Consider the following 62,993-nt stretch of genomic DNA (forward strand, 5'->3'; position numbering starts at 1 on the left):
CTGCGTGCGAGGAACCTGTGCGGAATGAAGCGGTAGTTTGGCAGAATATAACTAAAATAACTTGCTGGATATTAAGACCGTCACAGGGACAAACACTAATGGGTCGATAGACGGACAGACAGAGATAAAGATAGATAGGTTGGTAGGTACGTGGGTAGGCAGGTAGACATATAGGTAGGCAGGTAGGTAAGGCTAAAGATAAACATATAGGAGGCAGGATAATGAGGCAAGGGGAGAGACGTAAGGAAACAATAGAAAGCGATTAAGAAGTAAACGATATTAAGGTCAGATTCTCAGACCTTCCATCTCTCCACATCACCGACTTCAAAGGCAGAAGTGGAGATTGATCGCGTTCCCATGAGCCAGTTTCTTCATATTCACGGTACAGAAGCTTCGTCACACTGTCACCAGGGTCATGATACTACCCCCATGGAAGGCCCACACCTCCCATGAGCCAGTTTCTTCATATTCACGGTACAGAAGCTTCGTCACACTGTCACCAGAGTCATGATACTACCCCCATGGAAGGCCACACCTCCATGAGCCAGTTTCTTCATATTCACGGTACAGAGCTTCGTCACACTGTCACCAGGGGTCATGATACTACCCCATGGAAAGGCCCACACCTCCCATGAGCCAGTTTCTTCATATTCACGGTACAGAAGCTTCGTCACACTGTCACAAGGGTCATGATACTACCCCCATGGAAGGCTCACACACCTCCCATGAGCAGTTCTTCATATTCACGGTACAAAGCTTCGTCACTGTCACCAGGGGTCATGATACTACCCCATGGAAAGGGATCACACACCTCCATAAGAAAGCCTTGTGCTTGGGCGCCAAATGTTTAAGAGTATGACCATTTAAGTGTGGCGCAGAGTGTGGCTGTGTGATGTGCCTCTGTTAGGTCTTAGGTCTGGCGTCAGGTCTTAGCCGTTGTGGGTGTTGGTTAGTGTTCTTTGTGTCGTGTGTGTTGAGCCTTACTCTAGTGTTGCAAATATGGGTTTTAGTGGAAAGGAGTAAAGGGAGATGAGAAGAGCATGGGAAGAGAGAAGAGGAGAATGGGGAGAGGAGTAAGGGAAGAGAGGTGTGAGGGAGAGGAATAAGGGGAGATGAGGGAGGAAAAGGAGCAAGGGGAGAGGAGTGAGGGAAGGAGGAGGAGGAGAGGAATGAGGGAGGAGAGGAAAGGAGTGAGAGGAGATGAGTTAAGGAGAGAGGAATGAGGGAGAGGAATGAGGGTAGAGGATTAATAGGAGAGGGAGTAAGGAGTGGGGAAGGCATCTAAAGGGTAGGGTAAGAGTTTAGGGAGAGGGGGTCAGAGGTCGGCAGTAAGTGGATGACGGCGTCTCCAGCTGGCCTCAGGACACACTGAGTCATGAGTCAAGTCAAGGCAGCGCCACCAAATAAAGTCGCAGGAAAATATAAAAGTCAGAGAGTGAGTAAGAAAATAAAAATATAAATGAGAAAGAGCGAGAAAGAGGGTGAGAGTGTCAGTTTCGAAGGTAGTAAGTAAAACGAGGAGAGGAAGAAGGAAAGGCATAAAAATGTATATAAAAGATCAACAACTTAGATAGAAAAAATATATCGTCTGGCTGAGCATTATAATCACAAAGGAATAACGAAAGAGTTGTTAGTTTGTCAGACAAAAGGAAGAATATATGAAAGGTTGGTGTACTGAATGCTGCTGCTGCTGTTGTTGTTGTTGTTGTTGTTGTCGTCGTCGTTGTCGTCGTCGTCGTCGTCGTCGTCGTCGTTGTTGCTGTTGTTGTTGTTGTCGTCGTCGTCGTCGTCGTCGTCGTCGTCGTCGTCGTCGTCGTCGTCGTCGTCGTCGTTTTTGTTGTTGTTGTCGTCGTCGTCGTCGTCGTCGTTGTTTTTGTTGTTGTTGTCGTCGTCGTCGTCGTCGTCGTTGTTTTTGTTGTTGTTGTCGTCGTCGTCGTCGTAGTTGTGGTTGTGGTTGTTGTTGTTGTCGTCGTCGTCGTTGTTGCTGTTGTTGTTGTTGTTGTCGTCGTCGTCGTCGTTGTTGTCGTCGTTGTTGTTGTTGGTGTTGTTGTTGCTGTCGTCGTCGTCGTCGTCGTCGTTGTTGTCGTTGTTGTTGTTGTTGTTCTTGTTGTTGTCGTCGTCGTCGTCGTCGTCGTCGTTGTTGTTGTCGTTGTTGTTATTGTTGTTGTTGTTGATGTTGTTGTTGTTGTTGTTGTTGTTGTTGTTGTTGTTGTAAGGTCACTGGTGTTAATTATTCGGAGATAACAAAGTAATTATTGGAAGCAGAAAGGATTCAGACAAAATTTTATAAAAAGATTGAGTTACTTCTGTGCGGGCTTGCATTATTAAGAATACACGAGTTAACTTTTGTGATTGCTGTTGTGATTACCGTTTACCATTTACCGTTGATGAGGTTTCAGGCCCTGCTCCGCCGCTGATGCAGCGCTCTACGAGGGCCGACAGCAATTACAATGTTATCATCAATAATAGTCTTCCATGCACTTATTCTCAAACATCATAGTAAGTGAGTGGGTGTCTTAACTGCTTTCACAAATAGTATCATAAATATCCATTGGTTCAGTTTTCATGACTGATGTTTTCGTTATAGTGTTACGACCACATATCCAACGATTATTTCCAGCTCACTGAACATTTATCACACAATTCATCTTTGAGTATCACAAATATCCATTATTTAATTTTCCATTAATCAGATATTTTCATTATAGTATCACAATCTAACATCCAACTATTATTTCCAACTCACTGAACATCTAACACTAAATTCATCTTCGAGTCTCAAACACCAGTCAATAGCCATATTCGGTTATGTTACGAATTCTCTCAATATCAGTCTGAAGGACTACACAACACTGGTCATTCGCTTCTTGTACCTCACACAATTTATGCATTTCTTCTCAGCCATGGCGTACTGCCGTACTCCTTGGATTTATAATCCCCGGCACATTTGAAACAGTTTGGGGCTTCTCCATTGGTCTTCGCAGTACAGTTGGCCACAAGATGGCCGTATCTTAGACAATGATAACATAAGATTGTATGGAATCAATTTCTCACAGTATACACTCCCCATTCTAGTTTTATCTCGTCATGATGCTTGTGGATCAGCTCTAACAGTTGTGTCACATTTCAGTATATAGCGCATTGTGCCACCAGCAGCAGGCTTATTGAAAATCTCAATTTTCCCCTCAACTCCTAAAATCGAGTGTAGAAACTCATTCCTGTTTAACAATGTCTCAGTTATCTTATCCCAGGTTTTCTCCTTATACACATTGCAGATCATGATCTTTGGCCTTAGTTTTCCCACACTTTTTGTGCTAGCCTGCTCTACATTTTCTAATTTCTGAGCTGCTTCATTCCTTATATTCGCATCATCAAAGTTACCTCCATTCGTGAATCTTGAGTCAGTAATCTGAATGCCATGTAATGTCTGGGAAACATCATTTTTCATCTCAGTAGCCTTGTTATCTTGATCAGAGGCCTTCACGACAAGCAGATGCTTCTTCCTCCTCCGTTTTGCTACATCAGCCCAGCTGGCGCCAGCGTCTCTGTCTTGTCAGCACAAAGCTCCGCCACCTCACCCAGCTTCTCTTTCACACTGAGTGCCCGAGTTTCAACGTCATCTGTCACAACTAATATATCTTCAGATAATTCTTGCTTAAATTCATCCAATTTATCCACAATGTTGGTTGCTAAAGATGCCTTGTGTAAGCGTGGCAAACACATATTGTCAGATGAACACACTTCACATGACGCCACTTAGGGCACAAACAGAATGCAATCCACTTATCGCCTGAAAAGTCTTCACAGACGCAACACACGTCCCCCAGAGTCCTGCTCCTGCCGCTCGCCAGTGTCGAGTCAGCAGATCAGGAGCACACAACACGACACGTCCACTCTCTCCCACTGTCATTCACTCAGTCATTAATTACCGACGGTAATTAAAAAAAAAAAGGAAGAATTTAGGAAATAACGACTTGATATTAATATTTTCGAATCAGAACATCATTAATACGCATGAGGTAAAATCTAAAGCTCCGGTGATCCATGAAGTCTGTGAACAAAGAGACGACAAACAAAGGTTGTGCGAGTCATTAACAAAAGGTCTACCAAAAATATAACGCACGTGAACTGTCTTGTGGGCAGGTGTCATGAAAGGTCACACGAGAGTACATTTCAAGCCTCCGCCCGCCCGTGAAAGCTGGGAACAGAGTAAAAATATAAGCCTGCGATACTTATTACTGGTTATAAGAGAGAGCATATGAACTATTTTTAAAGGATTTGGAACATTATTACGACAAGGCAGGAGTAAATTCAAGCTCCAGCCGTCTGTAAAAAGCTGTAAATGTACTGCTACAGAATAGCAGGTAATGTGACACAACTGGGGACATAAAAGCAGCACATAAAGTATTTTCCTTAAGGATTCATAATATTATTACAAAGCAAACACGAGTAACTTTCAAGGTTCCGGCCGTCCGTAAAAGCTGTAAATAAACCAGGAAATAACAAACGGTTGTGGGAATTACTACTAACAAAACCAGCAACAAAATAAGCATCACACGTATTTTTTGCAAGTCTTTCCTTCCTCCTCTTCGCTTCGGTCTTCCCTCTCCCTTCCTTCCTTCTGTATCCTTGGAATGCATAGTTAAAAACATGTAGGAGGTCATTTTTAAGCTGAAGTCGTGTGTTAATAGTTTGAGAAGTCATGAAGCAGAAGAAAAAGCATACCTTATTTTCACGTTATGAACACGGAGGCACATGGTTCTTCAGGGAAATTAGAGCGATATTATGGTCACACTAGGTTAAAGCTTTGTCCTTTCGTTCAAGCTGTAAGTAACGTTATGTCAGAAATGCTAAAAATAGTATATTTGAGTAAATGGAGTATTATGAAAATCATTCGAGAGTGAATTTAAAATCCCTCCTTTCCTTAATTAAGAGATGGAAGTCAAATTAAAGTAAAAGGCAGAACTAAATAAAAAGTGTAAAATATTTAAGAACTTATTATATCATTAAACCCATTTCTTAACATTATCATCTTAAATTAACTGAGTCGCTATTATGTAAGAACCTCCAATAAATAATCCAGTTAGTGAGTATGAACCTCTTCCGCTGGAGCTATTTTTCTTTGTTAAGAACATAAGAACATAGGAGTCTGCAAGAGCCGGTAGGCCTGTGCGAGCAGCTCCACTGAACCTAAGCTCCGTGTATCCCTAACCTTACCGAATATCGCTGTCCATGAATTTATCTAATCTATTTTTGAATGTAACAATTGTATTGGCACTCACCACATGCCTGCTAAGCCTATTCACTCATCCACCACCCTGTTTGTAAACCAATTTTGCCTATGTCCTGTTGAATCTGAATTTATCCAGTTTAAATCCATTACTTCGTGTCCTACCCAGTTCTCTTACCAACAAAACCTTATGAATGTCTCCTTATTAAAGCCCTTCATCCATTTATAAACCTCGATCATGTCTCCACGCACCCTTCGCCTTTCTAGAGAATGCAAGTTTAACTGTTTGAGTCTTTCCTTGTATAGCAAGTTTCTCAACCCCTGAATCATCTTAGTCATCCTCCTCTGCACCGATTCTAACATTTGATATCCATTCTATAGTAGGGTGACCAGAACTGAGCCGCATAGTCAAGATGAGGTCTAACTAATACTAAAGTATAGTTTGAGGAAGACTTCGGCGCTTCTGTTGCCGCTCCTTGAAATAAATCCAGTACCCTATTTGCTCGATTTCTAGTTTTTTTATTTTTTTTTATTTTACATTGCCGCCTATTGCGCGGTAGGCTTCTTCCAGTGGATCCTGATGGTCGGTCCAAGGCTTCTTTTCCGGTGGGTCGTGATGGTCGGCCCAGCCCGTTCTGGCGCAGGCAGTGGTTTTTTATAGTGGTGCCATCTTGCACTGGCTCATGCTGCCCTCCCAGAGCTCATCTTGATCCTAGAATCTAGAGTCCGGGTTGATAAGTGGTCTTCTGGACAGCATGTGGGTATTTTTAAGCCACTCGGCGGCGGCTGAAAAATCAGCTTGGTGGCACCAGGCGAGAGATTGAACTCGCGTCCTCCTGAACACGGAGCCGTTACTCTGACGACTCAGGCCACATTTTTGGACGGCAATCTGTTCGTATCATCGAGCCGGTCCCGTTGATCTTGAACAAACTCATTCAGTGATTTGAGCAGATTTACTGCTGTGTTCTAATCAAGGCCTGGCTTCTGCAAATGCTGACTTGTTGCATTAAATCTCTTAAGGATGTTCTGCCATGTTACTAGGAGAATAACTGTCCCAAGTTTCTGCATTTCCTGCAAAAGACCAGATGCCTCACATCTACCATCTGCATTTAGATGTTCGTCCATTGCTAGATTTTCTAGTAGCACTATGTTATGCTCGTAGCCATTGGCTTCTACAACACCTGCACGGGCCGACCATCGTGTGTCTGGCAAGCACTTGATAACTGGTGAGCCTTGCAGCGCATCTCCGTGTTTGCGCCAACGATGTGTTGACTTGACCAGACAAACATGCAGACGTTGAATCCTAGCACCAAACATAGTCACTGCAACATTCAGCAGCACACATCGCAACAAGCTTCAGTGAATGAGCCAGCCAGGGAACAAACTCTGCAAACTCACAATGACGTTTTATGTGCGCCTGGGTGCCATTGTATTTTGCAGACATGTTACTCGCGTTATCATGCCGCGACACTCACAGATGGGAATATTGGGTTTATGCAAAAATTCACTACTACTTCTGCAGTTTCCTTTCTTGTATAATTCAGTAAGGGTACAAACGTCAAAAACGCTCTACTGGCCCCTCTGGCAACATGTACCGAATGGTTGGGCGTTGCTGGTCCATGTGAGACACGTCTGGAGGAAGCCGCAGATATGGAGCAATATTTGGCATTTTTAACTTTACTGCTATGGTAGACACAACATTTTCCCTCAACACATCGATCAGCTCGTTACATAGTGTTGAGGAGGTAGTTTATTACCACTTCCTGGTTGGCATGTTTCTGTAAATGTAAATGTGAGTCATACTTTAATAAGCTCAAATGTTTTACGTGACTCAAGTCAGGGATTATATTGATATGACACGAAAGGATGGCAGTGGTATCCTTGAATTAAACAGAAAAGTGCTTATATTAATGTGGTGGAGCTGGCGCAGGGCCCCTAAATGCGCGGGGCCCTGGGCCATGACCCTATAGGCCTGCCCTAAATCCGGCCCCTGCTTGTCAAGTGTGGGTGTAGGTGTGATGGAGTGTAATGCGCGTGTTCTTAGACGCTTTCGGCTCACAACAACTATTTCCGAAGGCCACGAGAGAGTCGTTTTTTCCTCTTCATCGTGCAATTAATCTTAGCCTAAACAAACTCCAAGACTGGGGAAACAAATGATGGGGGACACATGTCTCTCTTCCTTCCCTTCCCTTCCTTCCCTTCCACTTTCTTTCTCGTCCTTTCCCTTTCCCTTTCCTTTCCTTTCCACCCTTCCTTCCCTTCCGTTCCACTTTTTACAGTCCTTTCCCTTCTCTCTTCCTTCTCTTCCTTCCTTCCTTCCTGCTTACAAATTACTACATTTATTTCTCCTTATTATAAAACAATTTTTTGTAGCTTCAAGTGTTTCCACTTTTTTTCTCTTCCTTTCCTCTCTCTCTTTTCTTCCTTTCCTTCCCTTTCTCTTCCTCTTTTCCCGCCGTTTCCTTTTCTCTTCTCTTCAATTATCTTCCTTCCTTCCTTCCTTCCTTCAACCTTTCCTTTTCCTTCTTTTACTTATAATTTCTTTTCCTTTTCTTCCCTTCCTTCGTTCCTTCCTTTCCTTTCCTTTCTTTTTACTTATAATTTCTTTTCCTTTTCTTCCTTCCTTCCGTTCTTCAACCTTTCCTTTCCTTTCTTTACTTATAATTTCTTTTCCTTTTCTTCCTTCCTTCGTTCCTTCCCTTTCCTTTCCTTTCTTTTACTTATAATTTCTTTCCTTTTCTTCCCTTCCTTCCGTTCCTTCCAACCTTTCCTTTCCTTTCTTTTACTTATAATTTCTTTTCCTTTCTTCCCTTCCTTCGTTCCTTCAACCTTTCCTTTCCTTTCTTTTACTTATAATTTCTTTTCCTTTTCTTCCCTCCCCTTCCGTTCTTTTCCCTTTCACTTCTTCCTTCTTCCCTTCCTTCCTCTCTTTCCTTCTTCCTTCCTTCCCTTCCCTCGCCCCCACAGGCTCAAAACAACAACAAACAAACACACCACACACACACACACACACACACACACACAGCCGCTCCTCCTCCCTTACCTTCGCGATCTCTGGCTTCTGGGCGATGGGGTTGGCAGAAAGCCACCACTTCAGCTCAACCATCTCCTGTGGCCCCACTTTACGGAGGTCAACTTGGGGTTCTGTTGGGGAGGCGGAGAGGGAGGGTAGAGATGTAGCAGTGAGAGGAGGAAGGAGAGAGAAAGGAAGGAAAACGATGTGATGGAATGGGAGATGTGAAGAAAGGAAAAAAGAAAGGAAGGAATAATGAAACAAAGCAGTAATGTGAAATAGAGAGGGAGGAAAGAAAGGAGGAAGGAAAGGAAGGGAAAATAGAAAAGGAATAACAAAAGGGAAGAATGGATGGAGAGAGGAGGAAGGGAAGAAAAGAAAGAATGAAGGGAAGAAGGGAAAACGGAAGTAAAGGAAAGGAGAAGGAAGGAAGGAGGGAAGGAAGGAAGGAAGGAAGAGAAGGTGGATGGAAAGAAAAACCGAACGGGAGGAAAGAAAAGAAAATATATATATATGAAGGAATAATGGGAAAAAAAGAAGAGCGAGGATTAGAGAGGAAAAGGAGGAGAAAGGGAGGAAAGGAGGAAGGTAGAGAAAAATAAAAGGAACGTTGGGGGGCGAAAGGTTTTGTAGTTCATGTCACGTGATCATTTTTGTTTTTGTTTTTGATCATTCATTTTTTTTTTTTCATGATCATCTTTTACTTTTTCTTTCTTCTTCTTCATCTTTTCCTCCTCCTCCTCCTCCTCCTCCTTTTCCTTCTTCTTCTTCTCTTTCTTCTTGCTCTCTTTCATCAACGTTATCTTTTTCTTCTACTTATTCTCTCTTCTTCGTCGTTTCCTCCTCCTCCTCCATCTCTTTCTTCTCTTTCCTCCTGTTCTTCATCAACATCATCTTTTCTTTACATATTCCTCTTCTTCACAACACACTGAGATGACTCCCCCGCCAGTGCATCGGGTTTCGAACAAGCGGCCGCGCAGCCCCGGCAAGGGCGAGGCGGTGGGGCTGGTGCTGGAGCCGCCGTCGGTGCCCGCCAGGAAGAGGCGGCGGCTCGGCAGCCACCCGTGTCTTCACGTGGATGACCACAACCGTGTGCTAGGCTCGGTGAACGGCCACGCGTGCCTCGTCCAGCTGGACTCCGGGGCCCAGATCACCTTCCTCTTCCACACCATGGCCAAGAGGCTGGGGCTGATCACCGGCACGGAGCCCACCGCCAGGCAGGAGATCCTTCTGGATCGGCTCGCGGGTGCTGGACGTCATAGAGCTGAAGGCCGTCCCCATCAGTCTGGGGGCGGCGTGGAGATGGTCGTCCTGCCACTGTGTTCCCGGCGTGGCTGGAGGACATGTACGACGTAGACGAGGTCGTGCTGGACGCCCACCACCTGCAGCGCAGCCGCATGGTGCAGAGTGTTTCGGCCTGACGGCAGCGACCTCTTCGTCTGCCGCCCGCAGCAGCTGCAGCGGAGGCCGAGAAAACAGAGCGCTCCGTGGAACCTGACGTCCTCTGGGTGCGGCGGGAGGGCGGCGCGGCGTAGGCCAGGCCCGTGACGGTGCTGCTGGACACCGGCGCCCAAGGCTTCCACGTGTCAGAAAGGCGCCGCAAGCTGCTCCTCGCCAGCAGGAAGGCCGCAGGCTGCCCAAGCGCGTCGTGCTGGACTTGGGCGACGGCTGCCGCGTGAACGCCGCGCCGCTGGAGGAGGTGGCCTCCAACGACTATGACTTCGTCATGGGCGTCTCCCTCCTGTGCAAGTACAGCGCCGTGCTGGACCACGCCCGCCACACGCTCGCCTTCAAGACCGGCTCCCAGTGGCGGGAGGTCAGCGCAAGGCCCCAGCAGGCGGTGGTCAGCACAAAGGTTCCACTAAGCGGCTCGTCAGGAACACGGTGGTGGAGGCGAGAAAAGCGTGTGAGGATAACAGTTACACTGGCACTAAACAAGCCAGCACTGGGTTCACAGGAAGGGTGTGGGCAGCATACCTGCAAGCAAAGGCCAGATAATTATGTTCATGGATGGTGAGGTTGCGTGTGGTTGGGTTAACAGGAGCTGCTGAATAAGGCCATCGGCCTTACAGACTCCATATGTTCTTATGTTCTCATTTTCGCTATCTCTCTGTCTCTATCCATCTACCTCTAATACGTTTCAGGTGTACATTAGGAGAGTTTTCGGAGACTAGGAGGCTGTGAGGAAACACTAATGTCTTTGGGGTGGACGCAATAAGTCTATATTTCTTTGAACGTGTCGTCTGGCTATACTAAACGCACAGCGGACTAGACTCTCCTTAGCAGTCCTCTTGCTCTTTACCAACTCGGCGTGAATTAGCCACAAAACAGTTCCTCGTGCGTGAAGCCACGGCACCCAAGCTGTTTTGCAATGTTTTTCTCCTAATTTCCTAGATGATGCAACATTGCCGCGGAAGTTAAGAGGCAAAAGACTGCTCGCAAGAGGAATGGGATTTGATGAGATAAACAGCCTTAGACTTGACTCTGTCAAATAGAGATGTGTGTCAGGCCCCTAACATATGAAAGCATACTACATGCGAGGGCGGACAAGGCCCTGTATATTAACAACATTTGTGAGGGAAAAGAACTGGCGGAGACAGGTGCAGGGGCCTGACCTCGAGGAAGCTGATTCAGCAAGAGATGAGATAATATTATGAAGTTTCAATTAAGATTTTGAGTTAAGGACAGACCGAGGATGTTAAGTGTAGAAGTTTGTAGCGGCTGAGTGTTGTCAAAAATGGGGATAGGTGTTTGGAAGCTTGTATCGAGTTGATAGGTGAAGAAACTGAGTTTTGAGGCATTGAAGGACACAAGGTTCGTCCTTCCTTATTCAGAAAAGGATAGCAGGGTCTGAGATTAAACGTTCTGCAGCCTCCAGCCGAGACTCCGTACTTCCCGTTAGGAGGGTCTTTTGTCAAAAGGTGTTGAGTATGGTGCAGAGTGGGCTCATTGGCGTACGAATGAATAGGACAGTTTGTGTTGAAAAGAGGATCGTTAATGAACAACAGAAGAGGAGGGAGACAGGACAGAATCCTGCGGGACACAACTGTTGATAGGTTTACGGAAAGAACAGTGACCGTCCGCCACATCGGCGATAGATCAATGGAAAGGAATCGTAGGAGGGTAGTTTAGAAAACAAAAGATTTGTGCCATACTCTGTCAAAAACTTTCGAGGATGTCTAAGACAACAGCAAAAGTTTCACCGAAACGGCTTAGTGAGAATGACCAAGCGTCAGTCAGGAAAGGCCTTACGGAACCCATACTGGCGATCAGGGAGTAGGTCAAGGTGGATAGATATCTAAGAGATGTCTAAAGCAACAACAAAATTTCACCAGAAACAGCTTAGTGAGAATGACCAAGAGTCAGTCAGACAGCCCCTTGCGGAGCCCATACTGGCGATCAGGGGAGAAGGTCAGGGTGGATAGATACTGTGCTTCCGTGCTGACACCTGCCTGGTCAAACTCTTTCGCCTCTGCCTGCCAATATACCTTTCCTTCGTGCTGGGAGTATGCCTTGGTACAGCCTGTGCCTAAGGAGGTGACCGTTCAATCCCTCAAACTACAAGTCCTATAGCTTTACTTTCTTGTCTATCTAAAGCTTTTGAATCAATCCTTAACAGGAAGATTCAAAAGCACCTTTCAACTTCGACCTTCTAATCTGATCGCCAATCCTTAGTATGGGTTCCGCAAAAGGGGAGCGTTCTACTGGTGATCTCTGTATGTAACTGACTCTTGGTCATCCTCTCTTAAGCCGTTTCGGTGAAACCTTAGCATTGCATTGGACATATCAAAAGCTTTTGATAGGGTCTGGCACAAATCTTCTTTCAAACTACCCTCCTGCAGGTTTCTATCCTTCTCACTGTACCTTTATCTCCAGTTTCCTTTCTGACCGTTCTATTTCTGCTGTGGTGGACGGTCACTGTTCTTCCTAAAGCTAATACAGTGATGTCCCCAGAGCGTTCCTAATGTATTTGATGCCAGGCGGAATATAATTTTGAACCCCCTACCCAGGTATATATATATATATATATATATATATATATATATATATATATATACATATATACATATATATATATATATATATATATATATATATATATATATATATATATATATATATATATATATATATATATATATATATATATATATATATTTTTTTATTTAGAGCACACACAAAAAACAATAATAAAAAAGCCTGCTGCTCCTTGCTCCCAAAAAGAATTAAAAGAGGTGGCCGAAAGAAAGGTCAATTTCCGGGAGGAGAGGTGTCCTGATACCCTCCACTTGAAAGAGTACAAGTCGTAGGTAGGAGGAAATACGGATGAAGGAAGATTGTTTCCAGAGTTTACCAGCGTGAGGATGAAAGAGTGAAGATGCTGGTTAATTCTTGCATAAGGGTTTGGACAGTATAGGGATGAGCATGAGTAGAAAGTCGTGCAGCAGGGGCCGCGGGAGGAGGCATGCAGTTAGCAAGTTCAGAAGAGCAGTCAGCGTGAAAATATCGATAGAAGATAGAAAGAGAGACAATATCGCGGCGGATTTTAAGAGGTAGTCAGAAGACTATCAGTAAGAGGAGGAGAGCTGATGAGACGAAGAGCCTTAGACTTCACTCTGTTCAGAAGAGCTGTGTGAGTGGAGCCCCCCCACACGTGAGATCCATACTCCATACGAGGGCGGACAAGGCCCTGTATATGGATAGCAACTGTGCAGGGGAAACGAACTGGCGGAGTCTATACAGAACGCCCAACCTCGAGGAAGCTGATTTAGTGAGAGAGGAGATGTGAAGTTTCCAGTTGAGATTTTGAGTTAAGGATAGACCGAGGATGTTTAGTGTTGAAGAAGGTGACAGCTGAGTGTTGTCGAAGAATAGGGGATAGGTGTTTGGAAGATTGTGTCGAGTTGATAGGTGGAGAAATTGGGTTTTTGAGGCATTGAAGGACACAAGGTTCCTTCTGCCCCAATCGGAAATGATAGCAAGGTCTGAGGTTAAGCGTTCTGCAGCCTCCAGTCTCGAGTTGTTTGTTATGGAAAGAAGATCATTGATGAATAACAGGAAGAGAGTGGGTGATAGGACAGAGCCCTGTGGAACACCACTGTTGATAGGTTTAGGGGAAGAACAGTGACCGTCTACCACCGCAGAGATAGAACGGCCGGAAAGGAAACTGGAGATAAAGGAACAGAGAGAGGGATAGAATCCGAAAGAGGGCAGTTTAGAAAGCAAAGACTTGTGCCAGACTCTATCGAAGGCTTTCGATATGTCTAGCGCAACTGAGAAAGTTTCACCGAAACGGCTAAGAGAGGATGACGAAGAATCAGTTAAGAGAACAAGAAGATCGCCAGTAGAACGCCCTTTGCGGAAACCATACTGGCGATCAGACAGAAGGTTAGAAGTGGAAAGGTGCTTTTGAATCTTCCGGTTAAGGATTGATTCAAAAGTTTTAGATAGACAGGAAAGTAAAGCTATAGGGCGGTAGTTTGAGGGATTGGAACGGTCACCCTTCTTAGGCACAGGCTGTACGAAGGCGTACTTCCAGCAGGAAGGAAAGGGAGATGTTGATAGGCAGAGACGAAAGAATTTGACCAGGCAGGGTGTCAGCACGTTTGTACAGTTTTTAAGGCAAATAGGAGGCACTCGATCAGGTCCATAAGCCCTCTGAGAGTTGAGGCCAGAAAGGGCATAGGAAACATCATTCCGAAGATTCTTAACAACCGCCATAAAGGGGGAGGGATGAGTAGGAGGAATATGCTCAGAATCGTCCAGAGTGGAGTTGTTACAGAAAGAATTACATACGTAGATTTAAACCCCACCAACAGTCGTGCTGTAGAGCTGAGAAAGGAGGAGGAGGAGGACCAAGAGGAGGAGGAGGAAAGAGCGAGAAGAGAAAACAACAAAAGCAACATCAACAAAATCAGAACAAAAAGATGAAGAAGAGAACAGAGATGAAGAAGGAAAGAAGAGACAAGAACAAAAACAATCAATGGTGGTGTTTGATATTGTTGAATTGATGTTAAAGAATGGCAATAAATTCTAACTCTGCTATTCTCTCTCTCGTGAAAATCTTAGCTTTGAAATTTGGAGAGAGAGAGAGAGAGAGAGAGAGAGAGAGAGAGAGAGAGAGAGAGAGAGAGAGAGAGAGAGAGAGAGAGAGAGAGAGAGAGAGAGAGAGAGAGAGAGAGAGAGAGAGAGAGAGGAGAGAGATTTACATAGATTTACATAGAAAATCAGACCACACAGACCCCATGGTCCAGACTTGGTGGTCTGTCCTTAAACCTAAGTGATTTTACATTAATCAGAAGACTCCAAAACGTTGCATTTTCTACTCTAGGGTTGATATTAAGTTGAAGGAAGGGATGGTCGAGCTTGATTTTGAAGGTGAGTCAATACGTGTTACACTGGACCACTGATGGTGGAAGTTGTCCCATTCTCGCACTCGCACAATCTTACGAGAGTGAGAGAGAGAGAGAGAGAGAGAGAGAGAGAGAGAGAGAGAGACAGAGAGAGAGAGAGAGAGAGAGAGAGAGAGAGAAGTGAGAGCGAGAGAGAAGAGAGAGAGAGAGAGAGAGAGAGAGAGAGAGAGAGAGAGAGAGAGAGAGAGAGAGAGATAGAGACAGACAGAGAGAGAGAGGAGAGAGAGAGAGAGAGAGAGAGAAATGGAATTTTAAAAAGAATTTGCTGACGCTCAAAGGAGGAAGAAGAGGAAGATAGAGAGGAGGAGGAGGAGGAGGAGGGGGAAGAACACTAAAGAACACAAAGAAAGAATAAAATCAACAGCAGACCTGGTCGTCCTAAGAGGCAATTTGTGACAAGCTACACTAACTATCTAATCAAAAGTGGAAGATGAAAGACAGCAAACGCGAAGGCTCCTCCCACCCCCCATCCTTCAGCCAGAGCTGGCAGTGAAAGGTAAAATAACTATGCAGCATGAAAAACCTGCATGGAAATTATGTAGGGGAAAGAGGAAAAACTATACATTCATTTAATAACCCTGCATATTATAAATTTGAAATCAATGGGCAGCTAACAGAAGCTTTTAGGAAGTCACTAGATGACAGGGTGGTGCCTGTTTCATGGAGGCAGGCACACGTTATTTATATTTAAGAAGGAGACAATCTTCTATGGAAAAAACTTGATAGGCCGATTAGTTCGACGCCAGTTATAGGTAAAATGCTTGAGTCAATAATAGCTGATAGTATTAGGGACCATATTGGACAGGACACAATTTAATCTCTACGACTCACAGCATGGGTTTATTAAAGGAAAGTCGCCTCACTAATCTTTTTTATCCTTTACAATAGAGTATACGAGGCAGCTGATAATGATGAGAGTTACGATGTGTTTATCTTGATTTTAGTAAGGCCTTCGATAAGGTAACCTCACCAGAGACTGTTAAATAAAGTCAGGCTCATGGAATAGGAGGAAGGTTTAAGTGATTGAACCAGGGCGTGGATTAGCGACAGGAAACAGAGGGTTACCATTAACGGTAAAAAATCAGAATGGGTAATATTGGCTAGTGGGGTTCCCTGGTTCAGTTTAGGCCTGCTTTTATTCATTATCTACATCAGTGACATAGACAATGGATAACTAGTGACATAGGTAAATTTGCAGATGACACCAAAATAGGACGCGCTATTAGGACAGGGAGGATGCTAGAGCACTGCAGGAGGATCTCAAATAAACTGTCAGCTTGGTCAGAGACATGGCAGATGTGAATTTTAACATCATCAAGTGTAGCGTACTGAGTGGAGGAACACGCAACCCATTACACGGGTATATTTAGACCTACAGCGATAGGCAGATCAGAGTGTGAAAGGGATTTGGGAGGCAGAACCTGGACCAAAACTAAGGGAGAGAGAGAGAGAGAGAGAGAGAGAGAGAGAGAGAGAGAGAGAGAGAGAGAGAGAGAGAGAGAGAGAGAGAGAGAGAGAGAGAGAGAGAGAGAGAGAGAGAGAGAGAGAGAGAGAGAGAGAGAGAGAGAGAGAGACACTAGGGGTCGAGGACAATCAACACCCAGAGAAAAACAAAGCAGGAGCGCGGCGCCTAACAAGGTTCCTGGGGCAGCGGGCGGCCAGCCTGATATTTATCAGCGAGGGACTGGGTGACGTGCAAATCTAAAGGTTCGTACAGTGTCCCCTCACTGAGCAATCACGAGAGCGAGGCGGGAAGAGAGAGAGGACAAGAGAACAACAACCGGGAGACCATCAAATGTAGGACAGGTTAAGCTAACGTTGCTGTTAAGCGGATTAGCGCGTTGCTGGGCTCACCATCACTTTTGGCGTTGTGAAATTAGCTTGTAGAGCAAAATCAGTGGATTCATATTCTCAAGCATTCAGATTTGATAAGGCTTTCTATAGAGGTTGTGGGTAGTTTCAAAGCTTTTTGGCAGTTTAACAAGACTTTAGGCGTTGTGAATTTAAAATGTAGCTGAAAATAGATGTTCTGGATCCTTATCCTCAAACATTCACATTTAATAAGGCTTTCATAGCGGTTGTGGGTGCTTCTATGGGTAGTGATAATGATAGTTTGAGAAGGCTTCTGCACCGTGAATGTGAAAAAACACTTCGAATACTTCAGACGATGGAAATAAACGCAAATGTAAAATAATTACTTCGACCTAAAACAAAAGCACCGCCTGAGAAGATTTGAGCAGAAGAAATAATCACTCATTTGCACCGTGTTATAAATATGGTTCCTTGAGTTAACGTAATATCGCTCTTGACTGATTGGTGTTAGCGTGGTGATGAATCCATTAGCACCACCAACACCACCACCATTTCTATTTTCACTATATACCATCACCAATAACTACCAAAGCCAAACCACCATTTCTATTCCACCACCACCACCACCACCGAAGTCAACACTTAAATACTATTATTCTCTTCGTTTCCCTGTCAAAACGATTTTCCTTCACTCTATCGACGCGGCCATTCACGGGTGAGGGAAAGGTAGCCGATAAACAGCTCCGCCTCGAAACTGTGTACACAGTTACATTTTGCCCCGCCGCCGTCGAAAGCTTTGCATGATGTTGAATCCAGAAACCGCTCAAATATTAGCCGGAGAGAGCGGCGAGGCGGGGGCGCGGGGTAGTTACGGAGGCCGATAGAAGTACAGGCTGGCAGAGTCGCCGCCGAGTTTGTGATTTTCTTTTGAAGGCTTTATTACTGTTACGCTTATTGTTATTATTATTGTTCCTGTCCTTTGAAGAGTGGCGGATGGGGGACAGTGTGTGTGTGTGTGTGTGTGTGTGTGTGTGTGTGTGTGTGTGTGTGTGTGTGTGTGCCCTCCTGAGGTGTCATTAGAGTTCAAAGGCTGCAGCTGTGTCACGCCATCAACATACACAGTCACTGGAACGCCCCGGGACACCTGAGATGCCTTCCGGAGTCAGCTGACCATCGCATGAGCTGACGCCGGGCGCGGCGAGCACTGCACACCTTGCGGGCTCCATCACCTTGTCTCTGCCCTCGCACTGTAAAATGGCTTGCCCCACAAGTGCCCTGCCCTCTGCCAGGGGCTCTCACAAGCTTTCATTGCTCCTCCGTCATCTTCATGCTGATGTTTTTTTTTAAACACAACACCCACTAGGAGGAGGCCAAAACCTGCAGCCACAAGAAAAGCCGTCCACGCTAGGTGTATCCCCGTGAATGAGGCACAGCGTAGCGGCCATTACGTCACGGGCTGCCGCTGCGCAGTCGCCCTGCCTCCGCCACCGCCGCCACACTGCCCGGCCCTCCGCCGCCCCTGCCTCGTCCTTTGCTGCTGCCCGGCGGGTGCCACCATTACCTGAAGCTTACATTACACTCCGTCTCGGTGCGGACAGGCGCCAGCACCGGCACAGTAATGGGTGAGAGATAAGCGCAAAGTGGCCTCTGGTGACCTGCCCTGCCGCCAGGCGACACAGTCGGTCTCCCCGCCCGCTCTCTGCCTGTCGTCCCCGGCCCTGGCCTTTCTGGCCCCTCGTCAAAGTGCCCTGGGGGACACAGTAACAGTCATATACGGCTGCTGGCGGCCTGTCTGCGCATAAAGGAGGCAGGAAAAGGACGCTGAAGGCAGAACACAACGCCGGGGTCGCCTGGCGAGCGGACCAATCAAATCACACACTGGGTGTTGTGCTCCCTCAGAGCAGAGAGCGGGAGGAGTGGAGGGGGAGAGCTTGGCCACGCGGAACATGGCCGCCACAAGCGTTGGGGACCCATATATAGCCTAGTCCAAGGAGGCTATAGAACAGGAGAGGGGCCTATGGGAGAACTCATGGGCGGGGTGTGGTGGTGGCGTCGGTTGCAAACCAAAGAGACTATATACGAAGAGACAGTGGTATGTAGTAATTTCTCGGGCGTGCAGAAGAAGCGCCATCTATTGCAGCCCACCAAAAACGTCACTTTTCAGGGTAGCTTAACTATTTTTGAAGTACCTGCCACAGCACCCTATCCAGCCTTCACTTATTTTTTTCATTGTAAAAAATGATTTACTAATGGGGTAAAAGAAAAATATATTTGTTCTTTATGTTTTATTAGGTATTATCTAATTATATCAATTTGTTATTTTAGGAAAAATATGATGTAGAGTATTTATAATATATATATATATATATATATATATATATATATATATATATATATATATATATATATATATATATATATATATATATATATATATATATATATATATATATATATATATATATATATATATATGTGTGTGTGTGTGTGTGTGTAGCAAACATATCCAGTGCTTTTAAATACAAGCAGCATACAACATTCTTATGCATGCTAAATTACTATAATGTTTTGCAACTGTGGTAACCTGGATGTCACACTGGTCCTGTGTCCCAGGGGTAATGGGTTCCTCAACAATTACAGGCCCAAGGGCTAATGTTACAGATATGAGCACTGAGGCCACGTGCTGCTAAGCAGCGTATGCCCCCAGCCTTACCTTTTACCTTTTGCAAAATGCTCTTAGCTGAGTAAAAATATACTAACTGTACAAGTGCTAGATAATGGCAAGCATTGTGCATACTGCTTGACAGGGCAGAGAACAAAAAGCTTCTAAGCATTACAACTGAAATAAACAATGGGAGACACTCAAAGCTTGTTCACTGAACATTACCCAATTCTATAACAGGCAAACCAACAATGGTGCATTATATACAATGAAAACTGTATTATTAAATGTTGCAAGGCACATCAATATAAGAGCAAAGCATCATAAAACATGCTGAAATACATGATGGAGGACATTAAGAAGGTAACACATGAGTTGTCTTAAATGGAATCCAATAACTTGTGGTCCTGGGAGACAGTAAGCGAGCCTGGAGGTGAAAATGGAAATGTAGGACACGGTATGATCTTCACAAGCTCTGACCTGTGTCAGGGTCATGAAGATATTAAGCTCAGCAGGCACAACTATGCAGCGGAGGCACACATACATGATAAAAAAAAGCAAATGGAGACAAAAATAAGGCAACTCATAGTGTAAGAAAATAGCAGGAAAGCAGTGCATGCACACATGTGACACACCAATAAAATTACAGGGCAGAGAGTGATATAGTATTTTCATAGGCTAAGCATCAGTAAACATGTAGCATTTATTGCAGGAACCACACATTAAAAGTTGGGATGTAATAAAAATATATGTTTTATGCACACATTTAAAGTTGGGATGTAATAAAATATATGTTTTTAGCACACATTAAAGTTGGATGTAATAAAAATCATTTGATATATGGAAACTCCTTGAACTGGCCAAATCAAACAAACCACTCTCTGTCCCCCCTGCCCCATTCTAAAAGCATTATTTTTCACAAGGTTTAATGAGGCATTAGTCAAGAATATCAAACTGCCATTACATTTTTGTAAATCATACCTATGTGATTATGTATATCATATAAAAGCAGAAAAAAAAATTTGCAAGCTGTAATACAAACAAGCTTACTCCTTAAAGCCACATTAATGATGCCAGACACGTGATAATAGACAGTGTGATGAAAGTACATGCTGTATTTCACATTATGAACCAAGCCAAGTGTCACTGCTGCACATATTAGGTAAGGCAGACACCAAAAAGCTTTGCTACCTGGAACAAGATTAAATATAAAGGAAAAATCCACAATAAAAGCATTGCATACCATTGGGTAGGAAAGAGAACAACATGCCTTCCAAGCAGTACGCCTGAAATAAACAATGGCAGATATTCAAGGGCTTCAGAGCTGGAACAAGATCTGATTTATAACAGGCAAAACAAAACAATGGTGCATTACATGCGATATCTGGCAGATTCCCTTTGCATTACAATTGGAAAGTGGCAGACACCTCCAAAGCTTTTTAACTGAACAAGATCTGATTTATAACAGGCAAAAACCAACAATGGTGCATTACGTGATATCTAGCAGGGAAGATAAATGATTCCTTGCATTTACAACTGGAAAGTGGCAGACACCTGTAAAGCTTGTTAATTGAACAAGATCTGATTTATAACAAGCAAGCCCAACAATGGTGCATTACTTGGCAATATTTGGCAAAAGTATATGGAAAAAATCTTTACGTAACAAGAGTACATTACTGGGCAATGGCAAATCCCATTGAAGTTTCTTCTTTGACAAAGCTCTGTGTTTTTTAAGCGCTGCAGGGCTGTCAGAGTCTGTTTGCTCCAGCCAACATGTACTGAAATACCCCTGTGTCATGATTGAAGTGTTGAAACTGAAGACAAGTGAAATACTGTGTCTCAGAAATCTATTAGCATTTGGACTTTGATAGTATATAGGCCAGAGCAAACCTCCTCTCTTGTAACCCATATCTCCTACTAGGCTTTCTTAGATCTTGGTGCATTCTAAGTAGCATGTTGAACCTGACCTCTGGTGAAAAATCCATCCCATTGGATCTAAAATTGCTGGTTCTGGGCAAAACTGCTCCAGGAGTTGTAACAGCATTGGGCTTTGAGCTGCCTTGCCTCCTGGTGCAGGACGACAGAATTGTTGTGGTGCAGCAATTTTCATCATGTCTGAAAATACATGAAAAATATTTAATCGCCAATTAATCACAATTCTAAATAATAAAATATGTGCATGTAATTGGGCATTATTTTCAGTGCTATAAGGACAGTGAATCTAAGCATTGACATTATGTCTGGCACGTTGTTATCGATGGAAGGCTTCACTTAGATTGCCTGACAAGAGTAATATTTTCAGGAGAGATGGGGGAGAGGATACAACTGAGACTCTTCACAGATATAACATGTCAAGATTCACAAGCACCCATTTCACTATATATATCTTTGATGTTCAGTCCATACTAAAACATTTGTCATCAAGTTGCCACACAAAAAAATATAAAATTCCCTGTTTCTGCAATGTTAGTCATACCCTAAGCCCCTGCATAAACCATCCAAGTGAATCAAGAATGAGTTCAAGGGCAGCAAATGAGCCAGCCACTAAATAAGGCACTCCATTTATAAAAAAAAAAGCCTGCATCATGATTTGGCTTGCCGACTGCCACAGGCGCCTGAAGAAAAACCTACCGGCGCTATATAGGCAGGTGGAAAAAAAAACTAATCACATCAGAACAATGGACAAAGGTTTGTTAGTGGCACTTCAAGGTTATGCTACCTCTCTTCAAAGATTGGCCAGCGTCATGGTTTAAAGTGTAAACAGGATAAACAAGAAACAGGTAGATATTCTGTGGATTACCATCTGTTATTATCAAATGCCAGCCTATGGCGGCAAAATTTGGAACCCATGCTAGCAAAAAACATAAGACCATATGCTGGATCACTCGACTAATCGTAACGGTAACTACAGCCATAGAAACATACAATAAAGAGTTTAAACATATCATTCAAAATTTCAACCTTTTTACATACTTTCTTTTTTGAGATATGAAGCTCACTGGTGTAATAGTTGAATATTGAACTCAATTCTGTATGCAGAGATGGAAGTAGATGTTATTAAGCTGTAATGTTTCCAACACATTAGTTGTGATTAAATAGCAACACGGAATAGTAATTCAAAGAGGATAAATTATCACTGAGTAACAAGAGGTTCTCATTACATTGTGGGTGAGCTTGATGGGCCGAGTCGAGTTTCCTCTGCAAACTCCCTACCAAGTTCTGCTAATTCTGTTGAGAGGCAAATTTTTAATCAAAGTGAAAATGGACGGGGCAAATGGTCACTAAAACTAGTTATTATACTTGGTGTCACAAATTTGGGCAAAGAATTTAGGGAAGGACCTCTGGTCTTGGCGTCAACTGATTAGGTAAATGATTCTCGTGCACTCCATTGGGCTATATTATATATACATTGTTATAATGTGTATTATTGTCTTCTGTTACTATATATTACCTACTGATAATGGAAATACATGTCAGGATTAATCATCAAATACAAGGAAAAAGAATCATGTATGTGGAAATTGTGAACTTTTAAGTTCATGTGACAAACAAAGTTTATTATACACAAAAAGATTGATACTTCAGGATGTAAAAGATTTTGATATAACATCACCCCTTCCTCCATATTGGTTCTTTAAAGCAAGGGTTGACTACAGCTGATTATTATTTGGCGGCAGGTTACACGACACTTTTTTTAGTGTGCAAACCATCTGGAAACTGGGGTCAATGATATTATAAAGAATACTTCATGAGTAGCTACTAAAACTTGACAACCTAGAAGGATGCAACCATCAGACTGTAAAGGATAGATATATTATACATTACATGTTACATTGGTGGATCCAGTAAGGGGCCCAGGTTCCCCCAATGTTCCTGGAGTGATAAGCAGGAAAACTAGTCAAAAAGCACGCTATCGCCAGGTTAAAACAATGCTTTCTACACAAAAGTCCAGGCCGTTATACCCATTGATTTAGGTCACTTCATCAGTTTCTCTTCAAGACCAGGACTGCCGGAGAATGGCTAATCGGTACATGCTAATGCTCCTTCCACCTGGCAAAAGTCTGACGTCCCTCCCAAACTCATTTCCCTGGATCTGCAACTCCAAAGACATACCGTAACATGGTTCAGTGATCATGGACAAAAAAAAAAAATGTTAAGACAATCAATATCCAATCATTTTCCAGGATACATAACCAGCATCCATATGAAGGAATTCTACAAATTAAAAGTGATGTTGAGCAGGGCAGAAGGTGTTAAGTGACTTTGCACAGTACTATTTTGTGAAGTCATAATTAGATTAATAACACAACAATCAACAAACACTAGATGGTGGAAGTATTCATACCAAATCAGTACATGAGCTGGTGCACTGCAATGGAAGTACATTCCTGTGCAGCCTACCAAGAGGGTTGAATGATGCCAGTAATTCAGGGGGGTACAAATGTCTCACCCTTGGCTCCCTTTCTTGGCCTCCCTTCAGCTGCCACATTCTTTGATGATATCGGACGTGTTCGGATCTGCTGATGAATAACATACGACAGTGGAACATGGAAGGAAAGAGGTCCACACGGTAAATACATGAGATCACCTGCATTAGTTGAGTGATTACAAGATGCCGTAAATTGAAATTCTTGATACTGAAAGGATGTCAGGACAACTGGGTGAAGGAGAGAGATGGATTATATACAGATGCCACCAATGAAGACTTAGGGATATACACATTCAGAAAGACCACAATTTGGCTGCTAGACAGAAAAACACCAGATGTCAAAGTGCCAGGACATTGAAGGAAGTACACAAGAAAAGCACACACTAATGAGGCATAGGGGTGCAAAGGGCGAGACACCAAATAAAACAACCGTAAACACTGCAAATGTTGAAGGGGAACCAAAAAAGAATTAGTGTCCCGGGCTTTTACTTCATCTCCAGCCATACACTTTGATCTCGTCTGCATTTGACCGGCTCGCGTAGCAACGGGGACTAGGTAATGATAATGATGATGCTCCTCCATGTCACGACGGCGCCAGTCACTGTTTTTGAACCCCGCTGAGCATAAGGTTACGGAAAGGGGTAGAGGAAGGCGAGAAGGCTAGACGACCCGAGAGAGAGAGAGAGAGAGAGAGAGAGAGAGAGAGAGAGAGAGAGAGAGAGAGATGAGTGGGTGTGAAAGAAAGTACGAGAAAGAAGTGAATAAGGGAAAGAGGAATGATAGATAGGAAGGTAAGGAGAGAAGAAAGAAGGAAGGAGAGAGAGAGAGAGAGAGAGAGAGAGAGAGAGAGAGAGAGAGAGAGCGTGTCTGGTGATTATTTGCTCTAAGTTGTGGGCTTAACACTTGCATTTTTGAGCTGAAGTACATGAGTTATAACTGTCTGTCTGTCGGTGCTTATGGTGTGTCGTGTGTATGTGTGTGTGTGTGTGTGTGTGTGTGTGTGTGTGTGTGCTCGTTCGCTTGAAGGTGCTTGCTTGCGTGCGTCATAGTGTAATTTATCTTTTTAAGCAGTCGTGAGTCATCGTCTCTCTCGTATTCTCGCTCTCATTAGGAGTGTAAAATTAAGAAAATAAACTTGAGTGAAGAGGAGCGTATGAGAGAGAGAGAGAGAGAGAGAGAGAGAGAGAGAGAGGGCGTGATAGGTCGAGGAGAGGGAGGTGGAAGCTCCCAACCTACGTCACGTCTTTTGATTGACTCCCCTTCCTCCTCCCTTCACTCCTTTCCTCTTTCTCCACTTCCATCATCCTCGCTTCCCATCCTTCCTCCACTCGCCCTTGGCTCCACTCCACACCAGTCCATTACAGATCTTACCTCCATCCTGCTTGTGTCTCCTCCACTTCTCTCCCTCTTCCCTCCGTCATAAATATCATAAGCAGCTTAGTTTTTGTTTTTTCTCTCTCTCTCTCTCTTCTCTCTCTCTCTCTCTCTCTCTATTGTTTGTCACAAGTTTATTGTTGTGAAAGCTTCCATTTTGAACTCCTTCCCCAAATTCTTTTTTTCTCCTCTTCCTCTTCCTCTACTTCAGCTTCATCGGTGAGTTGGGGAAAGGGAGGGGGGAGCCATTACTCTACAAACATTACCAGTCTCAGTTGTCTCACGGCGTTGGCAACAGTGTGGTGCATGTCCTCAGATAAGTGGCGTGTTGGAATATGGAAAGAAAATCGAGACGGTGCCCATGAATAGCATATTATTGTTGCTGTAGTGCTTTAAGGTTTGCGTTGTTGCTGTGTTGGTGCTGACGCGGCGTAGCCCAGCGGCCGTCACCTCCTGCCGGGTCGTGGACGTCCATTGTTTCTGGTGTTCGCCGGTGACCCGCGTGTGAAACTTTGTAAAACTGGGCTGGCGGCGGGCTCAGGTCACCAGCGATCACCCGCCATTGTGGTTTCGTGACCAGGTGACCCTGTGGTGAGGCGGAGTGGCGACGCGTCTTGGCGCCCCGAGGAGAAAGTCCCTCCGGGCGGCGCGACGCAGACTGACAGTCAGATAGTGAGTGGCGGCGGGATGGCAGCGGTGTAGGGAGAGTGTCGGTGCGGGCGAGGGGCAGCAAGGAGCCTCCCCCAGGGCACCATGAGCACCGAACTTGTCAGTGGTGGTGCCCTGCCTGGCCAGGCACCCCGGAGCCTCTGGGCTAAGCTGGGGCTGAACGAGTGGCTCTCTCTTGAAAACCGGCGGGTGAAGCAGTGGTGGTCCACCCGCTCCGGCACCGACCTGCACAAGATCTACCTCAACCACCTGCAGGACAGTGACTGTGTGCTCTCTCTCTCTCTCTCTCCCTTCTTATTCACTAAACAGTGCACGTCTCCCTGTGTCCCCTGTGGTGGTGTTGCGGCGAGGCTGTGGAGGCGGCACGGAACACAGCCGCCACCTCCACGGTCACACCCCCACCTCGCCCCCCCCGGAAGTCCAGCGCGGCAAGCCGGCGGCCGTGCTGTGCTGTGCTGCGCTGTGCTGTGTGCTGCGTTATGTTGTGCTGCGCTGCTCAGGGTCACACTCTGAAGATGACACCGCCCGACGCATCTATATTTTCCTCTCGTAATCATCTTCACTTTCTACACCAATTGCATCTCCCCCTTTCTTCCTCCCATCTCCCCCTTCCTTTCTCCTCTCTCCCCCTTCCTTCCCCTCTCTTCCTCTCCGTGTACACATCCTCCCCTTCCTCATTCATCTTTCATTCTTCCCCTTTTCTTCCTCCCATCTTCCCCTTTCTCTTCACCTTGACATTTTCCCCTCTTTATCCATCTTTCTTGCCCCTCTTCCTCCGTCTCCGCTCTACAGCTCCTCATCCCCTTCATCTTCTCTTCACACTCGGTTTCCCCTCCATTTTCCCCTCCTTCCTCCCCCCATCTCCCTTGTCTACTGTATCCTTCTCCATCAGCACTTCGCGTCATTTCCCTTCATATCGCATGCTTCTCCCCCTTCATCTTTTTTTTTTCTCTCTTCCATCATCACACCCTCCATCCCTCCCTGTTCCTTGCCTCCTCCCGCTCATTATCCCCGCCCACCACCTCGTCCATCACCACCTACACCATCATCACCACTATAGCCTAATAGCAACACAACATTATGAGGATACTAAATTTACTCCTTGTCTGTCTTGTGCCTTCACTCTCTACCTCTCCCCTCTTCTCTTTCCTCATCTACATCTTCACCTCGCTATGCCTGTCTAGTACCCTTATTCTCTCCCTCTACATCTCCTCCCTATTCTTAGCAATTTCAATCTCGTCCTCTCCACTTCTCCCCTTTTCTCCTCTCTTTCCTCATCTACGTACATGTTCACCTCCCTCTCCTTCCCTCTCCCCGTCTTTCTCCTTTCTCGTCCTCTCTTGCTCCCCCCCCCTCCTCTACTCCTCCCACTCCCTGTTTGTCGTGGCTGCATTGTGGATCACGCAGAGGTTCTTCCCCCTAGTCCCCTCCTCTTCGTACTCAAGGCCATGTGTTCTCTTCCTCCTCATCCTCATCCCCTTCTAGTAACCACCACCATCACCACCACAGCCACCGCCACTATTAGCATACCATATTATATTACCGCACTGTCTCACGTCAATCAGCAGCAGATACAAAAATCACAGTATTATAATGGAGTGTAAGATAGACAGTACGATCGCGAAAAAAAGTTACCAACGGACAGGGTGGAATGTGGCTCTGAGAATGTGCACGTATTTATCTTGCTCCTAAATTTTATAAGCACTTGAGTCTTCGCCAGCCTTTGCAACCTCGAGGAAGGAAAGAAAAAGATGCTGGTAGTGTGAGGGGAACTTCCCTTCTCTTCCCCTAGTCAGTGATGTGGGGGTTAGAAAGGACGGAGCTGCGACGATGAGCGAGCAGGCAGACAACTGATTAATGGTGGTGGTGATGGTAGTGATGGTGATGGTGGTGGTGGTAATGATGGTGACGATAAAACATGAGCAGCCAGCAACCCGACGTAAATTAGGGAACAAAACAACGCATAAGACATCACCATATTATCTGTATTAAAGGAGTCATTCTCTTATTACTTGATGGTGATATTGGTGTTAGTGGTGACGATATGATAGACCGGAACGACGCAAAACAAACAAACAAATTAAAATGTAAACAAATCACCATCAACCTTGCACTATAGGAATCTTCTCGTTGATGGTGAAGGTCGTGGTGGCTGGTGACAATAGACCAGCACCAGTTAAAAAAAAAAAGTAATCACCAATACATCACCACCACCCTTGATATTCGGCGCTTTGTGTCTTGAAATTGGGTTGTTTTTTTCCTGTAAGTTATCGATCATCTTGCTTGGCTGAGAGGGCGACGGTGTGACATAGCTGAGTGTAGGTGAGGCGTCTCCGTTACGCCAACACCCGCCCTGTGTGTGTGTGTGTGTGTGTGTGAAGGCGTGAGCGGCCGTGGCGGAGCAGTAGGCGGCGGCAATGTGCTGAGGCGAGAGACAGACGAACCGGATTGTTGATTCTCCTCCTCCTCTTCTTCTCTTTATTTTCTTTACCTTTTTTTTTTCTTCTCTCATCTTCTTATTCCTTTTCCTCCTCCCCCTCTGTCTCCTTTTCTTCCTCCTCCTCCACCATCTACTACTACTACTACTATTACTACATCTTTTCTTTCTCTCTTTTTTTGCTTCGTTTTCTTCTTATTTTCGTATTATTCCCTCTCTTCCCACCTCCCCTTTCACCTTTTCTTTCTCCTCCTCTTCCTCTTCTTACATTCCAGGCATCATAATGTAATGTATTCAGCCCGTCTTCTCCCTTGTACGGCTCGCTGTCTTCTCTTATTTTTCCACTTCGTTGCCTCGCTGCATATTTTCCCTTTCTTGGTTCCTGCACTAAACTAGAACGTTACCTGCCCTTCTTCATAGTCAGGTGCTTAGCGGTAAGGAGTTTTATGTAGCGTAGGAGGCAGGTAAGCAGGTAGATAATTAGGGCCAGGTATTACGCTGAAGAGGCTGTGTAGTTAATATTGATAGGTCATTTAGCGAGTACATAATGAAAAACAGGTGAAGGACGTGTTAGAGCGAACCGATATCTTAATAAAAAGGAATGTAGTAGATTACGTTAGCGGTTGATAATGCAGTAAAGCCAAATTGGATTCAAGACGCAAGACAGCATTAGACAAAAAAAGTCGCAAAAGGAATGAACGTTACTAAAAAGAGGTAACTGACAGGAATGAAGGACGTGATAAGAGTGGATCGGAATGTTAAAAATGGACTTGATAATGCAGTAAAACCAGATGGCAATCAAGACGCAAAAAAAAAAAAAAAAAAATCGCAGAGATGAACGTTACAAAAAAGATGAAGTGAATGATAGGAATGAAGGACTTGACTACAATAGGGCTTGATAGTACAGCAAAGCCACATCACATTCAAGATAGAAGACAGGACTAAAAAAGAAAAAAAAAAAGATCGCGAAGGGATGAACGTTACAAAAGCCATTTCGTCGAACCCTTGACTGAACTGACCTGTGACGGAAAAAAAAGGAGAGGGACAAAGTAAGTTCACACAAGAAATGGAGTTGTCAGGGGATGGCAATGCGAACTGATGGAACTGAACTCTGACGAAATAAAAGAGAGAGGGACAGAATAACACAAGAAATGGAGTTGTCAGGGGATGGCAGTGCGAACTGATGGAACTGAACTCTGTCGAAATAAAAGAGAGGGACTGAATAACACAAGAAATGGAGTTATCAGAGGATGGCAATGCGAACTGATGGAACTGAACTCTGGCGAAATAAAAGAGAGGGACTGAATAACAAGAAATGGAGTTATCAGAGGATGGCAATGCGAACTGATGGAACTGAACTCTGGCGAAATAAAAGAGAGGGACTGAATAACACAAGAAATGGAGTTATCAGGGGATGGCAATGCGAACTGATGGAACTGAACTCTGACGAAATAAAAGAGAGGGACAGAATAACACAAGAAATGGAGTTATCAGGGGATGGCAATGCGAACTGATGGAACTGAACTCTGACGAAATAAAAGAGAGAGGGACAGAATAACACAAGAAATGGAGTTATCAGAGGATGGCAATGCGAACTGATGGAACTGAACTCTGACGAAATAAAAGAGAGAGGGACAGAATAACACAAGAAATGGAGTTGTCAGAGGATGGCAGTGCGAACTGATGGAACTGAACTCTGACGAAATAAAAGAGAGGGACTGAATAACAAGAAATGGAGTTGTCAGAGGATGGGCATGCGAACTGAATAGGCTAATTGGCTTCGTGGTGTGTAAATGTCGGATAGAATTCTAGTTAAGACAGATTGAACGAATAATTTGGAAGGTACGAAATGACAACCCTAATGAGAAAAACGGACTCCCTGATAGTAGTCTTTAGTGTCTTTCGTCATGCTGCCGAAGGAAACTAATGATCCCGATGATGATGGCACGTGAAGGTTGCAACTTTAAACACACCTAGCATAAAAAAATGGAATAATCTCTCTCTCTCTCTCTCTCTCTCTCTCTCTCTCTCTCTCTCTCTCTCTCTCTCTCTCTCTCTCTCTCTCTCTCTCTCTCTCTCGTAGGTTCCTGGCATATTTTCGTGTTTAATAGATTCTGTTGAGTCTGATTATCAAATATATTTTTTTTATATCTTTTTTTAATAGTCTCCTGATCTCAACCAAGAAATTATCATTATTATTATTATTTTTTTTTTAACCATGTTTTTGATATTAAAGTCTGATGGAAGAAATCAGTTGGTAATAATTGTGAAGGGTTGTCACATTATGTCCTACTACCCATCATCTCAAGGCTCCTACTACCCATCATCTCAAGGCGTGTAATTGAAATAAGTGAATCAGTTACATCTCTGCAAAGTCTAAATATTACAAACTCAGTCGTACAAAATTATATAAAATCAACAAAACCAACTAACCATGCCTTGAAAAACGAATAAAAGACAAATCAGCCACACTTGTTAATAAAGACTAGTTTGAAGTATAAGTCAATAATAATCAAATTTTAACTGGTCATGTATAGAAAGCAAAATTACCTCGTAACTATTAACACGCATTCAATCAGCACCAATTTTTAACTGGTACAAAAAAAAAATTAAGCCACTGGACGCACATATTTGTCTGGCCTCTTGTACGTAGTCTCCTTATTAAGTCTTTTCATACGAGTTCAGTTCCCTTGCCTTGCCTCCTAGATAAAAAGGTGGGAGGGATGGACTGTATTTATGTTTAGATTTGAATGTGTGTTGTGATGGTAGCGGTGGTGGTTGTAGTAGTATTATTAGTAGTAGTAGTAATAATCGTGTATCCTTTATACAGCACAATATAACTGATAATGCATAGAAATAGTCTTGCAGCAGTTAGTACGCGCACCAAATCACCACCTTATATACAGCACAATATAACTGATAATGCATAGAAATAGTCTTGCAGCAGTTAGTACGCGCACTAAATCACCACCTTATAACTGATCATACAAAAAGAAAAAAAGAAAAGCTACTAGGGTATTCATATCCGTCTTGCCTCATGTAGTCTCCTTAAATCCTTGTGTAACCTTACTTATACAGCACCATATATCTGATCATACATAAAATCATCTTGTAGCAATTAGCACGCGCAATAAATCAGCACCTTATCAGTCCGTCTTCTTCCTTGTACGGCTCGCTGTCTTCTCTCATTTTACCACTTCGTTGCCTCGCTGCATATTTTCCCTTTCTTGGGTCCTACACTAAGTTAAAACGTTACTTGCCCTTCTTCATAGTCAGGTGCTTAGCGGGAAGGAGTTTGTATATAGCCTAGGAAGCAGGTAAGCAGGTAAATAATTAGGGCCAGGTATTACGCTGAAGAGGCTGTGTAGTTAATATTGATAGTCATCCGAGTCGTTGGCTGTCACCGAGTTGTCCGTCCCTCTAGCGGCCGCCCGTGTGACGTGTGTTGTGTTCGCCCCTATCCGTCGAGGTGTTTTAATCACGCCTGTTGTTTGTTTTGTCCGTGTGTGTTTGTGGGGAACTCTCTCGCTTGTTTTGCTGTAGTGTAAGATGATTCGGTACTTTATTTTTCATTTATTGATTGGCTTTGAGTTTTGTTTTTTGCGTTGATGTTTGTTTTGTCTTTTTTTTTTTCGCAGTTCTCTGCGTTTCGTGTGAAGTTCTATCATTTTAAAACAATCTTGTGTAGCTATGTGTATGGGTTAGGCTGAATGGTATTACGTTTCTCTCTACCTACCTCTCTCTCTCTCTCTCTCTCTCTCTCTCTCTCTCTCTCTCTCACTACACACACACACACACACACACACATGGAGGAGGGAGGAAAATTAGGAAACGGAGGGGAGGGGAGAATGCAGAGAGGCAGCAGCACCGCCACCCTCACCCCCGTCAGGTATTTTCTGGAGGAGGGAGGAAGAGGAAAGGAAGGGGGGAGGCAGGGTCAGGTATTATCACAGCTGCCTGCACCACTTAATCGTCTGCGCCATTATTTTGAATTCCATTTTGAGCTGTTATCGTTTAGTTTAGTTTTTTTTTTTTTTTAGTTTTTTTTTATGTGTGTTGTTACTAACTCACCTCCATTATTTTTTTTTTCCTGTATAGAAGTCTATTTTCACACACACCCCGAAAAAATGTTGATAAAAATGTCCTCAATCGTCTGCGCCATTATTTTGCATTCCATTTTAAGCTGTTATCGTTTAGAGTTTTTTTTTGGATTTGTATTTTTTTATGTATGTGTTGCTGCTTACTAACTCACCTCCGTTATTTTTTTTTCCTGGATAGAAGAAAAATGTTGATGAAAATTTCCTCACCGCTTAGGTAGCACCTTTTGTGTGTGCGCGTGTGCATGCGTGCGTGATCGTGCGATTACGTGTGGGTGTGTATGTGCGTGCGTGTGTGCGTGTTCTGCCTATATCGTCGGTAGGCATTCTTGAGGGGCTTGCTGGATGTTCCGAGCCTGTTAGTGGCATCCATGGCGAATTTGATTTCAAGTGGATGCCGTGGTATGTGCCTTGTTTGGCCTGTGCTGCCCTCCGTTGTTCCTCTTGACTCCAAACCGCTAAAGGTAGGGTTGATTGAAGGTAACATGTGTTTAGCCTACAGCTGAGTTAATGATGTCAGTGTCACTTGTTTATCGCTCATTTTCCGGTCCAGTTTCTAAGTTATATACTGTCATCGTAGAATCACACCATTCTTTATATTTTTTTTATTTCTTTGGCGTCAATGTCGCTGCTTGTCAGGGTTGGAAAAAATCATGATTTTTTCAAGGGATAAAAAAAAAAAAAGATTTATTTTATTTAAATCGGATTTTTTTTATTATTTAAATCGATTTTTTTTTTCATCAATCCTTGTTAGTTTCCACTGATTATTTGTTTCAGTCTTATGAGGCCCTTTCCTTGTATTAAACTTGGCCAATGTTAACTGAAACAATAGTTTAACATACATTACCCAAGATAAGTTTTTCACTTAAAAATCATAAGTATGACATAGTTTATTTTTTTATGCTTTTGAATAGTTTTCTTGTAAAAGCTGGCAATGATTCACTGGTGCCTGACATGCAGGACCAGTTACTGTACAGCGTGTCCACTGCTTGAAAATTTTTCCAAGATCTTGAAATCTTAGGCACTAGCTTGAAGGCTTGAAAGAAAAGTAGAAAAATTAATAAAATGTTGGATTTCTTTTACATTCAGTGTCAATATATATATATATATATATATATATATATATATATATATATATATATATATATATATATATATATATATATATATATATGAGAGAGAGAGAGAGAGAGGGGGGGGGTTGTCAACCCTAAAGTCAGACGAGAGGGATGTGTAGAGTCATTGCGCGCAGACTCGCAATCGCAAAGTTGCCAGGTCCTTACGTTTGACTAAAATTATATAGGATTATGAGAACTTAGAATATTCTAATGGTTTCTTTTAATGTATATATATATATATATATATATATATATATATATATATATATATATATATATATATATATATATATATATATATATATATATATATATATAATTTAAATCATTAGATATTTTACTCTAGATGTATCACTTAAATCTTTTTAAATGCAGTATATTTAATTTTTATTTGAATCATGATTTTTTTACTCTGATTAAAATCGATTTAAATCACTTGAATTAAATCATTTGATTTAAGTCAAACCAAACCTTGCTGCTTGGGTATGAAAAAAAAACCGTTAAAGTTGGATGAGGAACTGGTTGGTAGAGATCACTTTGACCTAAAAAAAAAAAAAAGAAAAAAAGAAAAAAAAAACAGCAAAGGTAAATCTATAAATGAGAAAAATAAACCGAGGAGGCATCAAGTAACACACACGCACGCACGCACGCACGCACGCACGCACACACACACACACACACACACACACACACACACACACACACACACACACACACACACACACACACACACACATATATATATATATATATATATATATATATATATATATATATATATATATATATATATATATATATATATATAATATACACAACAAAGAGAACCATAACACAGACAAGAAAAACAAGAAACAAATAAAGAAGCTCCACGAGTAACTACAACAACACACTCGTGCACCACCCTCTTCTAAACACACACACACACACACACACACACACACACACACACACACACACACACACACACACACACACACACACACACACACACTTCCGCCTCCTCCCCCCTTAAGCGTGTGTTTGCACTAGGAATACCGACCGCTTGTGGCTGTATATTTTGGCATGCGGGGGCGCGAGTTAGAGCAAACAAGATGTAAATCACGCCGATCTGGCCTACTCCGGCCGCGGATCGTTTCCTAGTGCAGCCCCGGGCATACCTGGGGTGGAGGGGCGGGGCTAAGGGTAAACAGGATACAACAGAGGCAAATAAGCCGCGTTCAAGGTCACGGTGCCAGTGGAGACGGTGGCGGTGGTGGTGGGGATGAGGCTACAGGTGTCATGGCACTCCTATTTATCTGCATTATGAAAGCTCGTCTCAGTTTTCTTGTTTCATGGGGTTTAGCTGTTAGAAGGGCATTAGGCTTCGTAAAATTAATGTTTCATGTTGTAATATTTCATAACAGCTGAGATCCTGTCATCCTGCGTTCCTGTCCCATCAAGAGTAAGACTGGGTTACTTAATATTTGTGTACGTAGTCGTTATTGACATTGACATTTGTGTGAAAGTGCGGTGTTGTGTTGTTTGACATTGACGCCTTCTGTAATCAACTATAATTAGCGACAGGAAAAGTCACTGCTTCCGGTTATTATAATTGGCAAAATCTCTCTCTCTCTCTCTCTCTCTCAATTACACTGTTTTCTACCACGACAACCATCTATTACGACTACTACTACTACTATCACTTATGTAGACTACAGACAACTCATTCTTAGACGTCCCTTTCATGGCCTCCCTTTCTTCTTCAGCCCTTCCATCCCTCCCCTTCATCCTCCGTCTTTCCTCTCCATGCCCATCCTCCCTCCTGTCCCTCTGCTGCTCTTCACCCTCGCTGCCTCACCCCCGTTGCAACAGACTCCAGCGGGACTTCACAAAGGCTCCTCTACTCCCCCTTTACTCCCCTGTACCTCTCCATCCTCTCTTTTCAGTGTTTGTCCCCCCTGTCTCTCCTTCCTTTCCTCTCTCTATTTGTTCCTCCCTCCTCATGTTATTTCTGGTGTGCTCTACGTAATCCCGTGAACCTCCCATAAAAGTTCGTATGCATCTCACGAAGGAAAATTTCTTAACGTTTTTTTTTAGAGAATGATACGAATACGAAAAAAAAAGTTGCCGTGCACCACTAAGTTAGGCATTACTTTAGTCTTGTTCAGTTCCTCTAATATGTCTGGATATTTAAGTTTACATACATTTTTTTTTTTTATTCTTTTTTAAGTTGTCCGCTGCACATTCGCTTTTTGCCCACCCTTGTGTATATCAGAGTTTTTTTTTCTCTCCTCCCGTAGGCTGTGTTTGTGATTGTAAAAGGAACAAGAGGGGAAGGAGGGTTTGGTTACCTTTAGACGTTACCTACCCTTCAGTCCAGGTAACACACACACACACACCTCTGCATGGTCAAAACAGACGGGCGGGAAAGCGAAGAGAGAGAAAGAGAGAGAGAGAGAGAGTACGACTCGAGGATTAATTAAGTCACACACACACACACACACACACACACACACACACATTCACATTCGCACACACGCACATGCTTGCAAGGAGGGCGTGGCGGGGAGGGGCGAGGCAGACCAGGGTGGTCTGGGCTGGAGAGGTTGTGGCAACTGACACTAGCACGGTTGGTGTGATCTCGCCGACCAGCACCAGCAGGTGGCTTCTATAGTCTGGCACAAATATGAAGTTCGTTTGGGTGGGGCCCGCGCCTCTTCAAAGCGATGCCGCATCCCCCCATTGCATCATAAATAAGGCTATCTAGTGCTATGAATGTGTCGCTTTTGAAAATAATAGCAATGAATTTTATAGATTCCATAACACGACATTTTTGCTTTCCGACGCTATCAGCGATCAAGGACACCATGTTAATTTCTTCCTCACCTCCACGCGCGATGATAGCTATTCCGACGGCTGTCCTTACTCCGAAAGCTCGGTTTGACAGAGCTGTGGCCAGGGGACTCCCTTAGCGGGCCTTGCCCAACCGGACTCTGTAGCTGAGTGACTATAGTTTCGTTTTGCTTTCTACCCGTGGTGTTAGCGATTGTTGGCATTGTTTTCAGATGTGTTTGACTCATCATCCACAGCAAGGGTATAGAGCATTTAAAGTACAATTGTTACCGCAAGTAAATAATGAATTAGATTATAAGGGATGTAGTATGTCTGCTGGTAGAGTTCAGTCTCCTTTTCTTCTTTTTTGTTTTTTTTTTTTTTTTTGTCCCTGCCGTGCACGTAGAGTGTGAGTGAAGCTTCAATATCTTATTTCTTTTTAGCAGCCGCGTCAGCGAATGTTGGTGTTTCAAACATCTCTCGCACAATTTTTACTTCACGGTTGGAGCAGATCAAGTTGTCGGTGCCGATTGTTTATCGTTCTGTTTCTCTGTTAGTCGCATTACGCAAAAAAAAATAAAAAACAGCTGTTTCCTGAATTTTGTCGGAAAGGTGGGCCAAGAAGGAACCCGTCCTTATTTTTATAACATTGTAGTTTAAACTGGTGAATAATTGCTAATATATGATGGAAACTGAATGACAGGGTAGCCATATTGAAAAACAAAAACAAAAAAAGCTGCATGGATGGCAAAGCAGAAGGGGTTCCAGGGGTAGCGATGCGATTGGAAGGTGGTTCAGTTTAGGGACTGCACGGCAGTTTCTCTGGGAGCTCTTGTCACGGATACTGTTGGCCGCCCAGGGGGATGGTGGAACACAACGATAGAGATTATTATAATAACTCTCTATATCTATATATATATATATATATATATATATATATATATATATATATATATATATATATATATATATATATATATATATTTATATATATATATATATATATATATATATATATATATATATATATATATATATATATATACATATATATATATATATATATATATATATATATATATATATATTTATATATATGTACAGGTACGTACGTACGTGCATACATACATACATACATACATACATATATTACATTATACGTACATGCACGTACGTATGTACATATATACATAATATTAATATTACATACATACATACATACATACATACATACAAACAAACACACAGACATACAGACTCACTTACATACATACATACATACATACATACATACACACATACACACATACATACATACATACATACATACATATATATACATATATATATATATATATATATATATATATATATATATATATATATATATATACATATATATATAGATATATATATATATATATATATATATATATATATATATATATATATATATATATATATATATATATATTATACAATATTCTGATGGCCACTTCCATGTGACTTGGCATCGGCCACGTTTTCGACATTGTTGATGGACAAATTTTGTGGCCGTTTCGATTTGCTCTTCATCGGTGAACAGCTGGGTCGGCGTCCTTTTCCAAGGTGGAGTCTGTCTTTCTGGTCCTTGTCGAACAGTGGATGTTGGCCGGCCACGCATTTTTCCTTGGCCAGCTTCATTGGTGCAGCTACTTGTATTTGTAGCCTCATCCTGTTCTTTTCTGAAGCCACCGCCACCCTGTGTTGCGTCTCCGTCTCTTTCACTGCAATGTCTCTGGAAACAGTTATATTACGACTACTAATATATGAGGATTTATACCTCAGTTTGTTGTTTTAAAATTCGTTTGTTTGCTAACTCACTCACACGTGTCTTAAATTGTGCTGAATGTATTTTCAATTTTCTTAATTTCTTTATCAGCAGGCCAGTTGTTGAGCCTCACGTTTTATTACTGTGTTCACTTATTGGCATGATATCCATCGTTCGTGGACGAGGAAGGGGAGAGTAATTGTGACATCTTTATATGTCTGGGCCTCACATGAAGGAAAAAAAATGTGATCCTTTCTAAATAGGGCCAACACTTGTGGGGCAAAATGGAGAACCATCCATTTTTAGGGCAGTAAACATTCCCTTGTGTGACGGTGAGCGGCTTGCAAAGGAGCACCGCGCGGCCATGGCGATTCCGTCTCATCCCCAACGAGGCAGGTCAAGCCATGTCTCAATTAAACATTGCCTTCACTTGCCTGTAGGGAGCTGCATGTCTTTCAGTGATCCTCTCCTAACACTACAATGTCAAGAAAAGAAGAAGAAAACTAATACGTTTTATGTTTGTTTGTTAATATATTTATGTTTAGGAAGCAGATATGATATTATTGTAAGATTCTTTTTACACGTTTAGGGGATAAACGAAAGTCATTGAGATGAAACTTTTTTGGCAGAAAAAAAAACTCGTTTCTGTTAGAATACCAAAGGGGTCTGAACATTTTTTCTCGATAATTCGTGTCCTGTCTGTTCACTGATGGCTCAGACTGATAGGTGTATTCCGGTCTTCTTTATGTCTGATAATTATAAATCAGTTAAAAGTTTTTAAATTATTTTGGTTAATACTGCAATGAGTCACGGGTGTATCCTTACCCTGCATCACTGACAGACGAACATAATTTCTGCTTCATGTACATGAAGTAAAAAATATGTTTGTCTGTCAGTGATGCAGGGTAAGGAATATACCCGTGACTCATTGCATCATTAACCAAAATAGTTTATTTTTTTTTTAACTGATTTATAATAATTAGACAAAGAAGACTGAATGAAGTACAGCTATCAGTCTGAACCATCAGTGAACAGACAGGACACGAAGTTATCAGCGGAGAGCGGATAGAAATGTTTTCAGACCCCTTTGGTATTCCAAATGACTGAAATGACTCGTAACTTAATGGTTAGACACAAATCAAAAGACTGAAATACCGTTGTCAGTTTGGCCCACCAGTGCAGTGGACAGACAGGACATGAACGATTCACCACATCTGCTACAGTCTTTCCATCTTATTAATTAAGTCACTTTAGGCGTGAATGGCGGGATTAGTGGATATGCTACATCCCCCCCCCCCCCTTCGTCTCTCTCTCTCTCTCTCTCATTGTTAATTATTAGCTGCTTCTAAGTAAGTCTTTAACACTGTGTACATTTAATTATATGAGAAGACCATATAATGCCTCGAGAGATTCGTTTTCTGAGGACAGGACATCCCTGTACGCTGTGGCAACGTGTTTGGGTGATGTGGAAAATAAGGAGAGAGAGAGAGAGAGAGAGAGAGAGAGAGAGAGAGAGAGAGAGAGAGAGAGAGAGAGAGAGATGGTAGGAGTGAAGTGGCAACACAGCTTGCCTGAAGCAGTCACACCTAAAGCGACTTGACAAAATGGAAAGACTATACCATGGACGTGTACGTGACAGCCTTGCCTCATCGGCTCAGGGCTCTGCCACCACCGTCAGTCGGCACCATACATGTAACCCCAGAATTTTAATTTTGGGGATAATCATTAATCATAATTATATTCCTACCCACTTTTCATTTTGTTTGCCATATGTAGTACTCAACATCAGTTTATGATTTGCTTATTAAATCATTCATTATTTTATGACTGTAAATAAGGCGTTTTGAAATGTCAATAGATTTCAGAGGGAATCCCCCCTGGATGTAGAAATGGTTATCATATCTGATTTGTTTTCATTCATTATTTACGGAAACAAAGTGCTCATTTAAACCACATTTTTTTAGTTTTACAGGCACATGCTTTGGTGAAAATACATACTTGTAAAAAACTGAAAAGGCCTAAATAACTTTGTTTATCTGACTTCAGGTCATATTGCCTTTCTTGAAAAGGCCGTGGCACGGCATTGCCTGAGGCATGGATTTGACATTTTAAATAGATGTAACGTTCTGTTTGGAATAACTCGCCTGGCGTTTGTGATTAGGGCTCGGGGTGTTATCCACATGTCTAAAAAAAATCGGCAGACAGTGAAGAAGGGAGGCTCCCACAGGGGTGGTGTCACAGGTAGGGGAAAACATTTGGGGAAATTATGATGACGCAGCATCCCGATTGTAAATAGAATATTGTGACCCGGATGATGAACAAGCAGTGGAAAATATCCGTTGAAACAAATTTTGTGGCGTAATAAGAATGTATAGGTGGCGTGCACGAGAGTAAGGGCCGTATTTTAAAACATTTCGTCGCCCAAGTTCACATATTTGACATGGCTTTCGTAGGAGCTGTAGGCCTTTCCAGGGGTAGTTTTATGACCCTGGTGGTAGTTTGACCCTTCTTCTGTGCCATGAACCTTAAAAAACATTCATGAAAAACAGATTGAGCCCCTCTTTGACCTTTAGAAATAGTTGATGTGAGAAGCGATGGTGTCTTAAAATACGGCCCTAATAACTGTTCACCATCGCAACGGGGTTTCTATCGGGTTGGAGGTAGCTGATAGTCTAAAACCACATAGGGTTCCCAGAGCCTGGATTTTGAAGCAACCAGCGGCCATCTTAGGGTGACGGATGGTGAGACAGAGAGAAATTTAACATCACATAGTTAGGTCTGCTACTGCTATTATCAAGTTACCAGCGCCTCGGCGATCCTGTCAGATAGACTTGTTATTTTCTTGTACATTTTTTACCCCCTGATTATTGTTACATTGATATATACATGTCATATACCATCTGAATTAGAAAAATATGCTGGATTTGAAACTGTAAACGAAATTTTAATGCAATAAAAAATACATGAATGACAAGGAGTTGAAGCAAAAAAGGTGAACAAAAATGTTTATACACTACCATAATTTTTATTGTAGGTTTACCTAAGTGCAATAAATTTGTGATCATGATATGCAGCAATGTCTCATCAACACGACGATCGGCTCAGTTTTCCAAAATATCATAATGGTGGCTAGCTAATAGTGGTTAAGTGTAAACATGTGGAATCATGGAAAGGTCGCCAATCCGTCACCCTATGGCGGCCGACCACAGAGTTACAGGCAGGAGCAGTGGCATCACCTCTCACCGTGGCGAGAGATTGGAGTTGATCCCTCTAGTATATAACTCTGTGTCTAAAAAGAACCCCAGCACTGGAAAAGTGGACGGGATTTCGGCAGAAAGTCTGTCTTGCGGCACCAACGCGGAAGATAAAAAAGAAGCGCGATTTGTTTTGCCTCCAACTCTGCCCCGAGCTTGAACTTGAGTTGTGCACGTAACCTATTGTGCCGCCTCTGTGGCACATAGTGATGGATCACTTGACTGCACCACAATCACAGGCAGGTTGTAGAACTGATCATAGAGGATCGCACTCGTAGATACATTTTTGGTAGGGAGAGGTCAAGATGATATAATAAGCGATAGATTGCATTGCGATGGTTGCCTGTACTGGATGCTTTATACAGAAATATCACAAGTAAAAGTTGTTTGATGTAATTTCCTTCCAGCAATGACTTGTGCAGGATGACTGTAAACATATTGTTCTTTTCATCAGAGATACACGCTGTACTGCCGACCATTTGCCAGTCAGTAGGTTAAATTACCAAGCCACGTGTCTAATTGATGATTTCTTCATTTTTCAGAGTTGCGCTCGCAGCTGAACGAGCAGCTGAGAGCGCTCGATGGCCGCGTGGACACGCAAACAGCCTTGGTGGGGGAGCTGCAGGACTGGTTCAGGCGCCGCGCAGAGCTCCACCAGGACTATTCCTTCAAGCTGGACAAGCTGGCAAAGTCCCTCCAGGCCAGGCACAAGGAACAGAAGTACAAGTGAGTTATGTGCTCTACTTTGTTGTTGTTTTTTTATATTTTTTTGTCAGCCATGGTGCAACCCGGTGTGGCGTTAAGTCTCGTCCCCCTGATTTGGTTTGACCCATCCTGATCTGCGCAGCATGCATGCGCAGCTTATACTAAGTTTACCTTTCATCTTATGCTAATTTTCATGATTTTTGCCAAATTCAAGGCTGCCATGGACCCCGTAGCTCAGCTACTATTGAATGCAGAGTATCCCATATACCTGACCTTCAGTCCGATAAAAACTCTGAGACAGAAGGACAATCATAAGATCGAAGTTAAGCTCAGTGTAAGCTAGTAGAAGACAGTGCAGTGAATGAAATAGACAAAATAGCAAAGCCCGCGCATGCGCATTGCGCAGATCAGGATGGGACAAACCAAATCAGGGGGACGAGACTTAACGCCACACCGATGCATGCAGTTTGCAGTCAAATGAAAGCCTGACACTAAATATCAATTGATGAATTTATTAATTGATTGCTTAGTTATGGAAAGAAGGATGAAAGAAATGTATTAAAAAAAATATGTTTTGTAGCCTCCTAACAACAATACTTACAAATTAATATTTCATTTTTGACCAGTAGGATGGAGATTCAAAGATGCATGTTGCATGTTATATCAGTTTATTGTAATGTTCACATTATTAATAAAAATGTTTCATATACAAACAGACATTTTTCGATGGAAAGCCTCACTGCACTTTCCTCATAAGCATATAGTACATTCATGTTAAGATATATTTTCTGGCCGATGGCTTACAGATAATCATGGAAATATGATTATCATGGTTTCTTTTTATAGGCACATGACAAACAAGAGTAACTCCTTCATTAAAACTCAATATTTTCGAATTAAATAACCTTCATGCTGTATATTTACACACAGACTTACTAGACTGCTCGTCCCCTATCTCCTTGTATTGTGCTGAGTGAAGCCGGCCTGGGGTCGTGGGTGTGTCCACTTCATCCAAAACCGACGACTTCACACACCTCACTCCCACCCTGTGTCCTGACCCCAACATTCATTTTTAAGAAAAACAGACCATCGTCTTCCTGAAAAAACTCTGCATCACACTTGCTTAAAATTGTAACAATAATGTAAAAATAAATATACGAAAATCAGAGTTAAATGAAGTAGGGGGTTCACATTTTCGTGCACTATTTCCCCTCAACTCCTTAGTATTCAGCTGGTTTTTGTCGCATCGCTTTAATAAGTACAGATCCTAAATCTGAATGCTTTCCTGCTTCTGATGGTGTAGGGTACAGCCATGGCTGATAGTCCATGAGCAGGTGGTGGGGCAAGCCACAGCCAATACTAGGCAGAGCGTTCGAACAAGTTGACGTTCCACACATCTCTCAACAACTCTGTGAACGAGTTGTTAGTAGTTTTGTATGTAGGTCTAGGAATCGCAAGTAATGCATCACCAAATGTTTTGGCTCGTTGTATTTGATGTTATAATTACAAGAGATGGCTGTATGTATAGAATACCCATGATATGTAATGAGTAAGATTAATAATAACCGATATTGCGGCATGTGACGGCTCCAGTATAAATGGTGAGGTGCAAATGTGTGTGTGTGTGTGTGTGTGTGTGTGTGTTACAACTATGCTCATGTTTTTTTTCTGATTTCATATTAATCTTATCCAGGTTTCATGAAAAGTGGATATGTAATGTTGACCGATAAACTTTGCCATTCTAGATTTACAAACATTTGGATGCCAATAATTACGGTGAAGTGAGTAACATGTCACATATACGGTATTGTAATCTTTATTAAGGTCATAAAGCATTACATAGTATAGTTTCCTATGCAAAATTCAACAGATAATTGATAAATAAGTGCAGGATAAGGGAATAGGGCAGCACCCCAGCCTCATGGGGTATAGCATAAATCTGGATATACAGACAGGTAACGACTTGCCTCGTGATCGTATAGTCACATGTTCAATCCCGGCCAACAGCGCTATTTCGTGGGGGAAGGTAACACTCTCCTTTTACCCTAGTGATGCGTTATGTCCTTTCCTAATATTTAATCCATCCCTCCTCAGCGTCAATCACCTGTTGGAGACGTGAGGGAAGAGTCTACCAGCTTTGAACAAATGTCGGATGTTCGTCTGATACTCTCCCAGACATCATTGGAATGCCTGGTTATCTCTGCTTTGGTCTTCTCTGCTACCTCCCACTCACGCTTCATAATGCCCCATATATTTTCTATTGGGTTGATATCACAGCCCTTAGGGGGCCAGTCAAGGAGGTGAATTTCTGTCAAACGTCATTACCTCGGCAACTGCTTTGTTAAAGCTAAAATTCACCAAAGGACACTCAAAACGACTGTTAGGTGATTTGGAGGTTTTAATGGGAACTAAAGGGGCTCTCACACATTCCCGGTCCCGGTCGCGACCGTCCCCGATGACTCCCGATAAGCCGGTCGCCGGTCGACCGGCTGTAAGATCGGGTATTGTCGGCGGCAGACCGCCGGTCGACCGCCGGTCGACCCTGAGGACCGTAGACTCATCCCACCACCGCCGGTCAACTTTAAAATTTTCAAAGATATCGGCGATGCGCCCGGTCGACCGGCGGTGTGGAAAAATGTCGCCGGTCGACCGGCGGTCAGCCGCCGACACCCACGGCAGACCGGCGGCAGACCGCCGGTAGACCGGACCGCGAGTGAACACCTGTGTCTGACCTGGGGATTAGCGAGGGAGGAAGGAGGAAAACGAAGAGGAACAGGTAGGAGCGAGGGATGGAGGAGAGTGAGGAAAGAAGGGAGAGAGGGTGGAAAGAGATGAAAAAAAGGAGGAAGAGGAATGGGTGAAAGGAGAGAGAGAGAGAGAGAGAGAGAGAGAGAGAGAGAGAGAGAGAGAGAGAGAGAGAGAGAGAGAGAGAGAGAGTTTTATGCACGCGAATGAATTTTGGTATGAAGCTATTTAGGAGGTAATTATAAATATATGAAAATGCAAAGAAAGTGTTTGCTCGTCGATGTGCAGCAGGTCTGCCGCCGGTAGGCCGGCGGTCTACCGCCGACTGACCTGCTGCAGTCGCCGGTCGGAGAAATCGAAAATCGTATATGGTCGCCGGTCTACCGCAGGCAGACCGGCGGTAAGCCGCCGGTCCGGGGATTATTGCCTATTTTGTCGGCGGTCAGGCCCCGATCGGCTTATCGGGAGTCATCGGGGACGGTCGCGACCGGGACCGGGAATGTGTGAGAGCCCTTTAATGGTTTCGTTACATCTTGCTCAGTTGGTTCAAACTTTTACACCTTTTGTGTTGGTAATGATAATGGCTGTAATACAGGATTTACGATAAGGTCATGCATGTTCAGTCAATCGGGTGCTCTTACATTATTATCCAACACATGAGCATTGACCTTTTTTATACCTCCGCCAGAGCCTGTAACAAAACTATATTTTAACTTCATCTTCACAATACAGCATAAATGGTTCACCAAGGAGCGGCCATGTTGAGAGGAGTGAGGATAATCAAATTCCTCGAATGCTCTGCACAGTATTGGCTGTGGCATCCCCCACCACCTGCTCATGGACTATCAGCCATGGCTGTACGTCCCGAAGTAAAAAATAAACATGGGTCAAAATCGCCTGAACATAAATCGCGCCGTGACGGCGTTCATTGGCCTCGGCATTTGTTTACTCAGACTCGCCGCTGTCGCAAATAGACTGCTGTAGGGAGAAATTCCAGCTTCCCAGTAATAAACTCCCGTTAACTTGTAATGGCCAGCAGAAATGTACTACAGCTGTAATGGTATTTTCCCCCATGTAAATAGAGTTAACGGGATATTTGCGCAGCCATATATATGTACGTGGGTTTCTCATGACATGTGAAGGAAAGAAGGAAGAGAGGGAGAAGAAAGAGAAAAAGGAAAGAAGGAGAGAGAGAGAGAGAGAGAGAGATAGGTATTGAAACAAAGAGGCTGTCAGGAGCAATATGATTATAATAGTAGGCTATTGAAGGGACGCACGGATCCACCACTCCACCGTCACGTCACGGCTTATGTTCGGAGGCGATTTTGACCCTATGTATATTTTTATCTCGTGACATACCCTACACCATCAGAAGCAGAAAAGCATGCAGATTTAGGATCTGGGCTTATAAAAATAATGCGTCGAAAACCAGCTGAGTACTAAGGAGTTGAGGGGAAATAAGTGCAAGAAAATGTGTACTCCATACTTCACTTAACTCTGATTTTCGTATGTGTATTTTTTTACATTATTGTTACAATTTTATGCTAGTGTGATGCAGAATTTTCTCAGGAAGGTGATGGTGGTCTCAGTTTTTCTTAAAAATGAATGTTGGGGTCAGGAAACAGGGTGGGAGTGAGGTGTGTGAAGTCGTCGGTTTTGAATGAACTGGGCACACCCACGGCCCAGTCATTTTTAAAAAAAATTTTTACGTTGCTGCCTATTGCGCCGGTAGGCATCTTCCCGGTGGGGCCTGATGGTCGGCCCAAGGCTTCTTCCAGGTGGGGTCTGATGGTCGGCCCAGCCCGTTCTGGCGCAGGCGAGTGTTTATAGTGGCGCCATCTTGCATTGGCTCATGCTGCCCCCCGGAACTCGTTCTTGATTTGCTTGGACGGCTTCCTCTAGAGTCCGGGTTGATGGGTGGTCTTCAGGACAGCATGTGGGTAGTTTTAAGCCGCTCGGGGGTGACTGAAAAATCCGAGGTGGTAGCGTGGGGATTCGAACCCGCATCGTCCATCACGCGGTGAATGTGGGCCCAGTACGCTACCAGTTCAGCCACCGCAGTCTAGTATGTAAGTCTGATATTTACAGCATTAATTACAGCATTAATTTAATATATTTTCAGACGTGAACAGCTGCATCTGTTAAGTGTGTACAGCTGCTGGAACTCTTTGGTGAACCAAACGAGGAAAGATGCACGAGATCATGCTGCCATGGCTGACGTCTACCTCAACAACATCATTCCCCGGTTCACTCAAGTCCAGGATGATGTTCAGCGAATATACAAAAGGGTGAGAGATGGTCCAGTTTAAAGTACTCCTGTTTTTCTTAGGATATTGCGTTGATACCTGCGCGAGGTATTTTCCTGAGGCTGGCCCGCAGACCCTTACTAAGAGATTTTGATTATTATCAACTCAAAACCAACGACTTTTTGTAAACCGTTTTTTGAATCTCTTGATATCCATATACCTCACTTTGAATTACTTTTTTCCTGACACTTGCACCATACTATTATTAATTAGATATTGTTGAAACTAATCTAAAGGGAATTTGGAGTTTGCACAGTGGTGGGCACTGCCAACCGAAAGATGCTTCCAGACTGTTCCTTCAGGCAAAAAATCCATTATTCAAGACAATTCAAACGTTTTTTGTAGAAATTTGGTTTCTTATCTTACTGTTATTGTCAAAACTGTTATTTTGAAAATTGTTATTAACGAAAACCTACTGCGTATAATATGTAATAAATTTGAGGCCAAATGGCTAGCAAGACTGAATAGACCTTTTATTATTATTGCTATTATTATCATTTTAATGACGAGATTTTCTATTCTCTTTTTTCTATTACTCTCTCGGTCCTACACGTCCTTCTGCGTGTATCGAAACACACAAGAAATTAATCAAGATCAGGGTATTCGCCGGCTGCCTGGGATTTAACCCGCGACTAGCGTAACGGGAGAGCCACTCCTTACCGAGTTGGCCAAAGAGGTACCCCGCTGGCTAAGTGGGTTATGGGAGGTTCATTCATCAGGCATAGTCGCCACATTACACAACTTTCCCCTCTATGTAGATTAATTTCTGTGTGTTGAGACCTTTTAGACTGTGACCCATTTTGGTGCACTATTTCACAATGTCCCCATAGAGACATACCTCAAACACTTCCCATTTTCTATTACCCTCGGAGAATGGGCCATCCTACCTGTTACCCCTTCGGGGAAACTCAACAGAACTGCAGGAGAGGATGCCCACCGCTGCCACCAGTTTAATGACGAGATTTTCTATTTTCTTTTTTCTATTACTCTCTCGGTCCCACACGTCCTTCTGCGTGTATCGAAACACACGAGAAATTAATCAAGATCAGGGTATTCGCCGGCTGCCTGGGATTGAACCCGCGTCCAGCGTAACGGGAGAGCCACTCCTTACCGAGTCGGCCAAAGAAGTTATGGGAGGCTCGTTTGTCAGGCATAGTCGCTGCATTACATTATTATTATTATTATTATTATTATTATTAAATGATAAAAAGACAGGGTATGCAAGGCCATCAAAAATACAGGAGCTGACATGTTTGTTCCTTGTTAATTGGTCTGTTTTGGTATCTTGCAGTGCCGAGAAATTGGATATGATAGCCATGAGGAGCTGCTTAAAGTGCTACATGAGCTACACACAACCATGCGCACCTACCACACATACCAGACGGAGTACAAGAATGCTGAGACCAAACTTCGCAATTTTGAGGCTCAGAGAAGCAAGCTGGAACAAGTCATTCCCAAGGAGAAGCTGGAAAAGAACAAGAAATTTAGACTTATTGAAAAGGAAATTCAGAAGGTAATTTGGCTATTGTGAAGGTGTCATCATACACATGTTTAAAATGAAGTTTACTTAGACAAGTCTTATTGAGATTCACTTACCTTGATTTCATGTTGACTATCTAAAACGTTTCACAATGTGGATATTCAGAAATTAGATAATGAATAAACAACATTTTGGACAAGTTAAACAGTCTATAGTTAATCATATTAGCTATATTTGTTCTGTGATTTGCAACTGCAGTAAAGTGTTGAGCTTTAAGTACAGCTCAGTTTATTATTTCCTTTACATATACATGATGAATATTTAACATTCTGTAAAATCTCTAAGTTAATTGTTTGTTACAATGACAATTTATTCTAATTTACAGAGAAGTAATAAGCACATGGATGCCAAGCTGAAGGCTTTGAAGGCAAGAAATGAATACATCCTCTCGATGGATTCTGCTAATGCTGCCATCCATAAGTACTTTGTGGAAGATCTTTCAGATATTGTTGATGTAAGTTATTTGAGTAAAATGGAATGATGCAGTGCTAGAATATATTGAATTAATGGGAGGAAAGGCAAACTGAAATATGCAGGAACAAGTTTGTGAACAAAAACCATTTGAGAATTTTGGATATTGCATCCTCAATGATACATTTTAAAGTAATGAGTTTCCTAACAGATAAGGTGAGATAAAAATGTGCTATTTTTCCAATTGTCATTTTTTCCTTCACAGTGCATGGACTTCGGATTTCACAGCAGTATAGCCCGAGCCCTCCTGACCCATGTGTCTGGCCAGGAGTGTCTGCGCAGAAGCTTGCAGAGTGGCATCGATGACATCAACAAGACCATCAACAACCTGGACTCCCGTCTCGACAAGCAGAGATTCCTGGAGTTCAACAATGCTGCCTTCATGCTGCCCAAGAAGTTTGAGTTTCAAGGACACAAAGGGGATGAGGTAGGAAAGTTCTATGCTATGTGTTATGGGTTTAGTTTTGTGTTGTGAGGGAGTGTTACAATGATTCCTTTTTTGCCAGCATTACTTAACCCAGTAGTAGCGACGGGCCAAGTTTGTGGCTTTACTGCATACCAGCGACGGGCCAAACTTTTGCTTTGACATAACCCCCCCAAAATAGAGGATACATAAACTGATCACAAATGCGTTGATACATATAATAGTTTGCGTGAGTGATGATTTTTTCTCATAAATTTGCTTAGAGGGGCCTTTAAGAAATATGATCCTCGCAGCTACTGGGTTAAGTGTTTTTGTGTGTCTTGTATATCTGTGTTTGTGTTGTGTGTGGATTCTGCGCTTTTAATTTATTTAATTATTTATGTACGAATGTGGTGTTTTAATCTCCAAATGTAAGAATGTAAAGCATTCCTCAGAATTATTCCTTGAGCAGATAGTATGTGTATTTTTTGACAGTAGCAATGTCCCATTTCTAAACATTTAAAGACTTTGATCTTTAAAAAAATTTCATGACTCATTTTGTTAAATTTTATTTCACATTCTTGGCTCCAATTGTAAAATTTATCACTGTCTCCTTGCAGCCTTATACAGTCCTCTTCCTGCATCACTCTCTTCAATACTTTTGCATCATCAGCAAATAGTGACTTGAACTTTTTCAAGAGGAGACTATCAGGACATCTCTCCTCCCAAAATTGACCTCTCTTTTGGCCACTCCTCTTAACAGTTTTTTTTTTTTTTTTTTTTAGGAGCAGTGATTTTTTTCTTTTTCTTAAGCTGTCTCCTTTACTGTAAAAAAAAAGTAACTATTTATCCTTTTTTACCATGACAGTTATGTAAATAAAAAACATTACTGGGGCCAGCGCTGATTCTCGTAGTGTTCCACTTGTTTCTCTGGTCGGCCCTGGCATTTTATTTCTTATTATTGCCCTCATACGTCTAGCCCACAAATATTCCTCCATCCACTTCAATATGTTTTCCTTCAATCCTCCCACATTCATCAGTTTTCATAAAATACTCCCATGTGGATTTTTTTTTTCAATCCAGATGCATAAACAATCCACCCAAACTTCTCTTTCCTGTAACACATCGATTGCTCTTGTATAAGAACTCGGTAGGTTTGTGATACAAGATCTTCCTCCCTAGAAGCCAAACTGATGATTCATGAGGACATTAAACACGTCCAAATACTTCATCCATTGGTCTATACAGTCGTCCCTCAAATAATACGGGGGTTAGGGACCCAGGACCCCCGTACTATTTGAAAATCCGTATAAAATTAGTGCCCCCCTAGAAACACTCCTGACCACTCCTACGGGATCCGGGTCCCGCCCGGCTCAGCTGTTACCCACGGGCCCAAGTTGCCAGTTATGCATTTTCTGCTGCAGTCACAGTGCAGTGTCTATATAATATGGAGGCGTAATGTCGTATTTTTGAGGCATGGAGTCAATCTCAACAATTACCATTTCGTATCTTATTTCAAGTATGATTTAGAGAGCAATAGAAACTGTGGTAGAGAGTACAAGAGAGTGTGAGTGTATGACAGGGCTTGCTTGCTGACCCCTGCAACAATAAACTAGCAATCAATCAGGGAGCGCTTTCAGGATGGCTCCGTTGCCAAGCGTGGTAACACTATAGCAGAAAATGCAGAACTGGCAACTTTGGCCGGCGAGTAGAAGCTGAGCCAGGCGGAATCCGGATTCCCGTGGTATGCTTTCCCTCCTGTAACTGAACTCATACCAAAACGTAACTTCTCCTAAATCTGAATTCTGCAATTAATACCTTTCTCGAACGCTTTGGGGTGCTTTCAGCAAGTGTTTTGGCTTGTCTCTTGGGTCCTATGTTCATGTTATGGTAATGGAGAAGCCAGAGTTCAGATTGTGCACACACACGGACTTAGGGAAAGCACATAGGTTTCAATCTGGCAAAACAAGTGTTCCTGATGTTGTGCACACACAGACTGAGGAGATGCACATGGGTGGCAGTCTGGTAGAAGTGTTGACACTCACGCCATGGCTCCTTGGTGTGACGAGCGGGAAATTTAAAAATCCTTAAAAAATCTTCTATGACAATCCGTATAAAACCGAAACCATACTATTGGAAACCGTACTATTTGAGGGACGACTGTATATATATTGAACATCATTGGTGTCAGAACTGAGCCTTGAGGGACTCCACTCTCTACTCTCCTCCAAATTGATTTCTCTTCTCTAATCACTCTCCTCATTTCTCTTTCCATTAAGTAATCCTTCATCCACTCGATAACCTTTCTGCCCATTCTTCCCCACTGATGTATTTTCCAGATTAACTTTTTGTGCAGAACCTTCTCAAAAGCTTTTTTCAAACAGAGATATACACAATCAGCCCACCTTTCTCTCTCTTTCACCACGTCTATTGCTCTCGAGTAGAAACATAGTAAGATAGTAACATACAATTTCCCTTTTCTAAATGCAGGCTATCCTTCATTTATCATGTTTTCTTTTTCTAAATGTTTGACCCATTGTTTTTTATTATACTTTCACAAATCTTGCACATTACACTTGCCAAAGAAACTGGTCTATAATTTAGTATCTCAGTTTTATCGCCACTTTTATAAATTGGTACAATGTTCGCTCTCTTCCATTCAAAGGGCACTTTTCCTGTATTTATAGAGCATGTTATTATGTCATAAAGTGGCTCCAATAATTCATTTCTACACTTTTAGCACTTGTCCCGAGATTCCATCCGGTCCCATAGCTTTCCTTCCATCTAAGGTTTTCATCAGCTGTATCAGTTCCCCATTCTCAACCTTTACATGATTTAGTTTCCCTTCATTGCAATTTTCGAGACCTCAGTCAAAGTCGGTTTCCTCCGTAAACACTTTATGAAAATTTTTATTTAATATTTCTCCAATATCTTTGTCCTTTTTGTAGATTACATTTTTTTCCTTTAACCTTTCCACTCCTTCATTTCTTTTTAACTTCCCGTTTACGAATTTATAAAACATTTTTGGTTCTTCTTTACATTTAAAAACTATTTTTCTTTCAAATTCAGCTTCCTCCTCTCTCTTTATTTTCACATCATCATTTCTTGCTTTTTTATATTTGTCCCTGTTGTTCCTATTTGGTCTTTTCTTTAAATTCCTCCATGCCTTATTTCTATTTCTTCTTGTTGTCTCACACCTCCATCCAAACCATGTTTTCTCTCCATTAGTTTTTACTGTGTAGAATGGAACATATATCTCTATTCCTCTGTTGTAAATATTCATAAAAAGTCATATTTCTCTTGAATGTTAGTACTCCACTTCATATCAGTCCAGTCTACCCCACCGAAGAAAGTCTTGAGTCCAACGTAATCTGCCTTAGCGTAGTTTTTCCTTTTTTCCTTATAAGCCTCTTCATGATATTCACATCCTTCCAAAGTTTTCATCTCCAATAGTTCATGGTCGCTCTTTCCTAAGGGGCACCCGTGACTGACTCCTTCATCCAACTCAACTTTTTTTTTTTTTTTTTTTTTTTGTGTGTGTGTGTGTGTGTGTGTGTGTGTGTGTGTGAAAATTAGGTCTAGTCTTGATGGTTCATCATCCCCTCTCAACCTTGTTTGTCCTTGCACCCGCTGTGTCATCAGGTTATCTGTTACCAGCTTCAATAGTTTACTTCCACAAGTATTTTCACCACCCTCCGTTACAAAATCTTCCCATTTCACTTCTTTGCAATTGAAGTCTCCTGTTAATATTACCTTGTTATTATTTTTTATTTCATCTGTCAGTGCCCATATTGTACTTTCCAGCATAGCGTTATATCTTACTTCATTCCAACTTTTGGTTTTAGGGGGACATAAGCTGTTATTTTGTTATTTGTCTCCACCTTTTACCAGTACCTGCACAGCCATCACCTCCACACTGTCATTTCCATATCTCACTTCAGTCACTTTCAAGTTTTGTTTCGTCATTATCATCACTCCCCCTCCCTTTCCTTCTTTCCTGTCTTTTCTCCAAATGTTGTACTTGCTCTTTACCTCCAGCACAAGTTCCAGTTCTTTTACAAGCTTTGTTTCAACTATACATATAATATCTGGATCACTCTCCCTTAAATAATCATTTAGTTCAATTTTCTTTGGTACAAGACCATCTATGTTTGTGTATGCAATCTTTAAACCTTTCTTCCCTTCTCCCTTTTTTCCCCTCTTTCTATCAACACCCTTTCTCCCTCTTTTCACCTCCTATCCACCACTTCATCAGTTTTTCATTCTTCAGTCAAAAAAAATTCTTCTTCTGATCTTTCATCATTTCTCTTTTTTGCTTCATTTATCATTTCCTTTACTTTCATTCTTTCATCCTCTGACATATTTCTCCTCACATATATTTGCTTATATTCTTCAGAGATGTTTAATTTCCATGAACTATTTAGTATAGTTTTTGTTGCCATTTGGGACCTTAGTTTTATATTTAGTGGTCTGTTTTTTCCTTCCTCATATCTTCCCAATCTAGTTATTTCATCTACTTCTTCCTCTGTCTTCTTTCTCTTCAGTATTCATATTTCTCAATATACTTTTCACCTTACTCCTCTCGTAACTCTCTCTCTCCGAGCCTTCACTGTCTTTTTCTTCTTCCTTGACACCAAACACTATAACACACTTTTTCTTGGCTGCCGTGTCCCTCACCATTGCTTCTCTATTTTTTAGTACATTCACAACTTCTTTTTCTATGTCTTGCCTCTGTTCCTGTTGCTGTTGTTCTAGAATTTCCCTAAAGCTCGTTTTTTCCTTGTCTTTTTCACTTCTCCACTCCTTCAATTCATGATTGACCACATCCTTAATCTTTTCCTCTACCTTTACACCAACACTCTGCTGATCATTTCCTGTCTTCTTTGCTACCTCTCTTTTTATCATTTCTTCATCTCCATGTCTTCATTTGTCCCCATCACACTTCTTTCTCTTTCCATTTTCAAAATTTGTATCGTGGTCTTTTTTTAATTTTTTCATCTTCAGTTGTGCTATTTCTTTTTGGCTTTCCAACTGATCCTTAGTCAATTTAATTATTTCTTCTCAAGTTTTCCACCATTTTCTTTCTCTCCTCGTCTCCTTGCCTCATCATCTCTTTTTCACTTCGGTCAGTGCCTGAATCACTTACCCAAACTCCATTCTCAACTTCCTCATTTCTATCACTATTCTGTCACAGTCCTGCTCCACTTTGTTTATCCTTTTCCATTGTATAGTAGGTTCCATTGTTGATTCTGGTATGAAGCCCTTAAAATTCCCTCCTGAGTCCCCTTCCCGCCGATTTGGAGACGCCATCTTGGATCTTTGTTTAGCTTCCTTCCCATCTCCTTCCTCTCCTTCTCCTCCCCGTTAAACTTATCACTTCTCACTCTCTCATATTCTTCACAATTCCTAGACTCCTAGGAGATGGGACTAATCTTCTTAGCTGTTGCTTGGGCCCTAATCGACTGGCAAATAGATTGTTGATCTCCGCCTCGCCTGTCCACGTCCTTTTGTTTCCATTGTCAGCGATGTGTGTGTGTGTGTGTGTGTGTGTGTGTGTGTGTGTGTGTGTGTGTGTAAATAAGAAGTTCAGTAGACGTTTCAATTTCAGTGTTCTATTTTTTTTTATTTTCATAAATTCTCTGATCATACAAGACATCTCAATTTCAAGATTATTCTTTGACATTTATGCAATACGCTGATGGGTTATTTACATTTCCCATTCCCTTGTGTCACTCTTGCATTTGACTCATGGTTTCCTCTTTTGTTTGTAAATTCTCATTCTCAGTGAATATATGTGAGCTTAATATTGTGTTCATTGTCATTCACTTTTTTTTCAATTGGCATGCTTCCTCCATCCATGTTTCATCCAGGCATCGTGTCCTGTTGTTGCTTTGTCCACAATTGGCTGTGGCATTTATTTTCTAAATCGCTCTATGGACAAGTCTTTGGCCGGCACTAACACTCTAGTGCCAGACTCATGAGAGCTCCACTACAACACAGGTGAACCAGGTGGTGGTTAACCGCCATGTGCAGGAGGAGATGGAGAAGCGCTATGCTCACCTGGTCTCCAGACTTACCAGTCTCAAGACTGAGTCAGAGGAGACATGGAAGACGATTGAGACAGCAGAAAAGACTCTCATGGAGATGATCAACCAACGAGATTACGACTGTGCTCACTATTTTGTTGACGAGCCGAGGCCAGACAACAAGCAGCCTGAGTCCATGTTGATCAAGATGAAGGCAGACCGGCAGGAGACTGAGGACTTTTATTTAAGTGTAAGTTGTATTGTTTTGTTATTGTTTTAATTGTTTTGACAAATAATTCTCATAGGTGAGTAAGGGATAAAAATCATAATTTTGGGATTTACTAAAGAAATGTGAGCTCCATCTTGCCTCTTGTTTTCTATGTATAAAGTGAGTTCCATCTTGTCTCTTGTTTTCTACAATTATAAGAAGGATATTTTGAATGATGCCTGGTTTATTTTCACCAAATACATATTTCTTTTACAATTTAATCAAGATCTTGCATTCCATGGTTTACAGTATGTGAACCTGGTTGATTTTACAGTTAACCCTCACTTTAATGAACCAGTTGATGGGAAGGGAATAACATTAAATCCAAAAATCCAATATATCCGAGGAATCCAAACTTTTAGTATGTAACAAACTTTGTTCGTAATATGAACTGAAAGTTCACTATATTTTACCATTTCTGTACATAAGAAAGCGTGTTCATTATATCAGATGAAAGTTTGTATACTTATGTACATGCAGTCATCACAAATACTACCCCCATACAAGGAAATCAAAACAATTATTATGCATTGGGCACTAAGTACGTCCCACTACAGTCCACTACAGAACATAACCTTGCAAGTACCAAACTTGTTCGGTAAATCCCCGCACAGACTGGAAAGGTAAAAAAAGTTCATTAAATTCGAAATACATTATAACAAGGTCCATTAAAGCAAGGGTTTACTGTACTTGCTTGTTTTAATACATTGACTCATACCAAACTTAGATCACTGAAATAAGTTTTTTCAGTGGAAGGAACTAGCATAGGCATTTCATTGGTAATTTTTTTACTTGTAAGTGACTTTCAACAAAGTATGAAGGTCGCAGTAGTGGAATGACATGATATTGTAATGTTTAAATTGCAAATAATCCTTGATGGTTACCACTATTTTAATTGCCTTCAATGTCTAATGTCTTTCCTGAACTGGACAGTAACTGAGATTTTGCAAGTCAACTATCATAGCAATGTCATGGTTGTTTTAATAAGGTAACCCTGAAAATTGTATGTGGTGCCTGTTTGAACTGTTTTTGAACAATTTCCTCAAGCTGTGTATAAAATATACTAATGTGTATAATGTATAATTTAAATGGAAGTTTCATTTTTCTTATCATTTCCAGAAATTCCGTGAATACACTCTTGGAAGCAATCTCATCACACGGTTACAAGCACGATATGAGCTGATGAGGAAGGCACTAGGGGATGAGACACAAGCCTCCTCCTCCCCCACACCAACAAGGTTTGAACATGTTGTCTCTTGTGCTACTGCTGTAAGGCAAGGGTGGGCAAACTCCAGCCCGCGGGCCAGATTCGGCCTGTGAAGTCCTAGCATCCAGCCAGCCACCTTACTCGTCATTGACATTACAATCCGACCCATGAAACCCCAGCCAAAAAAATTAAATTCAAATGCCAAACAGCATCTGCCAGCCACATGCAGCCAGCAGATGCACTTGATATAATGTTCCTCTCTGTATGCACCCATGTTTTGGTGAATATCACACACATGAACATTAAATGATAAATCATTGTAATGGAGGCAACCTTTGAAAGTTATTTGTACATCTTCATATATTGGACTTGAATGATTTTCAATTAAATTCCTGTATACAGTCTCTTTTGGGCTCTCATTTGTCACTTTGGCCCGTGGACTGCTGCTGAAAGTCTCATCTGGCCGCCGCTTCTGAAAAGTCTGTCCACCTTTGTTGTTGGCACCAGTCCCCAACCTGTAGTCTGTAGAGCCATGGCACCCTCAAAGCCTTTTCTCATAACCATTGGGGTTCCTTAGAAAATTGTATTTATGCCATTCTTTCTTGCAGCTTTAAACTACCCACCTATGGATTCTAGTCCCCTCTCTGTACTGTTACTTCTAGTTTTCTTTCATGGTGATCCATCTCTGCTCTGGTAGACAGTCAATGTTCTTTCCCTAAACCTATCAACAGGACTGTTCTGTAGGGCTCTATTCTATCTCCCACTCTCTATTGTTTACTGATGAGCTTTTCAGAACAAACTATCCACTATCCACTGCAAGGATAACTTTTACTCTGCATTACTCATTATTTTTAACATAAGACCCTCCCTATGGGAATTGCAGAATTCAAGACGACTAGCTTATCGCCATCCTCTGTATCCTTTCCAGCTTCCTTTTTCTGTTGGGGTGGGAACCAAATTAATGCTCCACACTCTAGTCTTGGTCTTACTCATTGCTGTTATGATTTTTATCAAATCCTTATCTATCTAAGGAATGCCATTCTAATGTTTTGCAACAGACTATATGTCTTCAAATATTAAATTTGTGTGTTTATCAGACGTCAGTGTATCTTGAATATTTCATCACTCTAAGGTCTCTTTCATTGCTTGCTGTGTCTGTATCCATCTCACCCATCGTATGTGTTGCCATGGGTCTGTTCTTACCCTTTCCCATTCCTCAGTACGTGGCATTTTCAGGAAGGGTGATTATGCCTGATGAACGAGCCTCCCATAACCCACTTAGAGCGGGTATTTTCGACTCAGTATGAGTGGCTCTCCGTCATGCTGGTTGGGTTCAATCCCAGGCAACCGAGGGGAATCCTCCTGCCAGGAGGTGTTGAGAATTAATTTCTCGTGTGTTGAGTTTCCCCTTCGGGGAAACTCAACAGGACCGCAGGATAGGATGCCCACCATATGCCACCAGTTTAATGAAGAGATTTTCTATTCTCTTTTTTCTATTACTCTCTCGGTCCCACACGTCCTCTGTGTGTATCGAAACACACGAGAAATCAATTACAACAAGGAGAGGGTATTCCCCGGCTGCCTGGGATTGAACCCGCGACCAGCGTGACAGGAGAGCCACTCCTTACCGAGTCGGCCAAAGAGGTACCCCATTCGCTGAATGGGTTATGGGAGGCTCACTCATCAGGCATAGTCGCCGCACTACATTTCTTTGTGTTGAATTCCATCTGCCACTGCCTACTTCATTCATGTTGAAGCCTCTCACAATCTTCTTTTTTCATTATCCTTCTCAGGAGCTTAATTTTAGCATCATCAACAAACAAACTCACTCATATAACTTGACACTTTTCCTGGCAAGAATTTCTCTCTCTCTCTCTCTCTCTCTCTCTCTCTCTCTCTCTCTCTCTCTCTCTCTCTCTCTCTCTCTCTCTCTCTCTCTCTCTCTCTCTCTCTCTCTCTCTCTCTCTCTCTCTCTCTCTCACCAAATAATGTATTGTTTAATCTTTTGACTGAATCAATCAGTTTTATTAATTCTTACTCATGCATAAAATGGTGTCATAAAATATTGATTACAAAGTTGAAATCTAATGTAAGTTTTGTTTTATAGAAAATTTAATAATATATGGCATACAAAATGTCTATCAGAACTTGTTAATTATGAATCTTTTTTCTAAGTCATAACTTAAAATATTTGGTTTATTTACTACAGGAATTTCCAGAACAAGCCACGTCGGCGCCGCATTGGTCGAAACCCTCTGATGGGGCAGCCCAAGCTGTTTGGTGGGTCCCTTGAAGAGTACCTGGAAGTTTCAGGACAAGAGATTCCTCTCATCATGAAGTCCTGTATCAGGGTCATCAACCTTTATGGTAGTGCCAGATATTTGCTCAGTGTAAATAATGTTGTATGTTGAGTTTGGACAACAAAGGCGTTTTCATCTTACTTAAATGGTGTCTTTCCATTTTACTTTACTAATATTCACATGTCTCTAGCAGCATCAGTAATATAACATTCTTCATATATTATGAAACAAAACAATGTAATCAAGTTAGCTTTAGTTTGGAGAAGTGGATATAAAAGGCCAAATATAGACTTGAAAATATGTAAATGGAGACAATGATAGCATGGTCTGCTGAATAGTTAGCCAAAAATGTGAAATGCAAAATGTATGAATCAAGATGGTGCTCTCCTTTTATCACAAAAAAGTGGATGTATCCCCTCTGGACCATATAGTGTGGTGAACATGTCAGGAACAGAACCAGTGATGTATAAATAGTAGTGTGGGAAAGATTAATCCTCAACAGTCCACAGGTGGGAGGTGTGACCCGACTGGGGAACTGTCTTTGTTTATATTACAGTCCATAAAATGCCATTGGAGAGGGTTGCCAATCATTTCAGTTAAGTGATGGGGAAACTAATGCTCACCAAACTTAATGTGCAGATGGCAGAAATCTAATTATTTTAAAAGTAATATTTTTGTTGAATATACGCTGGTGGCATCATAGAGTTAACACTTGAGGTACATTTAGTTTTTACATCCCTCGTGGTCATAATATTGTGGCTGAATCAATATTACTCAGATTGTTGAATCTCAGGTACTTCTACTGTGTTCATGTTTTCCTAAATGTGCTTAATTTAAGAAAATCATCCAGCTGCGCATGCTCGCTTTCACTGCCATACCTCCCTCCCCTACTCATGAACCCATTTATGCCCTCTAGCAACCCCCCAAAAAAAAAAAAAAAGATGATGGCCTCAGCATTTTCTGATAAGATGGAATGAAAAAGTGAGTTTGTGTTTATAAAACACCACAGATGATTTTCACAACTTTAAATTAATTTAAAAGATAGTGTAAGAGTTGATATAATTATGTTTAATTATGTATGTTATCCTTCCAGGCCTGCACCACCAAGGGATATTCAGAGTTCTGCAGGATCCCAGGTGGAGATTAACAACTTCCGGGAATCCCTTTGAGGAGGATGGAGGACCCCTTTGCTGATGTGACTGATGCCTCAGACATCAACAGTGTTGCTGGTGTGTAAGGTTGCTACCTCATGGAGCTACTGGGAGCCACTCTCTTCCCAACAGTGTTCTTTGATCCAGTTCATGGGAAATTGCTCGTAAGTTCATGTCCACTTTGTAGCCAGTGGTACCTCTTTTTTCCCTTTCTCCTCCTCCTCTCTTTCTCTCTCTCTCTGTTCATTCATCTTTTTTGGGTAACCATTGGATTAATCCTCCCAGGGGTCCTCATCCCTGCCTCCTGTATGGCTTGTTGCAGTCAGTCCAAGCCCCCTTGATTTGGGCTACAACATTCAGAGGAAGGGGTTTGCACCTCTTCCCCCAACAAAAATCTTATTCTTAAGCCAAAATCAAATTAAAAAAGTAGAGGTTTGGGAATTCGGGCACGAACGCCGACCCCAATCAGGAGGAGAATCTTGCTGGGGGCCCAACTTGTACAAGCAGGCTTCCGCGATGCATCTGCATCCCGGGGAGCCTGCCTTTAAATATTGAGTGCAGGTGCAAGCCCCTCTGGGACCCCTGCAGCACTTCAAGGAGGTGAAGGGCCCCCCAGCCCCTCTTTGTTTTGGGGTGGCTGGGATGGTGCAGAGGCTGCGCCCGCCTGCAGAAACAGGCCCAGGGTTGGCAACCTCTGAGGGCTCTGTGTGTGGGCTCCTGGAATGTCCAGGAGCCTCGGTTCACCCATTGACTGCCCTACTCTGCAGCAATGAGCTCAGAAGGCTGAGGTGGACATATAGTGGCACTCTCTGAGACCAGGAGGCTTCTGGCAGTGCGCGAGATCAGCCAAGAGGTACACCTTCTACTGGTCTGGCATGAGCAATGGCTTCCATCTCAAAGGGGGTAGCTATGGAGGCATCTCCAGCCATCTGCTGCCACATTTGTGGTTGAGGCTGCTCCAGCTTGATGAGCCGTATAATGTGATTGAGGCTAAAAGCTACACACTGGGCTTCATGTCTCTTGTTACAGTGTTCACTCCTACCTAGATGCGTGGAAACTGAAGAGAAGGAGATGTTCTAAGTCAAACTTGACTCTGTATTAGGACCAGTGCCCTTCCTGGGATACACTCATTGTCCTGGGCAACTTCAGTGCTACTACACAGCACTGACAGGGTTGGCTACTGAGCTGGTGTGTTGGTTTCCATGGTTCTGGTACCAGGACCATCAACATCTCTCCTGAATTTTGCAAAAGCCAGAAGGTTGAGAATTGCAGGTTCCTGGTACCAGAGACCAGAGCTGCACCCGCTGGATTTAGTGTAGCGATGTCGGAGGGGTAGCCCTAAGGAGATTGATCACATCCTCGTAAGTACTGCGTTGGAAGATCCTTTCAGAACTGCAGGGTTTACCGGAGTGCTGAGTTCTTTGCAACTGACCATGAGGCATTGTTGTTACAACACTCAAGCTTCTCATGTCAGGTCAAGAAGAATCTCGAGCTGCAACAATACTGTGTTCCATCTTTGAGAGGCTGAAGCCAGTGACCTTGAGTCTCAAATTGGTTTGATGTGCTCTAGCACCCTGGAGGAACCCTGTGAGAACCATGGGATGCACCTCAAACGTAAGATTCTGGGCAAGCTTTGCCAAGGAGTGCATTGGAGAGCGCCTGAGATCTAGGGAGTGGCTTTGCCTCGAGGTGGAGACGGTGGAGAAAAATAGAGGAGAGTCGCAGAGTTGCCAGACTTGCTGGGAATCAGAGTACCAATACAGGGCTCTGTTGGGTGATAGGGACTAGAGCCTACTCCTGAGGAGAGACAAGGAGAGGTATGTCAAGGAGTCTCGCTGAGGAAATCGAGGGACATTTAAGTGCGAATGACCTACAACATGCGCTTACCGAGACCCTCAAGAAGCCCGGCTCCAAGTCTCCCTCTCAGGTGTGAGTGCTATACTGAACAGGCTGATGGATTACCCCTATTAGACATGGATGGGCAGAGGACTCCGCGATTGAGTACTTTGAGCAGTTGTACATGGGCGGACCTGCCACGGGCAGTTTAGTTGCTGGGTTGCAGGTGGCGGATGCTGACTACCCATTGATGAAAGTTTCCACCGTCTGGGTTGGAGGTCAGAGGGGCTGTGGGTGCTGAGGGGTGGAAAGGCACCCACTGTGTAACATCAGTGGAGCTGCTCAGTTTGGGTGAGGCCACAGATCTGTGGCTCAAGATGTGGTCTGACTGCACGGGCAATCCGACACTCATTCCTCCTGACTGGAAGTAGAGGCTGGTCGTCCCTATCTGGAAAGGGAAAGGGATCGTATTAGACTGCAACAGCCAATGTGGTACTACACACTGCTGAGTGTGCCAGGCAAGGTGCTTTCTGCCCACCTATTGCTGATATGAATTCACAGCCAGCTAAGGTTGAAGCTGCAGAGACTGAACAGTCTGGGTTCACGCCTAGTAAGTCAACAACTGACCATATCTCAGTGCTTTTCATACTGGTGAGCAGCTGGCGTAAATTTCTGCTGACAGGGATGCTTACAGCCTATATCGATCTCAAAAGGCGCTTGACTCCCAGTGTGCATTACAGGCACTTGGGATCTTTCTAATTCGTGGACTTCCTTAGGACTATTGGTTTGCTGACTGCCCAGGCCCGATAGAATGTTGTGGGGGGCTTGTCCAGCTTCCATAAATGCAGGAGTGAGGTAGGCTGTGTCTCTTGCCCCATTGCTTTTCAACACTTGTATGGATTG

The 62,993-nt window shown here is 42.7% G+C and overlaps 1 protein-coding gene across 1 annotated transcript; it reads left to right on the plus strand.

Annotated features, from left to right (window-relative positions):
* Nucleotides 1–9,176: 9,176 nt before the first annotated feature.
* LOC126994210 (SLIT-ROBO Rho GTPase-activating protein 2B-like) lies at nucleotides 9,177–56,931 on the plus strand. Its single transcript, XM_050853496.1, has 9 exons — nucleotides 9,177–9,460; nucleotides 9,819–10,059; nucleotides 41,668–41,858; nucleotides 46,705–46,870; nucleotides 48,180–48,401; nucleotides 48,754–48,882; nucleotides 49,105–49,326; nucleotides 55,303–55,578; nucleotides 56,716–56,931. Exons 1-9 carry the CDS (start codon nucleotides 9,177–9,179, stop codon nucleotides 56,914–56,916), a joined length of 1,932 nt encoding a protein of 643 aa, XP_050709453.1. The 3' UTR covers nucleotides 56,917–56,931.
* Nucleotides 56,932–62,993: the final 6,062 nt, after the last annotated feature.

This window comes from Eriocheir sinensis, unplaced genomic scaffold (assembly GCF_024679095.1).
Source record: "Eriocheir sinensis breed Jianghai 21 unplaced genomic scaffold, ASM2467909v1 Scaffold747, whole genome shotgun sequence".
Lineage (NCBI taxonomy): Eukaryota > Metazoa > Arthropoda > Malacostraca > Decapoda > Varunidae > Eriocheir > Eriocheir sinensis.

Bases quoted from the DNA above. Each gene is read 5' to 3' on its own strand.
- LOC126994210 (XM_050853496.1), top strand. From the start codon at position 9,177: ATGACTCCCCCGCCAGTGCATCGGGTTTCGAACAAGCGGCCGCGCAGC. The intron at 10,060-41,667 runs GTCAGCGCAAGG...TGATTTCTTCAT, and splicing joins CCGGCTCCCAGTGGCGGGAG to TTTTCAGAGTTGCGCTCGCA. The intron at 41,859-46,704 runs GTGAGTTATGTG...ATATATTTTCAG, and splicing joins CACAAGGAACAGAAGTACAA to ACGTGAACAGCTGCATCTGT.